Below are 72,089 nucleotides of genomic sequence, written 5' to 3' on the forward strand. Positions count from 1 at the left end.
GTAATCTGTCATAGTTTGTTTGCCCTACTTGTAGCATACATTGGAAGAACACCTCCTATAAGAAAAATAGTAATGTTTAGTCCTTCTGAATACTGAGTTATTTGGGGTTGGCTATGGTGTCTTAAGTAATGTAAAACAGTAAATAAAACATCTGAGAACAGTAAGGAGTCTTGAATAAGATGTGGACTGGGAAATATTAAGTGATATAACCCAGGCACAGAAAGAAAAACATTGCATGTTCTCTCTCATATGTAGACCAAGCTGTCTAATTGTTACATATGTGTATTTATGTAGGAGTAAGAAAAGGTTGAGTTCAGAAAATTAAAACAGAGCCTGAAAAGTAGGGAAAATGAAGGTTTAATAGAGGGAAATTGAGAGAGTAATAAGATACATGTGGTATGAAAATACTGTAAAGGATGGCTGGAGGTAGAAGCAAAAACTTGTAGTAGGGGACAAGGCAGATGGAGGAGTCTAACAAGATGTGGGAACCACTTCACACTAAATATGCATCAAAATGCTTTAAGGAAATATTATTTTGTGCACACAGCTAAAAATAGATAAATGAATAGCATCTATATTAAACTGAGGAATTTAAAATGGGTATCAATATTGACACAGGTTTTTCTCCAGGACCTTAGTGATAGAAAGATATCACTAAATTTATTTTAGAGCTAGAATTTCTAAGGTAATAACAAGGGCAAGCAGGCAGTGAGTCTACCCCATTCCAGATTCTTCCCTAAACATGGGTGCTAATTCAGGTCATTTGACTATACTGCCAGCACCCTTTATGAGCAATGATGGGAATCATTTTTAACCATGTCAAATTGGAAATATCAGTTAGGAATTTCTGGAAAGGCTACTGACTCCAGACATGAATATGGAGGTATAAATGCACACAGTCAACTCTGCATATCTTCCAGTTCCTCACCCATGAATTCAACCAACTGTATATCAGAAATACTCAAAAACATACTGAGTATGTAAATATGTCTCTTTGATACTATTAATAATTATAATGAATCAGTCACACACATGATATTTATGTTATAGGGTATACTAAGAGTAATATAAGGAGATTTAATGGAACTGAGGAAGTAAAAATTATGCACAAATATTTTTTATCATTTTTGATTAAGGACATAATTGTTTATGTGTGAGAAATAACTACCCACTCCCACCTCAAATAAAAAGACAACTGTAGGTCATACAGTGAGTTTTGGTGGAAGTGTGTGTGTGTGTGTTGAGAAAAGGACTCAAGTTGTCATTTTGACTGTTCTGATCACTATGTAGATCAGGATGACTCACACTCATTATCTAGAAAAGCAGGTTCTGCTTCCCAAGTATTAGCATTAAAGAAAGCTCCAATACATTAATATTGCTCAAAAAGAACTGGAAACTACCTAAGAGTGGTAGTTAGAAAGCCATGTATTTCAGAGAATACAAAAGTGAAAAGTATTTGAGTGTCCCCAGAAGAGAAGGATGACTATCTCCTAAGCCTGGGGGATGGGATGCTCTAGATTAAAGCATATGCTAAAGACGCACACACACTCAGCAAAGTGACAAAACACAAGGTTTAGACCAAGGACATTTTTCTAAAAACAGACAATGAATCCATTACAAAAATCTCTTCATAGAAAGGGAAGTAATTTTGTACGATCTGTATCATCATCATCATGTAATTAGCACCCCAGGTTATATTTATTTAATCTCTTGAAAGTATGAAGAAGTAAAGCCCTATCTGGCAGAGCCCTGATGGATAATATCCTAATGGAGTTATAAATTGAAACTAATTGGTTTATGTGATTGTTATTAAGTCTAATTTCAGTTAGTTAATGGAATTTTGTTTGGCAAGGGAATAGAGGTGATCTTTGCAGATGATATTTTACTTTTGAAATTAGTTGGTATATTACCCTATTGGATCCACAGTTATAAATAAACATGAAGTGATATTGCTTGCCTGTACCTCTTGGTCCAAAGATTATTTTAGAGAAGTGTAACAATAAAGTTCATAGTATTCCTAATATAGTAACTTTTTCATTCTTAATATTTTCACACATATTCTATGCTTTGATGAGCTGGCACAAAAGAGTAAGTTATCTAAAGCAATGTAACAGACTGTTAGAGATAATTCCTTATCACAATTGTCTGAAAGTCTTCCAATAGCATTTAGTAAATTAATAATGGTCTTTCCTAAGAACAAAATATCAGAAAATTTGTTTAATTAAACAACTTTAATGTTCTATACTGTCATCCTTTAAAAATGACTACTTTTAAATTAATTTATTATTATTATTTTATTTATTTACAACCTGACCATAGTTTCCCATCTATTTCTCCTCCCATTACTCCCCCTTTGCCCCCTTAATCCCTTCCTCTTCTGTTTCTGTTTAGAAAGGCACAGGCCTTGTACTAGGTATTAACAAAGTATGTTGAGGTAATACTAAGCATGCCCCCTTGTATTAGGCTGGGCAAGGCATCTAGTAAAAGGAAGAGGATGCCAAGAGCCAGCCAGGTTTTAGGGATAGCCCCTGCTCCTGCTGTTAGGAGACCAAAAGTAGGTTCCCTGATTGTTGGTACAGATTCTGTGAGTTCCTATGAGCCAGAGTATTTATTTCTGTGGATTGTCTTGTGAAGACCTTGACTCTTCTTGCTTCCAAAAAACACTTCTTCCCTCTTTTCATCAGAATTCTCTGAGCTTGGCCCAATTTTTTGGCTGTGGGATTTTGTATCTATATTCATCAGTTAGTAAGGCTCTCTGTTGACAATTGAGATAGTCACCAGTCTGATCACAGGAGATGGACAGTTCAGGCTACTTATCCACGATTGCTAGGAGTCTTAGTTGGGGGTAATCCTTGCAGATTTGTGGGCTCTTCCCTTACATCAGGTTTCTAATGGAATCTGAAATGACCCCTTCCAATCATCTGAAGCATTCGTCTAACTATTCTTTGTCAATATAAGCTTGGGAGTCAGATATCAGGGTAAGAACCTGAATGATCAAAGAAGCAGCATTGAAGTGTTCAGTGATTTCCTCTCTCTTTCCTTCCATGATCCAAAATGGTCAAGAATCTTTCTAAGTCCCACTCTACTGCTCCCTATGTCTTTCTACATGTCCCTGGTCTTCCAAAACCTCTATGACTAATTTTGGTCAGCTAGTGGCTAGCTCCGCCTTCTTATTCAAAGTAAACTTTATTATCAGTCTAAGATGTATAAGAGTGTGTTCAACATATCCCACATCATTTATCTCTTTCAGTGCTCTCCATCTCTGTCCACCCCTCAACCTGTTATCTCCAGTTCCCAGTCCAGTTTCCACCCTCAGTTCACCCAGGAGATTTCTTCTATTTCCCTTGCCCAGGGAGATATGTGTGTCCCTACTTGGACCCTCCCTGTTACCTTGCATCTCTGGGTCTGAATTGTAAAATGATTATCCTTTACTTTACTGATAATATACATTTATGAGTGAGTACAAACCATGTTTGTTTTTATGTGTCTGGTTACCTCATTCAGGATGATTATTTCTAGTTCCACAGATTTGTCTCCTAATTTCTTGATGGCACTGTTTTTTAACAATGGAGTAATATTCCATTTTGTAAATATATCACATTTCACATTTTCTTTAAACATTCTTTGGTTGATGGACATGTAGGCTATTTCCAGGTTCTGGCTATTAAAGATAAAGCTAATATGAACATAGTTGAGCAAATATCCTTATGATATGATTGGGCTTCCTTTGGGTATTTGCCTAGGAGCGGTATAGCTGGGTATTGAGATATAATGATTTCCAAATTTCTGAGAAACTGTCATATTGATTTCTAAGTGACTGTATAAGTTGATATTACCACACATAATGGAAGAATGTTGCCCTTGTTCCACATTATCTCCAGCATAAGCTGTCATTGTGGTTTTGGTTTTAGCCATTATGACTTAAAAAAAAAGAATCTCAGATGATTTGCACTTCCCTGATAAGTAAGGATGGTGAACATTTCTATAAGTGTTTCTCTGTCATTTGAGATTCTTCTGTGGAGAATTCTCTATTTATGTCTTACCCCTTTTTTCATTTTGATTATTTTTTTATGTCTAATTTCTTTACTACTTTACATATTTTGGAGATCAGTTCTCTGTTAAAGGTAGAGTTGGTAAAGATCTTTTAACCTTCTGTAGGCTTGTGTTTGTTCAATTGACAGTGTCCTTTACCCAACAGAAGCTTTTCAGTTTCATAATTCCTATTTATTAATTGGACAATGGTTTTGTGCAGAAGGATAGATATGAATTTATTTATGTTCTTATACATGCTGACATCCAGTTATACTAGCACCACTTTTAAAAATGTGTGGGGTTTTTTGTTTGTTTATTTGTTTTTTGTTTTTTTCTATTGTAGAATTTTGGCTTCTTTGCAAAAATCAAGTGTCCATAGATATATGGATTTTTGTCTGGGTCATCAATTCAATTCCATTACACCATGTGGCTTTTATCATTATAGCTCTGTAGTATATCTTGAGATCAGGGATGGTAATAAATCCAGCGGTTCATTTATTATACAGGATTGTTTTAGCTATTCTGAGATTTTGTTTTTCCAAATAAAGTTACATGTTGCTTTTTTTTTAAAGGTCATGTTGGAATTTTTATGGTATGGGGATTGTGTTGAATCTATCGATTACTTTTGGTAAGATGGCCATTTTTACTGTTAATCCTACAAATCCATGTTCAAGTAATCCTACAAACCCATGTTCAAGAGAGATCTTTCCATCCTCTGATGTCTTCAATAATTTTGTTCTTCAAAAACTTGAAGTTCTTGACATAAAGATCTTTCAGTTTCTTGGTGAGAGTTATTTCCAAATATGCTGTTAAGTCACTATGAGTTCACCTTTTCCTCTCTGTACTACTTTAGTTGTGTCCCAAAAGTTTGGGTTGGTTGTGTATTCATTTTCATTTAATTCTAGGAAATCTTTAATTTCTTTCTTTATTTCTTCCTTGACCCAGTAGTAATCCAGTTCAGAGTTGTTCAGTTTCCATTAATTTGTATGCTTTCTGTAGTTGGTGTTGTTATTGAACTCCAAATTTAATCTATAGTATATCATAGGATACAGGGGGGTGATTCCAAATTTTTGTATCTGTTGAGACTTGCTTTGTGATGACTGGGTAAAGTGGTCAGTTTTGAAGAAGGTTCCATGAGGTGCTGAGAAGAAGTTATTTTTTTATGTGTTTGTGATATGTTCTGTACATATGCATTATGTCCATTTGAGTCTTTACATCTGTTAATTTTTCTATTTATTTGTTTAGTTTCTGTCTGTATAATCTGTCCATTGGTGAGAGTGGGATGTTCAAGTCTCGCACTATTATTATGGGGTTTAATATGTGATTTAAGCTTTAATAATACTTCTTTTACAAACATGTATGCTCTTGCATTTGGGGCACATGGTCAGAATTGAGACATCATCTTGGTAGATTTGTCCTTTGATGAATACAAAATGTCCTTCTCTGTCTCTTGATTGGTTTTGGTTTTAAGTCTATTTTGTTAGATATTAGAATAGCTACACGAGCTTGCTTCTTAGATCTATTTGATTGGAAAATATTTTCTCAACCCCCTACTCTGAGGTAATGTGTCTTTGATGTTGAAGTGTGTTTCTTGAATACTCACTGACTTGTGAGTGCTACAACAGAGCATTAAGCTTTCTCCAGAGTTCGGGATAAGGGCTCAGCAATGGTGTTGGTGCTAAGATGAGAGGGTTTGGCCACAGGAGAGGAAGAACTGCCCTGGGTTTTGTGTTCTGTGCCTCCATGGCAGAAGCCCTCTGCAGTTGGGAGCAGGGCTTAGCAGCAACAGCAGGGATAAATAATGTGTTGAGAAGTCATGGACCTGGGAAGGGTTCAGGGGACAAACTCCAGGGAGTTCCACTGGCAGGCAGGTCACTCACATATTTGGGCTGCTGTGGTCTAAGCCTTAATGGCAGAAGTTCACTGGAGTTGGCACCAGGTCTTAACAGCAAGCCTTGGGATAAAAAAAAAAAAAAAAAAAAAAAAAAAAAAAAAGAAATATGCCACCTATTATAATAACATGATTTTACTTATAAAGCTAATAATACAAGCATGAAATAATACAGATGTGTACTGTTGATGCTTGGGCACTCTACACATAATATACTTAATGTGCAACTGGTATTTGTTTATTTTTAATTGACAGATGAAAATAATATGTACTTGTGGATGTCACGTTGCTTTGAAATATATTACCATTTCTTTCCTTGTGGTCTTCATAGACAAAGACTTACTGTCATTCTGCACTGACTATTTCTGAAGTCAGGCTAGGTCTGCCTATGTAGTAGCTAGGCAGTTTTTCTGTTAAATGTTCAAAGACAAAAGAAAATAGATGTGGGAATGCTTAGTCTCAGCTAGCTTTTTCTTCTCTTATATAGACCAGAGTCTAGGTCTTCCCACCTCAGTTAATGTCATCAAGACAAGCACTCCCAAACATTCCCACCAGTCACTCCTAACCTGGATAGTCCCTCATTGATACTTTCTTCCAATGTAACTCTACATTATGTCAGGTTGACAATTAGAATTAACCACCACATGCCTAACCGAATTAACTTTATTTATTTTTCTTTATTTTTGACAGTGTCAAGACTATTCTTTGTATTTGTGGGGCTTGGATTTAATTTTCTTGATGCCTTTATTTTGTTTCTTGTCAATTCCAGTTTGTTTATCAATTTAGCAATGGTGCTATTTTATTCTGGTTTTCAATACATCTTTTCACCTCCTAACATTAGTTTCTCACCATGGCTTTGGTTGTTACATTATCTTATTGACTAGGAGAATTCAGCTTGTTGATATCATGCCATCATTATATTGGTTTCTAATATAATAACCTTTTCTTGGGACTTTCTGTCATTTTTTTCTTCTTGTTGTTTTTTATTTCTGATGGTATATGGTTACTATTCCTTTAAAATTTTCAGTTTAAATCTCCATGCTGCCTGCACTATTTGACTTTCAATTTTTCTACTTTCTAAGCAGTCATGTCCCCAGCTTTTCTTGTCTTTGTCATACTGAGTTTGAGTTCATAAATATTTATTCATCCCTCGCTTATTCAGTGTTGCAGTGGTTTTCTATTTGTTTGTTTTGGTTTTGGTGTTGTTTTATTTTTTAACATAGGAGACATTTAAAATTTAGATGTGCATGTTTCTTCTCTCCACAACTTGAAGTCCCTTGAAAAGCCAAAATCAAGGCATAAATGTTTTTATATTGCCTATTTTTATTATTTTATATACTTTAACCATTTTATAAGGGACTTTAATAAGTTTCTTTTATAAAAATATAATCCCAAGTTCACTCACTTAGAAATTACACTTTAGGAATCAGTATACTTTTCTGAACTATGTAGTTCATCATGGGGTCCTTTGAAAGCATGGGAAGGTACAAGAACAGTCAGAGAGCTCGGAGCACAAACCATTCCTCACTACTGGAACTATCAGAAATCAATGCCTTCTTGCTTGCTTGCTTGCTTCCTATCTTCCAAAATTTCTTTCTTTTAATTTTTGTAAACTTCATCATAAAAAATGTCAATAAAATAAATCACACATCCATATTAATCAAACACTGAATCTATTTATCTCAATGAACTTTTAAATTTTGTAAACTTCATCATAAAATTGCAAATAAAACAAATCACACACTCATATTAATCAGACCCTAAGTCTATGCATCTCAATGAACGTTTGTACAGTTTGAATGGAAAATATTTGGATAGTTGTTTTTAACTAAACTTCAAGTTTGTGATATCATTCAGTCCTATAACATACACAAACACAGACACACACACACACACACACACACACACACACACACACACACGAGAAAGGGAGAGAAAGAGGAAGAGAGCAAGCAAGAAAGAGAGGTGTATAACATTGAAAAATTTATCTTGTACTCTGTGAGATAAAGGTAATTAAGGGAAAGCCTGCTATCAGCTTTACTACCCCCTGAAAAGGCCCCAATTCTAGCATTTTCAGGATGTTTATTTCTAGAAATTCTCATTTACAATTTCTCTTCTAATATCTTTTGTCCACAGTGAACAACATCACCATAAGAAAGGTCTCAAAGAGGCCTTGCTCTTTAAGGGTTACCCACTGTCAGAACACAGTTGATTGAGATAGCTGCAGGGAGAATCTTATTTTACTCTCTGAGGGATCTATAAAAAACAAACCTTGGGAAAGAAAATCACTATATAATGAGATACCCCATTTTTTTAATAAAGATAGTAAGCACGTATGAGAATGAACAGGGCTATGTAAGCAAGGCTTCAAGTAGAAATTGTAATTTTCCATGTGGAAGTGGAAAACAGCCACACGAGGTCGACTGGGCACTTTTTTGATGGGCAATAGATCTGAACAGAATTTTAAAGGAATGGTAGGTTGGCTGCGGACTTTGCAGCAGCTAATTGAAGGGCTATGTGCATTATAAGTAAAATAGATGAGTTGTAGATATGTAAAATTCCACAGCTGGACTCTACTATGACTTCTAAGGAAAGACAAAATTGCAGTGTTCCTTCTAAAATAATCCAAAGGCCTGAAGATATTCAGTGACACTTGGTGACATTCTACCTTGGCTCTTTGGAGCTGCTGCAGGGGTTGGAGATACCTACTCTGTCAGCTTCCATATCTCACTGGAGACATTTGAATTCTTTTCCTGGAGTTAAGAATAAAAAAGAACATTGCTAGCAAGAGAATCTCTTCTGAAGAGTTCAAATTCTAACAGGCTGACATTAGTAACAAGAGATTAGAGGTGTGACCTTCCTCGATATATGTTAACAAGGTGCTAAATGTGAGGGCCAATTATAGCTCCCCTTAACTTCCTGTCTCCTGAATGCCCAGTGAAAGAGCTTCATCAGGGTAAGGCACTCACACTGTGGTATTTATAGGATTCTCAGCTGAAACTTATTGGATTCCTGAAAGTGTACTTGTGGATTCCTCAGAGTATTGAGGAATTTTGTAGGCTCACTATAAATGCTCCAGATGCCTTAAAGCACACCTGGCAATAAATTTCTGTCCCTTTGACTTCCCCTTTCTTCTGATCCAAGGTTATTAAATATGAAATATTACATGCTGAAATGCACATAAAACAGCCTAATTAGTAAGAGGAGGAAGTGAGAGCAGAGGGTACACATGCTAAGAGAGGGATCATGGAAGGGCTAAGGGGTATGGTTTGTAATGGCAAAAACAAGGGAATTCCACGCCTTCATAGACTCCATGGTATAGCAGTCTCTGCTGCTGAATGAACACTTTTTTCTCGTTTCGGCAATTTTTCAGCCTTCATTGGTAGCATTAAAATTGTTGTTCTTCTCTTAAAAATAAACAGAAAAAAACATACATTTTTATATTATACCAGTTCAAGATTTATAAAAGTTGGGATGAGATAGACTACAGACTTGTCATGGGGATGGCCCTTACCATGTATATATGCAAATAAATTACCTGAAATGAATAAATACAGAAAGAGTAAGTTTTGTTTGTCTTAGTGGATTGAGGAAAGTCTACATTTCAGGAGGTGACAAAGGTCAGGATAGAGCTCAAAATATCCTAAAGATTTTTTCTATGGCAATGCTGAAGATTAAAATAACAGTAGAGTCCCACTGAACGGTGTGAAGCAAAGGAGGAGTTTATCAGATGAGGCCTGTGGAAACCACGCTCTGGCCTGAAAGTGTGAGGGTGAAGCCAGGGCTAGACTGCAGATAGGAGATCTCAAGGTTTATGGAAGCAAGTGTGACCAGTAGCTTACTGGACATTCTAACTTATGGGGAACTGTATTTGTTCATGCATTTCATACTGACGAAGAGACTTAACCAAGAAGAAAATAAGTGCACCGTCCGAGCAGCTTACCATTCAAGAAAACAGGCATGTAGGTGAACCAAATATAGATAGTAATTTTCCAAAGTTATAGGAAAGACAGAACCATGTGTATCAATGTAAAATGCACTCAGAAGGGAATGGTACAGTTAGGTTTCAATGGTGGGACAGAATAAGCAGAACCTCATATTCACAGGAATCCATGTAGCTATTGACACCATAGTACTTACTTAGGATGTATATACTTAGCACTTCACAGGATTTTTAATGTGTAGTGTTAGGGACTCTCGCCATCTCCATTTTGTAGCCGAGCATTAAAAGATAAAAAGGCGTGTATACAGTCACTTAAACAAAGACAAAGTATATAGACCAAAACTAGTTGCAGAAGAAACAAAATTGAGAAAAGTTAAAAAGAGAAATAGCTTATTTCAGGGTCTAGTACCTAGTACCTACCTCATTGGAAGAAAAGGAATCATCCTAGTCATCCCAGTATATTCAAAGACAGGGGTGGGGGGCACTAGGATGAGCGAGCAAGGGAGGGTAGGGGTTAAGAGAGGGATTGAGAGACAAGGGAAGGAGGGGGAGGAATGGGAAGGAGGAACAGATACAGAGGCAGAATATTTAACTCAAGCTTGAGTTAGATTTAAAAAAAAAAAATCAAGTAAGCTGTTTTCAATCATGTGAACTAAGGTCTAACTGGATGTCATAGTACACACCCAGCTGCAGTCTTATGATTAACTACAGGCAGGCTTCCATTGTTTCACTCCCATTCTTGAAGGTGGGGTCTTCTTAAATGGTTTGGAACAATTATTTAATCACACACTTCCTAATTGGGAACAAAAAAAAATGTTAATAGTATCTTTAAAATCCCTCTCTTCCAAGCTGCCAGTGGAGCGTTTGGGAAACACATGCCAATGACAGCTTGGAAACGTCCAAAGGGATGGAAACAGCAATTACTATTACTTCCTCTCTCTGCAGAAGCCAGGGTTGGCATCCCAAGCAGTCATGGTGATTGCCAAAGGGCTCAGGTGGCATGCTGAAGAGATGTCTTACTCACAAAACTGCACTGTGATTTTTATTCTCCTCAAAATTCCAAGATGAAAATAGATTCAGAGTGTCGATTTATAACTCCTAACTGGAAAGAGACAGAATTTCAACTGTCTCAAGGAAATGCTGTGTTTTATAAGTTTACCACAAACCTCATTGGAGGTAGTCATAAGTGATTCTAGTGAACTTTTCTGAAAGCTGCAGTTTCTTCTAATATGTCTGCTCAATACCTACTCAACCCTAACAAAATTGTGTCGATGGGTTATCCTGAGTAAAACCAGGAACATCAGGAGTGCAACCATCTTCATAGATGCAGCTTGTGTCCATATTTCTCTGTGAAACCTTATCTGGGCAGAATGAGCTGTTTTGACTTCTGCAACCATTTTCTTTGCTGATGTCCAACCAATCTTCCTTATCCAAAATGGCCTCTAAACCTTAATAATGGCTTGCTTGTTTAAACTTTCTCTCAGCTAGGCCTTTCATAATTTTTCCTCAATTTTTGCCCTAAGTCTGAAGTCTGATTTGAAAGCAAACCAAAGTGTCGCGGTAGAGGACAGCAGTCTGGTCATCAATTAATGTGTTTCATCAAGAGACCTGTAACCCTGTCAATCCTGTTACAGCATCACCAGTGTCTGTCTCATCTTGGCAAAGGGTTGAGGATATAGAAAACAATGAATCAATAGTAAAGATATAAGTGAAAAACTAAGATTTTTTTTTTCTTAAAAGGGTATTTCATAGACGCTGCATGAGTCTGAGCTACTTCCTCTGCATTTGTACCTCATGTTGTGTAGCTTAGTGTTCCTGTGGGACTCCTAAAAATAGGAGTATGTTTGTTAGCGTGCGCGCGTGTGTGTGTGTGTGTGTGTGTGTGTGTGTGTGTGTGTGTGTGTGTGTGTGTGTGTTGGGGTGTCTTTATTCCATTTTCCTGCCCTTTTGACCATTTTGTACCTACTGGCTTGTCTTGTCCAGGCTTCATATAAGAATTTGAGACTAGTTTTAGTGTAACTTCGTAGGTCATGTTCTGTGGATATTCCTGAGAGACTTGTTTTTTTTTTATTTGTTTTTTCTTTTTTTTGGGGGGGGGCAGAGGGAGAACGAGTGGATCTGGTGGAGGGGTTAGGTGGAGGATGGCAGCATAGGAGGGAGGAAAACTTGCGATGGGGATGTAATAGATGAAAAAATAAAGAAAAAAAGGAGAAAGCATTGCTTTTAGACCCAGTGGCACAAACTTTTAAATGTACATTTTATACTTTGGCAGGTTGTGTACTATGTGGTCCAATATAAAATCAAATTCTGACCTTCATACATATAAGTTGCTTCATCTGTACAATTAGGCACTGTGAATGATGTACATTAATCCGCTTGAAGAGTTAATCCATGGACATAAATAAGATAATGATGCAAGGCCCCATCCAAGGGAATGATATAAGCTGAATTCAGTACAAGTTAGCTATTCGTTTAGTTGTTAAAATTAATTATCAGAAGAAGCTCTTGCTTTACTTGAGGTACATTTTGTTCACATAGGTCTCTGGGCTCTTCTTTCCTTCTCTCTTCATTCATAAAAAAATGAAAATATTATGTTTCTTAACTGAACAACTAACTCATCTTTCTAGTTTATAATAATTTTTTTGATGATCACAATCCATGACTTTCTTATATGAGTATTAGCTAGAAGCATAACTCAAAATCTGGTTTGCATGGTGAGTTTTGTACATTGACTCACAATAGTCAGGCAATAGCATTAAAATGAGGAAAGAGACATGATTGTGGTATTCACTGTAGTATATAAATCACCAGTTGCTATGACACAACATTGTAATGAGGAAGATCCATGGGGTTTTATTGTTGATTTTGTTGTTAACATTAATGAATTTGCAATATATTCCAGAGTAATACAAGTGGTTCACTTATTATCACATCAAAAAGTATCAGAAGTCTATCATAATTAATTTATCTACCATTTTATGGCAGTGTTAATTCTGTTGAAAAATTTCAAGATAAAACTGTAGATGCATTGTCATTTCAATTCTGAAAACTTTACTGAGAGCATGTTTGAATGAACATTTTTAAAGTTGCATAGTTGCTATGCATGCTACCAGAGGAAAAAAGTAATTACCCATCTTACCCAGCTATGACCACTATACTGTAGTAATGACCCATCTGGCAAATCATGCCAACTGGTACAATAATAGCATGGATGTCATGGGAGTAAACAACTACCTTCCAAATGCTTTGAAAGCTTCATTCACAAAATAGAACCCATATCTGGAACAGTTGCCAGGTCCAAGAACCTGTGGTTAGACTGGTTAGACAGGTCATAAGTCCTTAGGGATACTCTACTAATATTATTCACTAATGGGACACAGTATGGAATGGTATAGAATGTTACTACTGACTTCTCATTACTTTCCAAGATCAGTGCATCTTCATCTTTCAAACTTTCAAATGTCATCAAACATCATCACATCAGAGAAGGAGGTTTTTTTGTTTTTTTTTTTTAATGGCAATTCCACTAGAGACCCTTTCTGCTGTAGAGACTCAGCTTTAAGTGGAATATCCATATCTCATCTTCACCTTCTTCACCCATGCCTTTAGATCCATGCAGAGGAGGGGGTGGAGGAGGTAAAAGGGTGGGAACTGAGGGTGATTATGAGGGAGTGGCATTTTACAGACACAATAGACAGGATTCACATAAGAACCCATGGTGGGTGTGACAGCATGCACAAGACCTGTGAAAATTCAAGACAAAAATTCCATCATGGAATTAGAGGTGATCACAAAATCATGCCCTTAGCTGAGGAGCTATCAGTAATTGATAAATTATGGGAAAGAGTATTCTTTATTTCTTTTTATTTCCTTTTATAATTTTTAATATTTTTTTCTTATTTTAAATATAGATCCCAGTCCCCTCTACCTCCCATCCTCCAGTGCCCCCCCCACAAACCTCTCCCATCTCACTTCCCATCCACTTCCCAGGAATGGTGAAGCCTTCATTGAGGGATCATCAAAGCCAAATCATTTGGGGGTAGGGCCTAGGCCATCCCCCATGTCTCTAGGCCAAAGTAGTATCCCTCTATTAGGAAAGGTATTTTGAAGTTCATTCCCACACTAGGGATACATCCTGGTTCTCTTGTCAGAGGTACCATAGACTTCCCAGGTCTTCTAACTGAGTCCCACATTCAGGGGGTCTGAGTCAGTCCTATGCTGGTTTCCCAGCAATCAATCTGGGGTTCATGAGCTCTCCCTTGTCCAGGTCAGCTGTTTCTGTGGGTTCTTCCAGCCTGGTCTTGAACCCTTTTCTAATCCCTTCCCCTTCTCTGTAGCTAGATTGCAGGGGTTCAGCTCAGTGGTCAGCTGTGGTTGTCTGCTTCTGCTTCCTTTGGTTACTGGATGAGGGCTGTAGGATGGCATATAAAGTAGTCATCAATCTCGTTATCAGGGAAGGGCATTTAAGGTAGCCTCTCCACTATTGTTTAGATTGTTAGTAGGGGTCATCCTTGTAGGTCTATGGACATTTCCCTAGTGTGATCTTTCTCTCTAAACCTATAATGGCCCCATCTATTATGGTATCTCTTTTCTTATATTTTTCTATTCTTCCCCCAACTCAATATTACTGCTGCCTTATGTTTTCCTCCTCCCTCCTCTTCTCTCCATCTTTCTCCTAACTCCCTCTCCCCCACTGCCTGCTCCCAATTTGCTCAGGATATCTTGTCTTTTTCCCCATCTGTGAGGGACCATGTTTGTCTCTCTTAGGGTCTTCCTTGTTTCCTAGATTCTCTGATGGTATGAATTGTAGGCCGGAGATCCTTTGCTCTATGACTAAAATACATATATGAGCAAATTTCAAGAATCCATTGTTTTGTTTTGTTTTGTTTTTTCTGCTGAGTAATACTCCATTGTGTAAATGTACCACATTTTCTTACCCATTCTTCAGTTGAGGGACATCTAGGTTGCTTCCAGGTTTTGGCTATTACAAATAGTGCTACTAGGAACATAGTTGAACAGATACCTTTGCTGCATAACTGTATATCTTTTGGGTATATGCCTAAGAGTGGAATTGTGGATCTTGGGGTAGACTGATTCCTAATTTCCTGTTGAACAGCCATACTGATTTCCAAAGTGGCTGTACAAGTTTGCACTCCCACCAGCAGTGGAGGAGTGTGCCCCTTTCTCCACATCCTCTCCAGCATAAACTGTTCTTCATGTTTTTCATTTTAGCTACATTGACAGGAGTAAGATGGTATCTCAGAGTTGTTTTGATTTTCATTTCCCTGATGGCTAAGGGTGTCAGGTACTTTGTTAAGTGTCTTTCAGCCATTTCAGATTCCTCTATTGAGAATTCTCTATTTATTTCTTTACTCCACTTTTTAATTGGATTATTTGATGTTTTGGTAACTAGCTTCTTGTGTTCTTTATATATTTTGGAAATCAGCACTCTGTCAAATGTGGAAAGAGTTTTCTTTAAGGTAGGTCGAACATGCTGCAGGGTATGGTCATATACACAAGAGTATTCAGGGAGAATTAATGTGACACAGAGTTTCAAAAATGAGGATGCAAAATTGGGTGAGTATGGAATGAGGGTGAATACAGTAGGAGATAGAGGGAGTGAAACTATCAAACACAGAATGAATGAAATTCCCAAATAATTAGTTAGAAACATTTTAAATGGAAATGTACAGAAGATATAAATACACTTATCACATGAGTTATTAATTAATAAGTGAACAAAAATTTGAACCAATAAAGCTGTACAGCATTTGATCAATTCTATGGATTTTTTATTTTAAAAAAACTCACTTAATAAAAAAATACATTGCGATACTTAACTGCAGTTAGCAACACTCCACATTACAACAGTCCATATTACATTGGCTAAATTCCATCAACATGTATTTTGACTATTGGTTTATTACTTTCTGGGTAAAAAATAATATCCTGCCCTTCTTCAGTCCATCCCCCAATACTGTTATTTCAATGTCATCAATAGTTTATTATATAAATTTTTTTAATTCACTTCTAGAGAATATACATTTTAGACATTTCATTAAAGTGTTTTTTTTTTTTTTTTTAGCTTAAAAGTTAAGACCATATGTATCTTGTAAATAAGCACATCCACACATGTGCCCACACATACACACCTGTTAGTGAGGACTAAGAAGATGATTAAAGATTTTACTAATCATTTTTATTACAAAGTTTAGCATCAATTTTTAATCTAAGGATTTCCTCTCTTGTTATTGGTTATCTAAATTAAGTGCTTTATGGAGCGATAATTATTTTTTATTTTATTCAATGTCCTACATTTATTAACTGAGTGTGTTTTTCTACCAGAAAATGTGTTTTTAATCATAATTTCTTCTCATTATATTAGATTTTTAATTAGTTAATATTTTACTTCATAATGGAAATTTCATAGGCTCTAAAATTAGATTTTAAATAAAATGAAATATTTAATAATCATGATTTTATGAATATTCCACACAGGTTAATAAACTTCAAAGGTCCCCTTTATTTCCCTTTCAACCCTCCTTTACAAAACAATACATCATTTGTGAGCTACTATGTGCAAATTACTGAAAGACAAAAAATACTTGATTACCTTATTTTATTTTATTGTAATAAATAAAAGGTGATATGACATCTAAGTATTAATTTTCAGTACTTTGTACAGTGTTATAATGTTTAAACAAATCTGAAACTTTATATCCATAAGATACCAATCCTCCACTGTTTAAAGTAGGTGGGTAATAATTGATGTATGTGTGTTAGTTTCATGTCACTGTGACCAAACAACCAGACACAAACAACAAAAAGCAGTTAAGAATTATTGTGCCTATTGTTAGAAGCTAAACTTTATCATGGCAGGGGAGATGTTGTATGGCAAAGCCTTTCTAGATATAGTGGCAGACAGGGAGCTACTGTACTCAAATGCCTTTCTCCTTCCTTGTTTTTTTCTGTCCAGGTTCCCAGCACATGCTGTGGTGGCACTCTATCCAAGTCCAGGTGTCCCTGTCAGTTAATTTCCTCTTGTAACACCCCTTAGACATATCCTAAAGTGTGCCTTACCAGTCTCCTGAGTGACTAAATCTCATCATGTTTAAATCAATATTAAACATTACAATATATATTCCTTAAAATAACGTAGTATACTGCATATAGAATGCTCATGTCTGTATCTTGAACTGATCGTCATATAGTGTGTAATATAAGGTAAGTAATAAAACTTACTCTTAAGAGATAGCAGGAAGGTTCTGAGCCTAGGACCAGAGTTCAACCACAAGAACTCTCATGTCAAAGGAGAGAATTGACTCCTGAAAATTGTTCTGTTACCTTAACACCCACCCATACCATGGTATAACAATCTCTTTTATATTATATAGATACATATATAAGTACTCATATTATAAAAGTGACTTGGGCTGATTGCAAGATATGTCCCCATTCCCAGAATAGATACTTTTAATTTGTTTGTTCACTGATCTGCATGGTTACTTTAAATGTAAGAAGTATTATGATTGTACCCATTACCTGGTGAGTTTGCTTAGCTTCCCAAAGCCTAGTAAATGTAAAGACTCATTATTAAGTAGTGGTTATACAATTCTAACAAAACCATGAATTGGTTTCAATGAAATTTTATGTGAAACTCAGAGAAATTGATATCATAGTTCATTCACCAAGGTAGAAATTCAACAGTCTGGAATTAAACTCATTCTGTACTGTTATAAACTTTGTTTTATTTGAATTCTACTATGATATTTCCACTTGCAGTCATGAAATATATATATATATGTGTGTGTGTGTGTGTGTGTGTGTGTGTGTGTGTGTATGCTCATTTAGTGTTGAGTATACACACACATACCTATATGAAAACACTACAGACTCACAAGACCCGCGAGATAAACAGTGGTTGCTTCTTTAGTCACTGTAGTTACAAGGTAATAACTACCTGTAGTTTTAAGTTACTAAATTGGTGGCAGTTTGTTAACCAGCTAGGTGAAAATGTTGTATGAAGAGAAGGAATGTGCAGTTTGGTGGAGAGAATGCAGCATAGGCCAGGATGGGGAGCTATTGGGGATGGGGACAGTGATGATTACATTGGTAACATAATTTTACCCAGAGTGTGAGCTACTCTACCATATGAACTAACTGTCTTCCCCAATGATAAAGCAGGAAAGACTTTAGCTGGAGGGATTTATTTAAGGAAGTAGAAGTCTTTAAATGAGACAGAAAACAAGGAAAGACAAAAGGGGCCTTAGAGAGTTTGGGTCTTTATTATCCTCAGTACATCAAAAGAGGTGAAGAAAAAAATGAATACAACTTTTAAAAAGTTTAAAAAGCCATAAGGATAGATGAAGACCTCAACACTCCCATTAGCAAGTTATAGATCAACTAGGCAGAAAAATCCATGTGTATTGTTGAAATCAATACTTCTACCCATATGCTTCATTTTGTTGACAGTTAAGGAACATTCCATTTAACAGCAGAAGATTATATACTCTTGTTCTTAAAAGTACAAGGGACATTCACCTCAATAAACTATACTCACAACAAAAAGTCCATCAGAGTATATTTAAATCTCTGTGTATAATTTAAAATGTTTTCTCAGAGCTTAATTCATTAAATTAACAAATGTTAAGAGAAAGATACTTAAAATATACTTAGAAATTTAAAAATGTTTTCTTGACAGTATGGGTCAAAGAATTCCCTGAAATTAAGGCATTTTAAATTTGATTCGAATTTAGAGTACAGCATAAAACTATCTGCAATGGAGTGACAACAAATGAATTGATAGATGTAGTTAAATGTATGAGAAAAAGTCACAATCTAAATGAATATACTAAATCCACATATTGAGTAGGTTAACAAGAGTACACATAATTTAAAGAATAGATTTTGAAACTCGCATGAGTTAGTTGCTACTGCTGCCAGTAGCCATAGGGCTTAAATAAGAATTCCAGGGCAAGGTGTATGATACCTCACCATAGATAGTTAGTTCAGAGGCTCCCAAAATAATAGATATTGCTGTTTCTTTTGGTTACCCCCCAGATCTAGATGAGATGACAAATCAAGCTGAACATGATCTGGTATTTTCCTTCCTCTTGGTAATATTCACAGTGCCAGAAGATGCTTCTGGAAAAGAAATAGTCATCCACTGCCTTTATTAACTGTAGATGCTACACACTTCACATCCAACCTTCCAGCAAGATGCTTCACTGGCACAACAGTGACAAAAATGTTTGGAAGTTAACCAACCTTTTCCAATCGTATTTGTCATCTACTCAATGGGAGGGAAAGCAAAGAAGCTACTGTACCCCCCGGTAAAATTCCTGTGGCTAGGAAAGTCACAGGCCCTAGGGGAAAAGCACTACTGGTATTTTGTTACATGATATGTAGACAAACGGAGTCCCGAACATTTATGTTAATAGCCATGAACCAGTGCTATTATTATCATGGGAAACAGAAATTCCCTTCTTTTCTCCGTAGGGTATTGACCAATGTAGAGACTCGTAACAGGTGGAAATGTGAAAGAGAAGCTTTGTATATTCGTGAATTTCTAAATGAGACAGATATATCACCCAACCCAAGACTCGGAAACGTATACAGGGGCAGGAGGAAGGGCTGTGAGAACAGAAGGGTGGAAAGGAGCACTCTTAAGAGCTATCTTCTTGTATGGCGTATGCCATCACACTCATGAGTACGCAGCATCTGTGACTACCTGCACGCGTCTTGTATAAACAGATCTACGAAAGATGTAAGAGAAGGGCTAGCTGACAAGAGGACAGTCACAAAGAATGGGAAAGTGATAAGAAAGAATAATGTGTGCTGAATGTGATCAAAATGTAATGTATTTATGTATGCATGTGTTAGAAACAAATACAAAGGAATGAAATCGTAAAAGCATTTGAGAAAACAAAAATGGAAATGAAAATTAAAAATTAAGTGTGAGGTGAGCAGGGAACTAACCAATAAAACTACAGAAGAAGTCAATGAAACTGAAGCCAAAATAACAGGAGGAAATGAATACAATTGAAATATGGAGTCTGCATGATGTGGATAAAACTGACAAAAACATAAGACCAGCTAAACATAAAAAAAAAAAAAAAAAAAAAAAAAGGACAAGACAAGACAGATTTGCCGGGAACAAAAGAAAGGTTATCTTTTCTGATACCACAGCTACTAAATTAACATTGTAAACAAATCTAAAAAGCTTTACCTATAAATTTTATGGTTTGAACCAAATAGATGATTTCTTCAAAAGATGAAACTGATCAAAGTGCATACAAAGACAAATAACTCATCTCTACCAACCTATGTTTTCTAAAGAAGTTGAATCCATATTTAATAGTTCCCCCACACAGAAATCTCAAGACTCAGATTCACTGGCAAATATTTATTAAAGTGGGTAAATATTTCAATTCCTCCCTGAGGCTAGTAAAGTCACAGGCATGAGTAGCATTTCTACATCCAAATTCAGGGAAGAACTTCTCTCCCTGAAACCTACATACTGGGAGTTTTAGTTTATTAACACCACAGCCTGGATAAATTCAACAAAATATTCTTGTGCTATATTCTCAAGTGTACTTATATCCAATATGTACTTTTCTAATGTTTTATTCTGCTTATAAAAAATATCAGTCATATTTGGTCAGGGACACATACTAACAGTGTTATTTTAACTTTGAAAGATCACTCAAATCATTTGCATTCCAATGCTCTCTGATGGCTGATATTTCAACAGATGAATTTTAGGGAAGACAATATAATCCACAATCTTCCATTGTCCAGATTTTCTAAATTCACATGCTTCTTGCATTCAAAATCTATTTGCCATATCACAAAGCAGCATTAGCTCATTTCCATAGCAACTCTAAATTATACTTCTTAAGTAAAAAAACATCCAAATCGGGTGCTTTGTGGCATGTATCCTGAGGTAAAGCTCATGTGCCATTATTAAATCATGATACAGTTATCAAATGGAAACTTATGCAGGTTCTAGGGATACAAACATAGATCTTTGCAATTGTACAGCAAGCAATTTACTCACTGAAATATTTCCTCAGTCTAGGGCTATAAACATACTATGCTTATCTCATCATAAACATGTTATCCCCTATCTCATTATAAACATACTAACCCAATCTCATAGTAAACATACTCCCTCAATCTCATCATAAGCACAGTACTTTAATCTCATCATAAGCAACTACACCTAAACATGTGTTCTATCCTGAAATAGTTGATATACACGGTGTCATTATAATGGAGAAAATGTATTTCCCCTCTTCCAGTAGGTATAAGTGGCAGCTCAGTTGTTAACCTTTAACCTAGTGATCATAATTGCCCCTCTTTCTAGATGCATCATCCTTTCTACTTCCTGTACCTCATTGTCTTCTTCTTCTTCTTCTTCTTCTTCTTCTTCTTCTTCTTCTTCTTCTTCTTCTTCTTCTTCTTCTTCTCCTTCTTCTTCTCCTTCTTCTTCTTCTTCTTCTTCTCCTCCTCCTTCTTCTTCTTCTTCCTTCTCCTCCTCCTTTTGCTTTTCCTTGTTCTTTTGGAAGATACTGTCTTGCAGTAGCAGACATCCCGATCCTCTGACTCTTACAATCTTTCTGCCCACTCTTCTATGATGGTCCCCAAATCTTGGTTGTATGGCCTGTGGTATTTATGTCTTTAACTGGGGACAGGATGTGGGCCTTTAGTTCAAAGACAAATAAATCGTAGGCTGAAATGAAGGATGCATTCAATGACAGATCATCCTTGATTTTAAAGAGGAAGGAACTATTTAGCTATAGATTAGTATAAACTTTAGGCAGTGACAGCAGACCCTCTCTTATTACAGCAAGAAAATGGAAACATCAGCCACTGTTATGTAAGAATATGGGGTTTCCATCAAACAGAATAAGTTTGGAGAAAATATTTCATTAAAGGGTCCAAAGAAAAACAGTGATTCTAACTACTTGGTATCAGACTATTGCCATGAGTGTCTACCCCTTACATTGAGTCTGGACTGCAAACTTCCAGAAGTTTGAGCTAGGAAGTAGGCTCCATTTTAAGTAACATATCTGTGAGAATTCCTTCTGTAGCAATTGAAAAAGAACAGAACACTCAGGTGAAATACAGCTATCTTTTCACAGGAGTGCTTCTTACACAGGTGTGTGTGTGTGTGTGTGTGTGTGTGTGTGTGTGTGTGAGAGAGAGAGAGAGAGAGAGAGAGTAAGAAAGAGAAAGAGAGGAGATTAGATAAATCCACCTCAGTCCACTGCCCACACTTTGCTGTCTGCCTCTTGCCTTGAGGACACACTATTGTCTGTTCTCTCTGGGAGGATAACTAACCAAGACAGAACATGTCATGCCAAAGGCCTTTTGATGTTTGATTTTTCGGGGACCAGAGTAGAGGGATGAAATCTTTCCAGAACCAATGTTAGACCAATCACAAGTCATCCGGGTTTTCAGAGCTACATTTCCAGTATCACCTTAGTTTGATTTTTATTATGTTGATTCTCAACTGTTTTTGAACTGCAATGGTCAATGTAGAACTGAGTTTTTAAATGAACTTTCTCAAACTTCACTTTGAAGTTTTGCTCTCTGGCAGTCAAAGAGGGACAGAGGAAGAAAACAAGTTCTTTTTTTATGATAAAGATGTTACTTGCATTTAAACTAGAAAGAAAAGCAGGTTCATCATCTAGAAAACTGAATCAGTATGAAAGACTGGATTTAGAGAAATGGGAGTATTTTCTTGTGCAGAGTCATGATGTGCTGAGAATGGGGTATCAAATTTACCAGGCTGTCAGTGCTACATGGCCCACAGGGTGATGGTGTGGGCAGAAACAATTATGCCTATGCAAATACTATATAAAATGATTTACCTTTAAGCTTCATATAAAACTGGATCTTGGCTCAAACCAGGACCTACTTAACGGGATGGAAGAAAGAATGGTCTCATACATGAAACTGGCCTGTTAAATGCTTGACAGGAATAAGGACTTATTAAATTTGAACCTTTGCCAACTAGCTTATAAAGCAGAGAATATCATCTCACTACTGTTAGCAGCTGCACCTGGATTTTCCTTTCCATTAACAGACAGAACAGTTCTCAAGGAAAGTTTCTGTTTTTCATTGTATAATTTTAGCTTCTTTGTCAAAAATCAGGTGTTCATACATATGTGAATTAATACTAGGAACTTCAACTCTATTCCATTGATTCACCTTTCTATTTTTGTGCCAGTATCAAACTGTTTTCATTAATGGAGCTGTATAGCAGAGCTTGATGTCAGGAATGGTGATGCCTCTGGAAGTTCCTTTATTCTATAGGGTTGTTTTGGCTACCCTGGGTTTTTGTTTTTTCCATATAAAGTTGAGTGTTATTCTTTCAAGGTCTGTAAAGAATTGTGCTGGGATTCTGATGGGGATTGCATTGAATCTGTAGATTGCTGTTGGTAGGAATGCCATTCTTACTATGTTGAACCCACATGTCCAAGAGCATGGAAGATCTTTCCATCTTCTTTAATTTCTTTATTTAAAGACTTAACGTTCTTGTCATACAGCTTTTTCACTTGTTTGGTTAGAGTTAGTCACAAGATAATTTATGTTGTTTATGGCTATCATGAATTGTGATGTTTCTCTGATTTCTTTTTCATGCCATTTATTATTTCTATATAGGAGGGCTATTGATTTTTGAGTTAGTATCTTATCCTGACATATAACTGAAGGTGTTTATCATCCGTAGGAGTACCCTGGTAGAAGTTTTGGGTCACTTGTGTATATTATCATATCATCTGAAAATAGTGAACACTTCACTTTTTCTTTTCCAATTTTTATCCTCTTGATCTTCTTTTGTTGATCTTGTTAAGTCTTTTACTACTGTATTAAATAGACAGGGAAAGAGAATTAATCTACCTCCAGACCCAGCAATACTACTCTAGGGCATATACCCAAAGGATGTGCATTTATACCACAAAGACTTTTGGTCAACTATGTTCACAGCAGGATAATTTGTAATAGCCACAATGTGAAAACAAACTAGATGACCCTCAACTAAAAAAATGGATAAAGAAAATATGGTACATTTATATAATGGAGTAGTAGTCACAGGTAAAAAACAATGACATCTTGAAATTTATAGGCAAAATATATGGAACTAGGAAAAAAAAATAAAGATAGTTTGAATAAGGCAACCCAGACACAAAAAGATAAACACTATATGTCCTCAATCATAAGTGGATATTAGCTATAAAACAAAGGATAATAAGCCTATAGTCTACAACCCCAGAGAAGCTATATAACAAGCGGGACATTAAGAGAGACATACATGGATCCCTCTCCCAGGAAGGGTAAATTGACAAGATCTTTTGAGTAAATTGTGAACATAATAGGGGGAGGGGAGATAGTATAAGGAGATTGTGGAGGGGATAAGTGGAGAGGGAGAAGAACATGAGGGGACAGGATGATAGAGTTAGGAGACAGACAGAAATGAGAGCTAAGAAAGAGATATCTTGATAGAGGTAGCCACTATGGGGTTATTAAGAAACCTGGATTTAGGGAAATTCCCAGGAATCCACAAGGATGACCCTAGATAAGACTCTAAGTAATAGTGAATAGGGTATCTGAACTGGTCTTCTCCTGAGATCAGACTGATGATTATCTTATTTGTCACCTTCATCCAGTACCTGACAGAAGAAGATGCAGAGATCCACAGCTAAGCATTGGGCCAAGTTATCAGTAGAAGAGAGCAATGGGGTCAAGACCATAATTGTGAAACACACAGAAACAGCTGACCCAAAATAGTGAGGGCTCACTCAGTCTGGACTGGCAGCTGGGGAACCTGCACCTGCAAAGGACTGAACTAAGCCCTCTGAATGTGGGTGACAGTCAGGGAAATTAATTTCTTTATTTTTCTATTTTTTTTTTTTTTTTTTTTTGCTGCCTCTAAATCCACTGCACAGCTTGCAATTTCATGAGTTGCTATGTATCCTAGTACAATGCTATGAGATGTAGCTCTCAAATTGCCTGAGGTCAGCAAACTTATGGTATTTCACTGCAAATTCAAACAGAAGGCTTTCAGAATTCCCATGCTAGGACTACAGCTGACTCTGTCTCACATATAACATCTACACAATATGTGGTAAAACATTACATCAGATATCTCATTTTGCTTCTACTGTGCAAGCAATACTAACTCTCAAGATTAAAAGTATGTTGCTCAGGGCCTCAATTTCCTCATCTGTTAGTTTTGAGAAATAAAAATAGGAATATGGAGTTATATTATCTTTCTTGAGAAATCACTAATAGGAAGAACACACAAAAATAGGTAATATAAGTATTAGCCTTGCCCAGAAACACAAGCTACAGGAAGTGTAACTACCTAACTACCTACATATAACACACATGCACACACACACACACACACACACACACACTCTCTCTCTCATATATATATACACACACGTATATATATTTATGTATATATACGTGTGTTTATATATAGTCACACACATGGAGCAGGGAGAAAAGAGAGGGGGTATATAAGAGAACATGAGGTTTGCATGATTATAGGGACCAAGCCTGAGACACAGGAGAATGGACAGTGCAGACACCACTTGAAGACTGACAGTGATACAATGCATCTGTTCAAATACAATGACAGAGAAAAGACATACCAGTTTTCTCGTTTCTATGGCAGCAGTGGAAAAAAGACATCTCTTGTTTTGGACAGAATCTGCTTTTTTACTCTATGTAACTGCATGAAACTCAATTACATTACAGCGGGCAACTAGTTTCATTGAGTCTATTAATCCTTCCCAAATACACTCATAGACACAATCAGAATACTATTTTAGCGAATACTTTTGCCCTCGGTGGCTCAGTCAATTTGTCACGAAATCAAACAACATAGCCTATGAGAGTTCACAGTTGGGAACGCAAAGTAAAAGGATGAGTCATGGCTTTTATTATCTTTTTAGTGAACCAAAATGCTTAATTCTAATATTGTTCATCAACACTCATCCTCACCTTTCAGGCAGATGAATGCAGAATTTTACAATAGGTTAATACCTTTCCAAGAATATGTAACTATGATGACCAAAGGTAGAATTCAGAAGCTGTTCTCCAAGACTAAGTCACATTGTCCATATACTTTAAAATAAAAATCAAGCTGAGAAGGCATAAAACAGAGTGCACAAGACTGCTTCATAATCTTATAGCTTCCAGTTCACATCCATGCCAACACACACACACACACACACACACACACACACACACACACACACACGTATATATATATATAAAACCATGTGTGAAGCGTCTATGCCATTTTTCCCTCTCAGAAGACGAGTAGGTGGCGTGTATTTCAACAGCTCATCTATACGAAATGAGAGCTATAATGTATATTTAAAGATGATGTCAGCTTTTCTAAATATAATTTTCAACTCTGCTGGGAAAAAAATAAACTGCAGAACTGTAATAATCAACATATAAATAGCAGCCACATCTTTGCCATGCAAATTTAGATAATGATATTATGGAAGAGGACTATGAGAAGGAGCCTTCTGTCACCACTCTTACTGCTAACCAGGGAACAGCTGGGATGGATGACATTTTTAGTTAAAGCCCATTTGGAAAGGCTTTTATCCCATGGAGATAAGCTAAAGCCTCAAAATAAAACAATCCAAACCTGCCAATGTTTGATGGGTTTGCATTTGGAATGGAGGTATTAAATGCTTGGTTTTCTCACAGTTTGGGGGGGAAACTGCACAGCTTTCCATTGCCCTTTGACTGCTGACAAATGAACTCAGCAGGTATCTTTTGACTGCTCGTGGACATTTTCTTCATTTCTTACCATCCTGGGAGTATTCAAGTTGGACCCTGGTCAGAAATATCTAATGCTTTCTGGTCTCTCATTAAGCCCCATGAAGACAAATTCCTATGTGAAATGGATATTTCAAATTCATGTTTCTGCTAAGGGTAGAGATATGCTACTGGAATTCCCATTGTCACATCCATCTCATCAGGAGAAAGCCAGGACCCCGAAGGAGTTACTTACACTGAAATATTGCTAATTTCAGAAATGCTGTGCTTATATTTCTATTGTTATGATAAAATTACTCTGACCAAAAGCAAGTTGGGTGAGGAAATGGTTTATTTCTGCCTACTGGTTATAGCCCATTATTGAAGAAATTAGGGGCAGAGACCCAAGCAGGGAGTTACAGAAACGATGGAAGAATAATGCTTCTTGGAGCTCTGGTCACCTTATAATCAGCTACATAGCCTTACATAGCCTATCACCACCTGATCACGGAATAGTGCTACCCAGAGATGATTGGTCCCTCCTACATCATATGACAATCAAATCACTCCTCTTCAGGTATGACCCATAAACCGATATAATCTGTGCAGTTACTCAATAGAAACTCTATTTTGACGTGTCTCTAGGCTGTGTCAAGTTGAGCATTAAAGCTAAAAAGGCCAATGAGGTAGCCATTTATAGGACAGGAGTTAGCAAGTATGTAATTCTTGACTATTTGGAGCCTTGAAACAGATTTATTTGGGACAAGATGGGAAGGAATTGGTTAAAGATTGTGTGCCCACAAATGTTCAAAACACACTACTTCTCATTTGTCACCGTGAAAGGAACCCTGATGGGAACAGCCATTGAGAAGAGAGTCTCATTCTGTGGGATGGGTTTCCACTTAATTCTTTCAGTTTGGGAACCAATCAGTTTAGATGTAAGAAGAAAACATCACATGTTTAAATCAAACTGCTCTATTTTGGTGTAACATTTGTATCTTTGGTTGAATTGTGTCTCTCTCCTGTGATAGTCCTTTCATTTTTGTTTTACACAACCTTCCCTCTTATCACCATAAACACACCTGAGTACCTGTGCCACATGTCCTGATATGGCTCCATTTTATTTCCTCTTGTCTGGGCCTGATCATGAGATCAAGCCTGTGCAGTAAGACATTAAAAACTTAAATCCAAAAACTTTAAAGATGCCCATCATCATGGTTTTGATTTTCTTTCTGGGGTTGTTACATTGACACCACAGCATTTATGGACCCATGCTAGGTTTCTAATGACCACACAGCGGAATAGTGAGAATTCCTGATTTAAATTTTTATTTCCCATGTCCTTCCAGATCCTCTCCCCTTCCCTACCCAGCCAACTTTATGTTATTTCTCAAAAAATAAACAAAAACCAAATACAAAACCAAAATCTCCCCAAACCAAGAAAAGAGAACAAAAGCACACCCAACATGAAAATAGGCAAACAAAATAAAAACATGAAACTATAGCAAAAATAAATAAACAAAGTAAATACTCACAAATCAACAACAGCAACAAGCTAGAGAGATCATTGTATGTTGATCAACTATTCTTGAACATGATATGCCCAGTGTCACTGTATTGGAGAAAAACTTGAAGGATATGATAAAAATATAATTAAATTTATAATGGTAATGATAATATAATAACAAGGTAAATTTAAATAAATTACATCTATTTAATAAAACATCATAAACTGGGCATATGAATAGTTTGTTTTGTAGCCAAAGTAGCATGTATTTGATACACTTTAAGACTCCATTTAATTCAACTAAAAGATAGAGTTATAAAATTAATATGAACTATCTTGTCGTGTTACTGTGCACTACATACTTTAAATGACATATATCAGGGAATGGCCTGGAAATATTCTTATATATGTTGGGTATCAGTCTTAACAATCCTGAAATATTCTTTTATCTGTTGGGTATCAGTCTCAACAATCCGGAAATATTCTTATATCTGTTGGGTATCAGTCTCAACAATCCGGAAATATTCTTTTATCTGTTGGGTATCAGTCTCAACAATCCGGAAATATTCTTATATCTGTTGGGTATCAGTCTCAACAATCCGGAAATATTCTTATATCTGTTGGGTATCAGTCTCAAAAATCCTAAGTCTCCTGACATTGAAACAGATTGATGTCTCAGTTTATGTTCCTACTCAGAGAAAAAAAATGATATAGACTCCTAATAGTTCTTAATTTTGATCATTATTTTGGAGGAAGTGAGGGAAGGAGTGGGAACTGAGATCGATATGTAAAATAAGAAAAAAATAATACATATGTATAAAAAACACACAGCCTGAAAACGTTTGTCCTCAGCCCCTTTCACCTTTCTTTTGTCTGCTTTATTACTTCTCAAGTTAAGTAGATGCCAGCAAAGAACTGATGCCCAATTCCCCCTTTAGAACATACAAGTATATAGTTCATAAAAAAAAAAGCAAAATTGTAGAGTCTTATATGACAAAATATAGATTATACAGTCACCCTTGAATCTATCACCAACACTCAGAATGGGATCAGATGACCCATACCCTAAAGTCAGGCTGGGAGAAGGGGGAAAATCTTGCCAGAACAGGGAGGGGAAAAGTTTGCCATTTAACAACTGAGAAAACCTTTAGTTTGGCAAAGGTGGATTTATATTTTGAAGTCGTTATTAAGTGATTGACTTAAGTGTTGATTGTCATTCTTTGAATACTGTCACATCAAAGAAATCAATGCAGACATTTTAATGTGTCTGATTCTAATAAGAGAATTTAGTTTTCTGTGGTGTTAAATCTTTTCACTATATTTTAACGGATTATTTCTCTTGTTCCTAACACAAAGCAATGGCAATCCCTGGAGTTCTAGCAACTCAGTTGTTACACCTACTCAATTAAATACTTGACTCATTTGCCGGATGAAGTAATCAGATGTAGCATGGTACAGACTGGCTTGAAGAGGAACGGAAATGAGTGAACTTATCTGGCAACGTTCCTCATGGGAAGAAGTATTGTGCTCACGTTGCATATATATATATATATATATATATATATATATATATATATATATATATATATATATATTAATTTGAACAGTATTATATCACATTCCTGGATCATACAGGGTGGGGACAACACCAAGTAGGGCGGGATGAAGAAGGTCAAAAGTAGGCATGGCTCATGTCAGGACATGAGGAGGAAAAGAAAAAATAGTAGCAATGGAGGCTTCCAGAGAGGATCCAAAAACGAAGCAGCAATCCAGGAGGCTCAGGATGGAGTCTTAGCAAGATGAAAAGACTGCATAAAACTGAAGGCGTGAGCTTGGGAATTGAGTTCAGGGATAACATAGGTTTATTACTGAGTGAATCTGGAGGGCTGGTGAGAGAATAGTGGGTAACCCCGACAGGATACATTGAGAGGACCCCACTCACAGTCCCACTGATTTTTTTTCCTACATATCGGACACTCAAATTTGTAGCACTAAACTTAGTGCTCCAAACCTAAGTTTAGCTATCATATTACAAAAATTGCCTAGCCTAGCTGCTAACTCTGTCTCATTTTTAAGTATTACTCTTTCAAAATTGTTATTTACTGTATGCATGGTGTTAGGCCCAAGGACCTCTTCCATTTTTGTCAAGGGGAGTGATAACTGTCTCTCCTTTCATACAATACCAAAATATGCTATTTACCAGTTATACTCTACTTACTACTGTATCTCACACTTTCTGGATAATAAAAACCAACGTTCAAGCATCATTGCATCCTGAGTATCTACACTAGTACTAGGTGTCTTGCTTTGTGATTTCCTGTTTTGTTTTGTTTTTTTTTTTTTTTTAAGTAAAAATGCTTACAGTAAAATCATGTCAAGCACAACCCCACAATGGTGAACATCCATCTTTGAGATAAGGAAAAAGAATGTCATCATGTCCCATACTGTTCCTGTGCCAAATGCCTGCTAGGTTTTTTGGAACTTTAGACAAGGCTTCTAAAATATTTTGATGTGTGATTATTATTTCCAAGTTGACATTAATAATGAAAATTGGTGTCTGTAACAAAAGATTGTGAATAACTAAATATGACATTGTATATTTTGGAAACCTTTCTATGTAAGATGTCACATTTAGAATCAAACTTATGCAGTCATATTTCCACAACTTTAACCAAATAATCTCATATAATATATATGATTAAAAGATTCATATATTGCCCATATTTTTTCAAAACTTCATGATCTTTACCTTCTCATAATTAACTGCTTGAACATATTATTTCTAATTACTGAACATTACTTTTTTAAAAATTAAAGCAGTCAACTTTGATTTCCAAGTTTGTCTCTGTCCAATCATTTTAATATTTTCACAAGTAATACTGAGATTAATGTTTCCTTTTTATATTTATAATCCATCAATTGATTAGTTGGTTTGGCTGGCACTCATGTATTTGTAGATATTGTTGCTGTATGTGTGATTTTTATGTATCTACTATTGTTTATCTTGGATACAATGACTCAGATTTCTTGAAACACTTCATTTAGTTACACTGTAACTTCCCTTTCTTTCACTCCCACTTCTTAGTCTATTCCTTTCTGATTCCAGTACACCATCCTCTCTTTTCTTTCAAGTTTACCAAACATTGTGAGTTCAATGGCTGAGATCTAAGCAATGTTGAAGAATTATTGCCTGTAGTAGTGCATGAATGAGAAAATAATTGAGATGCTGAAGGGACAAGACAATGGGTGTCTCCAGCAAGTACTTGCTTCGTTTCCTTTTGACTTACTCCGGGTATTTAGTGATTATTCTGTTTCACTTGTTTGCCATTTCTGGTACAGGCTTGATATAGAAATCTCCAGCTTAGAGGGTTCAGTTAATAAGTTCAGGAGTGAGGGAAACAAAATTGGGAAGCAGTAGGAGAGAGGCCCACAGGAGATTATTAGCAAAGGCTGACAGTGCTCACACCTAGTAGGCGAAAACAGCCCACAGGAGACAGCAGGTTCTTGCTTCCCCTAATTTAGTTCCCAGTAAAGATGCCATTTGTAATAAAGGAAATTATTCTGTGGTTAAATTGGTTTGGTGAAATTGGTAAGGCTAGTTGGGTCATCTTCTTGTTAACTGCAGTGGTCTAGAGGATGATATTAAAAAAAGAACATAGCCTATAATAATGAATACATAAGTTGTTCTTTAAAATAAGAAAAAAAAAAACATGGCACTAAAACAAAGAGAAGTTAATGTTGAGATTTTTAAGGTGTCGTGGTATTTAAAAGGGCATAATAATTAGCCTTTGTGTTTGGCCCTGCTTCTTCATGGTTAAATGAGACATTTCTGTGATCCCATACATACTGCCATAGACTCAGCCTTAGTGACCCCTGCTATAAAGCAGTGCCTAGGCAGAAGCAACACTTCCTTTTCCACCTCTGTCCCTACGATGATCATTTTCAAGCTGAAGCTCTTTAGTGTTGGAAAGCTCTTGGTTTTAGGAAGTGTCCATCTTTACTACATCATTGTTGACACTGATTTCTGAGCTCAGCTTCTAACCTCTTATTCTTACATGATCCTTGTCTATGACTGTTTTCTGTGGAGATATGTTTGTCTGTAATATTTTCCTTCAGAGAGTCATATTAAAAAATAATTTTAATACAGCTAAGGAACTGTCCACTCTTGTTTTCATCCATTCGAGAAATGTTAGGAGTATCTCTGACTGCCCTCTTTACCCTTATTTCATTTATGGGGTTTTCATCTTAGAATTGTTTCTTCCATTTCATTCCTAGGCTTGTTAGCTGAGTTTAGGCTCACATCGCCCCATCACTAAACATTGAGTATAGCTTTACGTAGCACAAAAAATAAAAGACCCAGAGACAAATATTGGAGTTCAAACATCAAGGTAAAGATCAGAGAAGCAAAGCAGCCAAGCCAGTATATCTTTCTTCTACCCAGGTGAAATGGCAAACCAATGTCTACAAATCCACAGAGGCAAAAGGTTCTAAGGTCCTGCTTCCTCCTCCTTATATTCCTTTCTTAGTCCAGCCATATAGCTCCTGTCTCTACCTCCCTAGTTCTGGAATTGAAAGGATATGATCCTAGGGCTTGAGATCACATTTTGTCAGTTGTATCTTTTAAACTGGAACAATTTCGGTGTGGCCTTGAACTAACAGAGATCCATCTATGTCTTAATCCTGAGTCCTGGAATTAAAGATATGTACCACCACCACCTACCTTCCATAGCTAACTAGTATGGTTGCTTTACTATTTTGATCTCCAGTGGTGTTAGTAAATCATAAACAATATATAACCACAGCTTTATAATAAGTTTGTATGATTTTGTCTAGATTTGTAAGTTCCTAATTCCAAATCATTTTTGTGAACATTACTTTACTTTTGCCATACTGTATTTGAAATGCACCTGATGAATTCTCCAATGATGAATGGGATGAGATACACATGTGAGTTTAGGATGGAGAAAGATAAACAGGCCACAGTTGTTGTAAAATAGGCAACGAGAGAGCATAAGGTAGGAATGCACCAGGAAGGTAAGAAAGCCCTTATAGAAGACACATACAGATCTCAAAGGATGAAAAGTTGATTATTCTCTGACAAGAGCAGAGGCATTTGGACAAAACTTACAATGTAGACAGAAGCATGGAGGAGCATGAACAGAGTTCTGGAGATAACTGAAGGCTAGACTAGATAATGGAGTACTGAGAAAGGATAAACAATACAGACTAAAGAAAGGTCATGTTACGAAAGATTCTCTGTAAAAATGTTCTGGTTTCACTCCTATTGTTGACAGAAAGCACCAGATAGAGGAGAGGAAAGGTGTTATTTCATCTAAGAATTAATTGTAGATTGCATACAGTCCATCATGTGAGGAAGTGCAGTGGCAAGGGTTGGGCGCAGAGAGTAACCCCTCATCCCGAGTAAAGAGCAGAGAGAAATGATCATAAAAATGATACTGTTTCTACTTTCACCTAGCTCCTTTTATTACATTTTACATAATGTAGAACTTTTTGCTCAGGAAATGGTTCTGTCCAAATGGATTGTGTCTTCCTACATCAATTAACAGTCACGATACTTCTTTATAGACATATCTAAAGACCAACCTAATCTAAATAATTCTTCCCAGGTAATTCTAGGCTATGGTAAGAAGACATTTGTAATTACTCAGCATACACAGCAAAGAAGGGAATATTTACTATCTGAGGCCCATGACATAACCAAATAGTTCTCAATATCCATATTACATGCACAGGAAGGATATTGATAAGAAATATGCAATAAATTTACATGAAGTAGACCTGAAAAACCACAACTAACAATGACAGTTTAGATGAAGAATGACTTACAATATAATTTTGCTTAAAATTTCACTAAATCTTCTAAAGTTAAGTTTGCATTTCTTTAACAAATCACACAAGCATATCCATATAGTTACACACACACACACACACACACACACACACACACGCATGCACAAACATACACACATATGTGTCCTGATAAAAGCAACTCACAATTCCTTGGACCAGCAGTCTGAGACACACTTCCCATGCTCTTCTTCTTGTGAGTAGGAGTAAGTGATCTGTTACAGGTCTGGAGATAGTATTCAGTCTTTGCTTGACTTTTTAGCCATGCATGCTTTGTGTATGCCATTGTGTGTATTTTTTTTAAGTGCAAGGTTTCCTACATCATAACATCATACAATGATCATGAGCCTGAAAAGAAAGACTACACAGATAAACATGAATAAAGACATCATAGATATGAGAACAACTAATTGTAGATGGACTGAAAACTATAGCAGCCTCTACTATTCTTTTTTTTTTTTTTCACATGTTTAAGTATTAAAACAATTTACATAACCCTGTTATACTTAGAATAACTTTATCATATGTTTTTAGGGGCTATAGCAGACAAACTAAAGCTGTTTGACTTTCTGAGTACTTCCAAAAGTAATAGAAAGTTCTACTTGAATCTTAGTATTTGTTTTGTGTTTTTAACTGATGTATCTCCTCATAGATAGCTTTGATATATGGTTATCTTGCCATTCATATATAACTCATATTTTATCACAACTTGAAAGACTTTTGAGAGCAGAAATGTTATCTGATGTCTTAACACCAGTCTCAGCAGGTTATGGCTCTGAGGAACAAATCTCAGACTGTTTCTGTTTAGATAGATGATAGGAATTTAATGTGCTGTAGAAATGCCTCAGATACAAATGAGCACCTTTAGGTGTTACTAATCTCATTCACAACAAATTCATCTTGACCCTCCCATTAGTTATTTCACACTCTTGAAAATAGATTTATGTTAAAAGCATAGCTTCATCAAAAGTGACGCATGTGATAACATCCATATCACAGTAAAGCTACCATTAGAAGCAAACATTATAAAATTTGACATTGAATAAGAGAGAAACTTAGAAACTTCAAACAGGGAATAAAATTAATGTATTTCAAAATTATTGGATTATTCCTCCCTGTTATCTTATAATATGCATTAACTTTTATTTATACATTGAATCATCTATTGCAGCAATCTTCTTTACTTCACTACTTATTCAGGCACAAATGAACCTGACAGACCTTACTTGAAGTATAATAGGCAATGATGCTTACTTGAAACCAATTCACATTGATGTTATCAACAGGAAAGAAGAAGAAAATTCTGCATGTTCATGCTATTACATATCTCAAAGAATGTTTTAGTCTGTAATTTGTATTATAAAGGTGCATTATTATTCATTATTCCAATAATGTTACCAATTACAAAAGATTTTATTTTAGCATTACAAAATATACTTATAACCACTTTACTTTCATTAATGAATATGTTTACCTAAGAAAAATGCTAATTGACTGGTGGAAGAATTACCATTAGGAACACTTGAAATATTTGCAGAATATCCAGGTTCATTCTCAGAACCCAAATAATGGATCACAATAATCTCTAACATCACTTTCAGGGAATCCAACACCTACTTATTCCTATATAAGCCAGGCTTACACATGGTACAAATGCACATATAAAACACTCATATACATAAACAAAAGTAAATGAATAACACTTTTAAATTCCACTGTAGCAAGATGTGAATTACTCAAATTATTTAATATCAATTTAAAAATGTAGTATTAAAGCACCATAATTGCATGCTAAGAAACAGCATATTAGAAGACACAGTGGGACTAAATGCCTTGGTTTTCTGTTCAGATACTATTGGACATTTCAAGCTTTATAAGTCAGCACTCCTTATATAGGCAATAAGTGTGCCTCAGTTGTCAAGGAATTTTTTACCATGGATGAGGCTCTAGGTTTGGTCTTTGGCACCACAAATAAATATACAAAAAAAAAAAAAAAAAAAAAAAAAAAAAAAAGCACAAAAGTCCCTGCTTACTCCAGGATGTATTATGTGTCCTTATTCACTCAGTCTTTATCCAATTTTCTTTAGCCCAAGTCACTTGCTATTAAAAATTTAATACTAAATAATCATTGGTTATTTTCTTCTATTAATAATTTCAGAAATCGGAAAACTGAAACACAGTTGTAACGAAGTATGGCTAGTTCATGAAGAATCTCAAACTATGTTCATTTCATAGCCATGTGTCAATAAATCAAACAGACTGATAAAAAGTTCACAAAATAAGAATAAAAACTGAAGAAATAAACAAACAATGATAACAAACTCCACCCAAACAAACAAATACACATCTCTATTGCTCCAGTAGTAGTATTAGGAGAATAGAAAGGCAACTGTAGAACTCATCTTCAAAATGTCAGTTTCTGCTCTATTTTCCAATTCTGTAAGAGATCCTTCCTACCCTCTGCTTCTCTTGCAGCTACAGTGGAATCAAACTTCAAAAACAAGAGGAAGAATAGGTATTCTTGTGAAGAGTTTGTTTATGTGTAAAAAGAGATGGAAAACAGAGACCACTCTTGTTATCCTGATCTCTTGATGTGTAAAGACATAAAACCTAAGGTGTAGCAGCCACCATGAAGTGATTCATAGGAATAGGAAAAAATAAATCCAGAGATTCTGGCAATGTTATTAAATTTTGAGATAATCTGTTGACATGAGAAGAATCTTTATGTTTCTCTATGTATTGTATAAAAGATAACATTATCCTAGCAAGAATTAGAACATGAGATATCTCTATACCAACAAAGGTTCTCAACTCAGAGGTAGTATTATTTCCTAATCTTTAAACAATTTAAAATTATAATTTTTTTAATGAAATAGAATTATATTACTTTTCTCCTTTTCCTTTCTTCCCTCAGCTACTCCTGGGTATTGTTCTTACAACCCATCCACGAATTTCCCTCACTCTCAAGTTAATAACCTTTTAAAATTACTATTATTATTATTGCTGCACACACACACACACGTACACTTTATGGTTTGTAGGTTTTTATGTATGTGTGCTGTGTTCATGCACAAATATATAAATACAACCTGATGAATCTGTTTTGTGATTGTTGTCTGTCTAAGGATGACTTCAGGGCTGACCAGACTGCACTGAATAGCCAACAATTGGCTCATTCCTGAGAAAGGCTAATTCTCCTACTCCCAGAAGTCATTACTTGCCCACTTGCCTGTAATCCTTTGTTTAGTTTTGAGACCCTATGAAAATTTCTTCTTTTGTGTCAATGTGTCCATTTGTATTGCTATTGTTCCACTCAAGTTTTTGCAACCATTTCTAGAATCTATGGCTTCATGGCAGACTTTGGGGCTGGACTCTCCATGATCTGTTGACGTCTATGTTGTGTCCAGTTATGGTTCCCTGTGATGGTCTCCATTTGCTTTGTTTCTCTGGTGAAGGACAGTAGCTTCTCTGTAGGTATAAAGATAAGCCCAGCTAGTTAAGTCACAGATATGATAAAAAGACTGGTCTTATCATTTTGTTAGATCAAATGATTCCTTGCTACATTCTCTTTATATTCTTCAAGTGAATCTGTGCCCTTAAATCCCAGCTGTTTATGGTTCTTTTTGACTTCAATCCTTTATTTGCATAAAAATCTGCCTCTACATCCTCTTTCACCTGCAATATTCTTCCTTACAAAGAGAATGACTTTGAGATTATCTTTGCGTCTCTGAAGTTTTAACACTTACTGGAATCGTAACAGAAGCAGTAGAAACACAATTGTACCTGGATTGCAGGTTAGTCACAGGGGCTTTTCTGGCTATGTTATGGGTGTTATTTCAAAGATTGTTAGAAAATAAAGATGTCATTCATGCACAAACTATTCAGAACTATATAAAAATGCTACAATGGCCATTTAAAGAATAACTTCAATTCTCATGGTGGCATCACTTAACCTACCATAAAACTGCACCATAATAGCCCATGCAAAAGGGCTCAAGTATTCAAAGCATGGGATCAGAGTGGAACCTGAATATATTCCATGAGTATTTGAACTTGTTTGCAGGGAAGTCACTTAATGCTTACCTATTCAGATTTATTTAAAAAGAATCGCCTCTCCCCAAAGCCTCTCTATTATGATGCTACACTCTCCAAATTGCCAAATCCATCCAGCAAAGAGCAGAGTACTTAGAAAAAGCTGCCAGATAAACAAGTTCTCACAGGCCTGGGGAGAGATTAAGGAGTGCTATGTGTAGTTACTTCCAAAGATGCCTTTGCTTCTCCTGCAGAACTGCTGCTGTGACACTCCTGGAGATGCATTGAGTTTGGAAGCAGGGAGTTTTCAAAGTGACAAGCTTAAAAAATACAATTCACCTTTTGCCCTCCCACTCCCAGCTGCAGAATACTGGGCTTCCTTAGAAATCTGCTGTGTACCTCTGAATGTGCTGTAATATCTTTAAAACATAGGCTCTCCTGGGCCACAGGTTTCCTATTTCCCTTCCTAGTCCAAATTGCCCCTTTTAATGCAGGTAATTATTGGAGAGTATTTATGGTTTAGAAAACAATAAAAGAAATCTTTTGTATCTCTTAGCTCTGTACCCTCACCTCAATGTACTTAAGAAATTCAGAAAAAAAAAATAATAGCAAACCCAAACTAGCTTCAAAATTTTCTCCTATTGAAGCTGTTGCTAAGAAAATTAGACAGTAAATCAAATGTGTAGACTATCTGGGAAGAGAAGGCTGTCTTGAATGTTTATCAGTGACTTGGCTTAAAAGAGCTAGGCAGTTCAATGTAACAAGAGGGGGGTGGGAAACATGAAGTCTTACCCTGCCTCTGACCACATGGCATTTCATGGCTCTAGTTACTTAACTCTTGGCGTCCTCATGTGGGAAAATTTCCCCTCACATACAGTTTGCATACCTTGATTTCCTCACTGTCTTTTTTAGCAATGCCATAGGTCAAAAGAAATTCTGGAATCAATTTGAGTCTGCTATTAACTATTTCCCTGAATTATGAAAGAACACAGATCAGAGTTTACACCCAGGAGATAAAAAGTGTAAAATCATTAATAACTGTTTAATTCTGTCATTTCACTTGACAACTTTCAAACAATTGAAAGGGCACAATTTGGACCAGAATAAAAAAATGTGGTTTTGAAACATAGCTGTAAATATCTTATCTGAAGATTTACTGATACAATGAAACCCTCAATTTTCCTATCTGCAAAACAGAAGTGATAATATGAATATTAAAATTATGTTAGAAAATTACACTGTGATCATATAAAAACTCTCTCTTAATTTATAAAATTACAAGAATATTATCACAAACATGAACACAGTGTTTTGTTGAAAAGTATATGTATTCATTGCTAAAGGGACCAAATCAGCACAGTAGGAACAGTATACGCATCCTCCTTCCTAACTTAAATATCTAGTATGACATATATGTATCCCCTCAGACCCTCCCATTTCTAGCCCCTCCCCATTCTGAAGTGTCAGATCCCAACACCTAGAAACACTTTTTGCATGGAACCTTCACTGGCCACACACATGCCAGGATCTTATAAGCATTGCCAAACAGAACTTTAAAACAAGCTGTCAACTCACTTTCTAAATTGCTATTATTCCTTAACCCTCACCATTTAAAAAGTCATTATGGAAAATCTAGAAACATTCATTAAACTGATTGTAATATGCTTTTAATATATAGTGTTGTAGTCCTGATATGTAAGACATGTCAAATATGTCTTACAAAGTGCAGAAGTTGGCAGATGAGTAACTGGCTTCCCATTTGGTTTGAATGTCTTTTTCTTAGAATATATAAATCTTTCTCTCATACCCTATCCTTCTTTAGTGGCAGGGGAAAGAGATTTTGTCTCTCTATACACTTGAAGTTTCAGGCAAAAGTTGTTGTAGCAATAATCATAGGGTAGACATTAATTTATAGATTTCAGAGTTCCCAGTATACTTTGGAAAACCATATCTGAATCTCTTTTGAGTTAGAAATAAGTTAACAAGATGTGTGTGTGTGTGTGTGTGTGTGTTGAAGAATGTTTGTTTAGACTGTAAAGACCTATCTCTGCCTACGGTGCCTCCTGATAGGTTTAATAAAGAAGTAAATGGCCTACAGATAGGTAGGAGAGAATAAGCGTGACTTCCAGGCAGAAAGAAAGAAATTAGGAGAAGTCAGGAGCAAGATTCCCAGCATACTGACAACAAGTTTAATGTGCAGTACTAAAAAAAAGGCTATGGAGATATGTGGCAAAATGTAGATTAATATAAGCAGGTTAATTTGAGTTTAAGAGGTAGTTAGGAAAAAGCCTAAGCTAAGGTTAAGCTTCCATAATTACTAAGTCTCCCTGTTACATGCAGATTCATGGCCCAAGAAAATCTACCAAGAATGCTTGTTACATATGGTTATGGTAGATGCTTCAAAAGCTTTGATGAATGAGTAAGTGGAATTCCAAGTAGACATTTTTGTTTGGTCATAATTTTGTTTTTCTTTCTTTCTTTTCTTTTCTTTTTATTTTAACTAAGGCCTTTAATGTATTCAGAAAGTTTCTTCTGTTTATTTATTTTTATTTTTAGCACATTGATACAAATAAATTTTAGATAACTTCCTTGGAGTCTCTGAAACAAGAGAAACCTGAGAACTAAGCCATATACTGGGGAAAGGAAACAATACAGAAAGGGAGAAGGATCTATAAAGGGAGACGGCCTCACAGAAGGAGAAGTCCTCCAAAAGAAGACCTCACAGAGGGATAAAGGCCTCACAGAGAGGGAGAAGGCCTCACAGAAGGAGAAGTCCTCCAAAAGAAGACCTCACAGAGGGATAATGGCCTCACAGAGAGGGAGACGGACTCACAGAAGGAGAAGTCCTCCAAAAGAAGACCTCACAGAGGGATAAAGGCCTCACAGACAGGGAGAAGGCCTCACAGATGGAGGAAGGGAGAAAACTAACAGTGAGTTGTGTGGATAAAAGTTCAAGTCGGACCTGATTCCACTAAGATGTATAGAGTGATACCTAGGAATGTCTCCAAGGATATTGCAAGATTTTCCTAATGTACTCTTTGCCAGGACCCTAGAAACTAGTGAACTTAAAATGTCTGTTTCCGAATATGAACTAGACCCTTCAAAAAAATTCTCAGAGGTATCTGCTCTTAGGTGCAGGAGCAGGAATGCAGGCGTCAATCCCTCCTACCCTATGTTCCCTTTGGAGTCCAGAGAAAGCATGTGAACTCTGTACCTACAGCTCTGCTCTGGGTGTCTGGATTGACCATGTAATGCCAGAGAGTGTAACTGGAGCTCGTACAGGAACACTCCTGCAAAATCTGGTGTAAAGTTCAGGCAGAGGACAGATGGCAGCAGGTAGGAGAGGGGAGGGGGAGGATGTTTACATGCCCCACATGTTTGGCATAGTAGACAACCTCTGGTCTCTTAGACTTGGCAGGGAAAAAAGAACGCCTTGGCTTAGATAACTCAGAATCTGCACGTATTCTTGGTCTTGATGTTTTCAGTCTGGATGGGAATGACAGACATCTTTTGTCCAAGTCTGGCAGGTACAAAAGAACTGACTCTCCCTAGAACAGTGCAACTACTGACAACACAGACACCCATAAGCACACTAAGTAATACAAATGTCCTTCTTCCCTTTGATCCACAATTATTCATAAAAATATCCAATATGCTGAAATGCTGCATGATTTATGAAGCAGCTGAACTCCAAATACTCTTAAATCCTCCTATCCCTGGTGGAAAAGAAAAGGGGATATAACCCAGCTTGTATAATAAGCAAGTGAGAATGCCAAAGTTGGAGCAATAAGCATCAAAATAATTCAGAGCTGCAAAAGGCAGGACTGAGTCCAAGACAAAGCCAATCGATCAGGGGAAGTTGAGAGTAAAATGCCAGAGATAACATGTGTGCCCAGAGTTCAAAGAGATAGAAGAAGAAATGAATATTTAATAATATAACCAACACATGTCACTGGCTTGTTGGGGAAAATGCTCTGTCACTGATTTTTTTTTTTTTTTAAAGGGGATGGCTTCATTTATTGTGAGGCAGGTATTGCCTGGTTCTCTTAAAAACAAGCCAGTGTATTGCGGTAAATAAGGATCAGGATAAACAAATAGGCCGAATAGATGTTTATTCAGGGAGAAATAACTTACAACCTAGACAGATGAACACCAGGAAATTCAACCCGATCCTCTCCAGTCCGAGTCACGCCAGCAAGAGAGCGCCTTCCTGCCCCCCTCCGACCTCCTTCCTCAGGTCACCTCCGCCCATCTCTCCACCCCCCAATGGGCGTGGTCAGTGCTACAGAAGGACTACCTCACTACACCAGTGGGTGCTGTAAGAGGTGAGGATCTCCCGTGAGGAGGTAAAGCAGAGAGGGGCCTACAATTGCATGGGAATGTCGAAAAGGTGCCGTAAGACTCTGTCAAACAAGTTGTAATGGACAGGCTATATCAAGTATGGGCCCTATCTATAGGAAATACTACAATAGACTTGGAAAGAACTGCCTGGCTTAGGAATCAGAAGACCCAGTTAAAGTAAAAGCATTAAAAATTATTTATTTGTTGCTACATTAAAATAATAACGTGGTCAAGAGAAATATGAACATAAAGAAGTTATTCGGGCCCACAGTTCCAGAGCAGAGGTCCATAGTAGTGGGGAAGGAATGGCATAGGTAGTCAGAGAGGGAAATTGCTGATCACATGTCCTCACACAATAGGCTGAAGAAGGAACTGGATATGAGGTTATAAATTCTCAAAACCTTCCCTCACTGACTTACTTCTGTCAGCAAGGCAACACGTCCTAAAGATTCCACATCCTCTTCCTACAGTGTGCCACCAAATATGGAACAACTATTCTAATACTTGAGTCTCCAGGTTACATTTCTCCTTTAAACCACATACCAGTTAAATGATAAAATTGAAAACTTCCAATCAAGCGATAGACAGAGTAACCCATAAATGACAGTTATAAACAGGTTATGGATTTATGTATTTTTGATCTTGAATATACTACCAATGTCTTCCATGAGATTGTTTTTACACTACGTGTGAAAGGGAACACAATAAATGAGATTTCTAGTTTTCTATGAAAGATTATGTAAATCTTTCATAAAGTACATTGGAAATGTTTTGGGTTTAGTCTATGTACAAGTGGTTAAGCAATAGAAAGAATAATAGTTCCTAAAAAAAAATACGCAAGTTCAGATTTCTGAACCTCGTAAATTTGTGAGATTGTATGACAAAGTAAATTAATGATACTTATCAACAGACCGTAAAAGAGGGAATTTTTCCCAAATTATTGTCATCAACTCAATATAATCTCCAGCTCCTTAAAAATGAAATAGGGGGCAGGAGAGAACGCTGAGAGGAGGAGATGTGATGGCACAGAGGGTCAGAGCGATGGATGTGAGCTGGAGCCAGTTCGGAAGTCAGAAAAACATGGGATTGGATTCGTTAAAAGTACTGGTACCAGATGACACCTTGATTTCATTCTACTGAGACCTGAGTCACGTTTCTAACTTATGAAACTTCGAGAAAACACACTGAAGAAATATAAAACTCCATTGAGTCAAATACAGTATCCTGTCCTCAGTCATGTTGATAATAGACACTTTCAGGCAAGAGTTTGTTAAATCATTTTTTTAAATAGAATTGAGGTCACTATTGCCTAGATTATCCTAACTACTAATTACTTCTAACTCTCCGTATGTTTTCTGTATGAAAAATTGATGATTTGCAATTTATTTAGCTAGAAAATGTAATATAATTGAGTGGCTATGTCAAATAGCTTATATCTAAAAGCTGTTGTTCCATACTGAATGAAATTGATGTATTTTTCTAAGTTCAAATGCTTTTTGAAATACCAAAATTAGGCTGTTGTTATTGTTCAGTATTAGCCTGCTTAGCGTGTAGAAGGCCCTTCTTTTGAATAGCAGACTGTGAAACAAAAAATTAGTTAAGTAAAAATTATTTGTGTTTTTTTAAAGATTAATTTATTTATTATGTATACAATGTTTTCCTGCAGACCAGAAGAAGGTACCAGATCTTACGATAAATGGTGAGCCACCATGTGGTTGCTGGGAATTGAACTCAGGACCACTGGAAGAGTAGCCAGTGCTTTTAACCTGTGAGCCATATTTCCAGCCCTATTTGTGTTTTTTGATACATAATGAACTTGAAGTTGTAAAAATGTAACATTAATTAATTTCTGTCAAATACTTTCCTCCTTTTTATTTAAGAATGACCCAGGAAGTGGAAATAGGACCATACAGTTAATGCAGACAGAAATACTTTGAGTTTTATAAATTTGATGCATAAAATTCCAGTTGGGAAAAGAAAGAATTCATATAAATAACTGAAAAATGTGATACTTATAAAAACAGGACTTGAATATCACATCACTTCAATGGAAGGCTGGCTACTATTATTAATCTGTAGACATTGAAAAGCTTTGCAGAAGCCTTAGTACCCAGGCTGGTCCTTTGCATAATGGGTAGCACATCACAGGCAGTACTAGAGGATAGCTAACTAAGGCTGGCTGCATTGCTGAGGTGAGTGTAACACAAAGGACTTTTCTGTGCTTGGTGAATACTGCACTTTAGCACAAATGAGCTGCATGGCATACATGTGAGTATCTCTGAAGTTGTGAGCATAAATGTATTACTAGGTATAATTTCTACAACAGGACCAGAGTGGTGAGTGTTCATTGTAATAGACTTGCCATATTCCTGTGTTTTAAATATTATAATAAAAATTTGGGAAAACTGAATGCATGGAAGAGGGGCTAGCTTGGCCCTGCCCCAACTTAATGTGCCAGATTTTGACTCCTCATAGGAGCCTTTGCAGGGAGGAGGGAGATGGGAAGAGGAATGGGAGGGAGAACTGAGGTTGGAATGTGAAATAAAACTTAAAAATAAATAAATAATTTTAAAAGGTAATAAACGTAATGCTAGAACCTAGATGTTAATTTGGAAACAGAAGTCATTCTAAATATCCAAGCATTCACATGGTAGCAGGACAGAAAAGGGAAAAGATATTGATAATTGTCTGCATTCAGTCTTTCGGAAAGAAAAGTTAGCGGCATTCACATAGGTAAAGTTTGGACAGCAAAGCACTGCAGTGTGTTGGGCGGATGATTTTAGATGGGATGTGCTTAGGGTGAACAATCATTAGAGAGTTAGAAGCGGGGAACAGGCCCTGAAGAAGATGCCAAAGGAGACCAGAAAGAGAAATTAGAGAAGGGGGCAGCCATGGCACTCAATAGAACACACCGCCGGCCACACAGAGGCAGTTCACTAATGAGGTATTGGAGACAGATAATAACAAGAGAGAAGGAGAGAAACAGAGTCAGAGAAAGAAAAAGTATCAAGCAGCGAAAGAGAGAGTGAGACAGAAAGTAATGGAGGAGGGAAGGAAGAAAAGGTACAAAGGGTGAAGATAATGCTATGAACATGAGTAAAGTCAAAACTGAGAATATGTAAGGCTGTCAGTACAATTTTTAGGCTCTGTATGATTTTATTGAAATGTAAATATAAAAACGGCATATTTTCCTCCTCCCTTTCCTTATTCCACCTCCTCTCGTGTCTTCTCAAACTGCATCTTTTTCTTTAATTATTCTGCATATTTTATCACTGCAAGCAGCAATTCTAGGGGAGTGTTGGGGTGGGACACATAGTAAGAAGGGCCCGTGAGGGAGACTCGAAGGAATGAAAGTAAATGAATAGCTTATGAATTTTATAATTTAGGGAGTAGATATGAATCAACAGCTAGGCTCGGTGGTTTCCACCTATAAACTCCAGCATGTAGGAGGTGAGATTGCAAAATTGAGATCAATCTGGGCTGCATATCAAGTTCTAGGCAGGCTACAGTGTAAGGCAACACACACACACACACACACACACACACACACACACACACACGGGGCTGATTATAAGTGATACAAGAGTTTCCATTTGGAATTCAAAATGCAACTAAACTAACCATAATTCATTATACCCACTCCAGCAATATAGATAATTCTTGGCAGCATGGTTGTCTTAGAAGACCGTAATCATTCTCAAAGTTATAATTCTTGCGTGCTCATGCACCATGTATTCTATGCAAAGAAAAGAGCAGCAACAAACACTGGACTTTTGGCGGCAAAGCTGAAAAGTCTATGTTTTACCAAAGTTGTCTGGCAGGACAACTGTTCCTTTATTAATATATTTTTTAAACGATACTATGATATTGTTTTGATTGTTTGATTTTGGGGTGGGCTTTTCTTTCTTTCTGTCTTTTTTTTTTTTCTTTCTTGTTTATAGCAACAATGATGATCATCTGTCTCAGATGAGGATGTAGGCTGGGATTAGAGTTCAAAAGATTTTTTTAATTACTTCTGTCCCTCTGCAAAGCAGTGCATTTTAATCTCAAGAATGGACCATGAATATGATTTCCAGAAATTGAGCATACACTCACAGAATTAAACTAAATGTGTGTGGAGAACTACTTTGCAAAGCAATTTCTATGCTTAGTCCCGTGATTCTGCCTCCCCCATTGACTTTCAAAAAAAATAAATAAATAAATAAAGGGCTAATATCACCAGCGGGCAAATTTTGTAAAATTACTCTCCAAGTGTTTTAACAAAACCTGCCAACACAACTCAAACCCAGACTTCCCCATGCTTTGCTTTGTGGCAAAGGGCCTCAATGGGACAGGCTGCCAGTCACACAGATGAGAGCCAAATTGTTGAACGGATTTGAGAGGTGGACAGATGTTCTCCTGGGACAATGGAGACAGGCATTGCCACATACATTTTCACTTGACGTGTTAACCAATATTCCCAGCCAATTATTCCGAGGCAACCAGCAGTTAATGAATGCAAAGGCAGGAGCTGGAGTCATCAGTCATAGCTCCCACATAGCCACAAACTCCTGCCAGAGTGCTAAATTCCTCTCAGGCTCAGAAAGATGAAGAGTTCAGCAGGGCGGGGGCTTTGGATATGTTCCCTGAGGCATATATGGGAACACCTAAAACTGATTATGATATGGTTTGTGGATGAATAAATATGAGAAAATAACACAAACTCTGAGGATACATACTTCAAAACATGAAAGAATGGGTTTTACATAGTAGAATGCATTTGAGGTCTCAAAGGTAATTACCCTGAGGCACTAGAATAGGGCAATAAAAACAAAAGCAGCTGGGCCACACTAGTGATAGAGTGTGGTTACAGCTATTAAGCTAATTTTCAAAAGAAATATGATATAATAAGATCCATCACTTTAATGGAAAATAGGAAAACAAAAAATTATTATGCCTTCTACTTTATCTGGAGAGATGACGGTAAAGAAAGTGAACAATTAGAATAGTTTCTTCCAAGTATCTGTTTGCACAAAGCCATTGTGTCCTCAAACATGTTTTCCTCTTTGGGTTTTAAGCAATGCAAGCTTGAAGTTGTTACCAGGGAAATAAGATAAAGGGATGTAAATTTGTTTTCAAGGAGATTCTAATGCTAAGTATCACTCCTGAGGTAGTAATTTCTCCTGGGGGATGGTTACCAGATGGTACATTAATATATATTTAAATATGTGTTTCATATAAAACAGTTGTATTTATAACAAAGTTTATTAAATAAAAAATATCATGGGGTAGAAAATATTGAAATGTATCACATGTCAGTGATCAACCTATGAAATCTTTAAGGTTTTAAAATATCTTATTAATAGAGATTATTATTTCTGCCACCTTTCACAGGTACTAGAAAGCTAATAGTTAAAGAGGGACTCAAGAGTCCAGAAAGTACTAATTCTGGGAAGCAGCTTGCTCAAGTAAAGGTTTACCTTATAAGGATGCCACAACCTCCATAACCTGTTGTATGATATTTTGTTTGTATTCTGATAAATAAAACTTGCTTGGAATCCAAGGATGGAGTTAGGCACTCGTTAACCATAGAGATTTGGAGGACTGTAGACAGAGAGAAAGGAAGTGGTAAGGCAGGGTGGAGAGGGGATCTTGCTTGGCCCTAGCTGAGAGAGAAACAGAGGTAGGAAGCAACTGGCCATAGTGAGATATTCACTTTGTCTGCACCTATGGCACTGACCACACCCATTGGTGGTGGGGACAAAGGCAGACATGACCTGGGGGAAATAGGTCTGGGGAAGGGGCCCCAGAATGCTCTCTTGCTTACAGGACAGGGACAGAGAGGCATCCTTGGTACCAGGAACCTGCTGGTGTTCAACTGTCTCTGTTTTAAGTTATTTCTCCCTGAATAAAGATCTATTCAGCCTACCTGTTTTTGCTGCTCCTTAGTAAAACCACGATAGATATCCGACCTTCTTGCATACTTGTGAATGAGAATTTTACCTTACTAATTGTAATCTTGTCAAGTACTTCTAGGGAACCACTATTTCATTTCATTTCATTTAGTTTTCTTAGCAATTGTTTGAAGAGACTAACTTCAAAAGTCTCCATTCTCCTATCCTAACAGCAGAATAGGAGAAGATGAGCTGATCTTGAGGATAACACCCACACCCACATATCTAGGCCTTAGAAGCTGAACATGTCAATTCCCTTAATGTTCAATTAGGAGGAATCTAGCCATATGTTGATATCAGGTCTAAATGGAAGTTGAAAAGACATATTATTAGATTGTTATATCTGTGGAAATTAGGTAAGGCACACATTAAGAAACACCTGCAGATTATGTCCTATATCAAGAGAGATAAGGGAGAAGGAGCTACAGAAACATCTGCATGCCTGGATGTTTGTATAAAATAGAATAACAAATGTTCTAAAAAGATAATCAATTTGGGTTAGAAATATGCATGGTTGCAAATGGATGTTGGGGAAGATCTTTAACAACAACAATGATTTCTGGAAACTGCCAAAAGAGATATATGGAGATATTTTATGGGGGGACATAATACACAATAAAAATAAACCACTCGCCTAGGGTATGGATAAATGTCACATATCAGTATCTGAACTTCAAATCACTTGAAGTTAACCTTGCATTCCCTGAGGGAGAAAGGAGAAAGTGCAAAGCACCAGATGAGAACTGCCATTTAACACTCTACATTAGTGACTTTTCTTTTTGCTGGGATCAAATAACTAAGAGGATGCAACTTGTTTGCTTATAGTTGTTTGTCATTGAATTCACAATGACATGACATTCATGTGAGCAGGCGCTCCACGGTGGGCAGGGATGTGCACCTGGAACACCTTACCTTCTCACATCTTGCTGGTACAGGAATCAGAGGGCTGTCAGGAAGCAAAGAACAGATAGGAAGTAGGACCAGGCTATGAATATAAAGCCTTCCATTCCATCCCTAGGGAACCACTTCCTACCACAGGTACCATAACCATCAAAAGCAACATTGCCCATCTAGGGACTAAGGAATTGCACATGGATATATGGAGATATTTTACATCCAAACAACATTGTCATTTTTTTCTCTATGTATATAGGTTGTTGTCTCCTTAGCTACACCTTGACCTTAACAGTTAGGCTTTAGGAAAAATCATTACTTTACTACTAGGAATGATAACGCCCCTTAGAACCATGGATGAAATGGCAACCAACTTATATCACTACAAAGTGAAGCAATTATTAAACTTGGGGTGTTTACTTGGAGTCTAAAATCTTTCATCAAGTATTTTCATTTGTGGGGTTATATTTTCTTTGTTGCCAAGACTCCATTCTTATGTTATACTTCTATGACAACCATTGACAACAGGAGACTGAGCTGCATGGCTTCTTGTAAAATTTGATTGAGAAAGCAAGTTGTTGGCTTTGCCCAGAGGGTTCTATTTGACTGATCTGACATGAACAGTTAGTTGAATCTCTTTTTATTGGGGTGAGTAGAATAGTAGTAACCCTTTAACTTGCCACAAATCAGTAAGTCCTAATGCCTAGTTCTCCCTGGTACAAACTCTAAAACTATAGAATACATTGTTCTTGGTTAAATACACACGTGCACGCGCGCGCGCGCACACACACACACACACACACATCACTTTCAGGTTCTATACCTAATAAGGTATAGAAATAATTCAAATGTGTGTACTATCAAAACAGGAGAATACTTGTCATCCTTAGAAAAGACAAATATAATATCTGATGACTTTTACAATTCTGCCAACTCTGACCTGTAGCTTCATTCCATGTTTGATGACTTCCAGGGGTAGTAGGTCCATCATTGCAAAGACCTCTTAACAGACAGAAACAACTAAGCAGTTTTTATCTATATTACCCTACTCTCTTTGAACAGCAATGGTGGCTCACCCAAGCATTAAAGGATCAAATATTTTATGACTGCACCCACCACATAAAAGGCTGGTCTAAATAGAAGACTTTAATTCGAGTTTGGAAAGAGCAGTTCTATTTAAATACAATAAAAACACAGGTGGTTCAGTGAGTTCACTGAATCTAAACCACAAAATGCTGTTTAAAGTGCAAAGTCATCGAAGGATTTTATTTTTCTGGTCAGCTCTACCCCAGGTAGGAACAAGGACCAAACCATTACCAATGGCATGGATTGTTCACATGTGTTTGGCTCTGTGCCAGCTCTCACATGTTTCAAGATTTTCTAACAAGAAAGATAAACTTTCATTACAACCCATTATACAGTTTGTGAGCATAATTTGCTAATAGTATTATTATTTTCAAAGCTTTCTTCACAATTTCTTGTGAAGACCATGGTACTCTTTGCTTTCTGCCTGCTCTCTCCCAGAAAAATGACTACTACATTTCTTCCTTTGATCACCACTTCTTAGAGTGTGTTTGTCACCTCAGGTACCACAGCTCATGCAACCCGGACAGGGAGTGACAGGCACAAGTGACTTAAAGCTAGGATCCACAGGCCATGCACTTGAAAGGAGATATGGCAGCAGCCCAGGTACTCAGCTCATGCATTTTATGCAATGTCCTCAAGGATGTGAATTGGATAATCTCTGAGGGAGTTTCTGTAGGGGAATAGTCTGGAAGGGGCTGTTATCAAAGGCATCTGGGAGCAGAATGCAGCAGTGTGTACCTTTTGCATATACAGCTTTCAGTGTCAGGTCAACTGTTTGTATCATCCACACTCAGGTCATGGGAATACCTTGACATTCCACTGATACAGACCTGGGGATAGACTTGCTGCTGTCATTAACCTCAGGCATCGATGTCCTTGAGATATCACTGCACAGGTCAGCAAGATGTATTCGCTCAAGACTTCATCTGCTTTTCACACTTGGCTTTTCTGTTCTTTGTATTCTCTAGTAATGAGAGCTCATCAAAGTAGTAATTATCTTCCGAGCATCCCAAACTTACACTGATGAAATATTTACTCACAATCCTCCATAAGCATTATGACTGTATGTACCACTGGGTCTCATTTCTTGATTCCAGGACAGCCTATACATAATGAGGAAAACTTTATGGTCAAGATTCCACTTCTGAAACTTTAGCATAAGGGGCTATTAGTGTAAGTGTTCCCAAGAGCGCATGGGGCTACCCATCAGGATGATCAGGTTAAAATCCAAACATAATCACATGGTAGTTACTAGAACTACAAACATCTGCTTCACCTGTCAGTTGCTCCGTGTTCTCACTTGATAATGTCACAACTGTGTCAGGAAAGTATTTTTAGGGTGGAATTAGGTAATTTAGAGAAAGTCCTGGTATGCAGTGGTGCTTGTGCAGTGTGCGATATTATTTTGATGACATGTGCCAAAGCTTGAGCTTGCACTATAAAACTCTTTACACACATGAGCTCATTTAATCCTCTGCCATCTCTAGGAAGTTCTATACTTGAGAAAACTGGTATTTGATATATTTTAAGCTTGGAGTTTAACAGGAGTAGGATGGAAAAGCCTCTCTCATTCTCTCTCATGACATAGGAGTTAAGTAAAAAAAGATGGAAGACTGAATTTGTCATTGAATAAACATAAGTAAGGAAGGACATCACGTAAAGCACAGAACTCTGCACATACCATGTTCATTTTCATGCAGACATTATTCTTAAATCCAATGAATATTTGCAAATATATATCCTCCTTTAAAAGCATTGGAGTACTTCCTGTCTTGGTAAGGATGGTCACTTCCGTGAGCATCTCATTTCTGCAGTATTGAATTAGTGGCCAGCGACTTGTACAGTCAGCAGTCATAATCCTTGCACAGTAGGGAGATCAGTTTAGGGAAATTAAAGTATAATGACTTTAACTATGCTTTTGTATTTCCCAAGAATGACCTTTAGCATTTCCCATAACACTTGCTCTTAAAGGTATGGCATGGTATGGAGGTTGGGCATTGCTTGTGATACTTTATCTTGTTTAACTTCCTTTCTTGGATTTTATCTTATTTAACTACCCTTCCGCTTTATTGATTCCTTCGTGTGTTTTATAGTACTATCAGTAGCTTTTGCACACTCTGTCATTTATGAAGATTTTAAGTTATAACAAGGGTGAACAATGTAGTTGTAACTTTTAAGTCACCAGAGATTTTACAGAAGTTTCATTACAGATGAATAGCTATTGGACAATGCCAACAAGGCTTGCTGGTGTTTCTGTTTAATATAGAGGTACTGCTCCTTTGTTACTATTAATGTATATTATATATATATATTATATATATATTATATATATATAGCTATCTGTTCCTTAAATATGAGAGTTCTGTGGTTATTGGTTAACTGTCAAGATTTTGCCTGAGTCACCTCATTTCACCTTGAACAAAAATTACCATAGCACATTCAAGCTATGTGATTAGCTAAAGTTGTCTTCCTCAATACACATAGTTATTTCATACAAGCAGCAGGCAATGTAAATAGCCTCCTTTCACATGATAATTAGGTACAAACATCTAACTCTCTTAGAGAATCCCAGTGACCATTCTGGACAGTTTCTGTTTCTTCATAGCATTCTCGCACCAAGGGCTACATTCTGTATCCTAGAAAATAGGTAGTGGAGGAGTGTGAGAAAGAGATCACATTATATGAATATGAAGGATATGTAAATGATAGGGGATTTTATGTTTGAATTTCTGGTGAACGTGGAGGAATGTGTATTCATATACTTAACTTTCAGGATATTCTTATCCTTAGCTATAAAATAAAAGACAAATTATGCCTTGCAATTTTTTTGACATTTAAATCAAAAGATTTTATAAGACACACATTTTTTTTTTGAAAACAAACATTTAGACAATATTTGGGAATTTTTTGTAACTTGTTGTTATGCTTAAGTAATCCAACTTTATAAAATAATATACACTTTACTGCATCAAAAGTATGTAGTCATAGTCTTGGCAATTATATAAACATACATTTAATTATAGAGTGAAAATGTACACTAATGGAAGAAAGTTATCACATACAAGAATTGTTTTGATGAACTTTACCATAGACCAGGAAAAATAGCCAGAGATTAAGCCTGCAGAAGGTTAATTTTAATTATTTAATTACCGCTGAGACATAGAATGGCCTAGAATTATTGCTTCTAGTACACGCATACACACTTGATATGGGATGTCCTTCTGTATGCTGAGAATATGTGCTGCTTTTATTCATTGGCAAATAAAGCTGTTTTGACCAATGGCCAGACAAAATCTAAACAAAGATGCTGAGAGAAGGGAGGCAGAGTCAAGGAGATGCCATGTAGTTGCCAAAAGAGTAAAATGCCAGAAAAAACACCAGTAAGCCACTGGGTTAAGTTATAAGGGAGAGCTAGATGGTTATATGTCAGAGCCATTGTCCAAATAATTTCATTTAATATTAACCTCTAAAAGTTATTTCATACACAGATGCAAGGACCCAGCCAGCAGGGGAGAAACCAGGCCAGTGTGACTAGGCTAGACACAGAAAAACTTCCAAATATACATGCTGACTGCTTTCCAACATATAACCATGTTAATGTACAGTGTACCTGCATGCACACTTTAAAGTTTTGATGCACACTGGCAATTGATAACAACTCTCAAGCCTGTTGAGTTCATGCTCTTTGTAAGCTGTCTTGAGACATTATCAGTGACTACTGTAAACACTCTGGGCTGTAATGAAGTATGATATCTTTCTACACATGTTAAGTGGATTTTTGTTTATCATCTTGTCTTATTAATAAACATGAATATTTTTAAAATGTTGCCATTAATGGATTCTTTAAGAAAAAATGTTATGTTATAATCCTATTTCTCTAATGAACTATACATACATACATACATACATACATGTATACATGTATGAATGAGAGAGTAACCATCAGATTAACAGAAACTCCCAACACCAGCAAGCCTCTCTTTGCAACCTCTGTAAATACAGAGACTGATAATTGGTCTATTCCATTGCAAAGAAGTCCAAATATCCCTGTAGGTGTTATCCATCTTTGTGTCTATGACATATATATATATATATATATATATATATATATATATATACATATATATATATGTGTATATATATATATATATATATATTCATGTGTTTATGTTTCTCTATAATCTCACCCATTTGGTTCTCCTGTTGAGATCCTGTCACTGTTACAATATGTATAAATCTGGAGAAAATAAAGATAATAAAGATAAATAAACTTAATCAGGCAAAGGCAGATCAACACTGCCCAATCTCACTCCTGTAAGGAATCTGTAAACTTTGATCTCATAAATAGTGAGAAGATAATCATTTATATAATAGAGTGGACTTATGATGAATAATTGGGTAGAAGGAGGAATATTGTTGGAAGATTCACAGTATAGAGAGATAAAGAGTCATGAGGAATAAAGTTTGAAGTTGTGAGAGTTCTCCTGCATAGCAAAGTGACTGTGTGTGTGTGTGTGTGTGTGTGTGTGTGTGTGACAGAGAGAGAGAGAGAGAGAAAGAGAAAGAGAAAGAGAAAGAGAGAGAGATATTGTTACATATCATCACCAAAAATTGACCTGTGAGAGATAATGCTCTTATTACATAGCTAAGTCAACTGTTCCATGATGTATATATATACTACAAAGTATCCTCTTGTACATAAACAAAACTACCAATGTCACCTGTCAGTTAAATAATTGTAGAATGTTTTCAAGTAAAAATTCACATTTACTTATACTTTATGTCCTAAAAACTACAACTGCCATATCAAATGAGGGCACAGGTATTATCTTTAGAGTGAGAATAAGACTGTAGGATGAAAAACTTGCAATGTAATATAAGTGTGATAACTGTATTTAAATGCAATATAAAACTGTCTAGGATACCCAGGGAAGAAATTCTAAGTGAAAGATTGTCTAGACTTGGTAAGCATATAGCATGGCCATAGGTGATCACCATTATTATGTTCAATGATATGGGAAGATTTGGTCAGCATGGATGACACCATTCTCTAGGCAGGGGATCTAGGATTACATAAATAGAGAAAGGGAGCTGAAACCATTTATTGTTCTCCTGTCCGTGGATATACTACAAACAATCCTCCCAACCTGCTTCTGCTGTGTCTTCCCAGGCACAATGGACAGATGGACTTAAATACAGAACTGAGCTAAATAAATCGTTTACTTCTTAAGTCACAGTATGTTACCACAGCAAAGGAAAATTAACTAAGACAGTTAGAACTCAACTCTAAATGTGATATTCTTTTGTATTTTAATGAACTAGAGAATTCTAAAAGCATAATGGAATATTTATTATATGTATGTGGGTTACATATACGTATATGTGTGTGTTATTACATATATGAACACACACACAATCACACACACACACACACACACACATATATATATATATATATATATATATGGCATCAAATATGAGTTGTAAGTGAAGGTTTATAGATTTAGAAGAAAAAAAGAGGGAAAAAGAAAGGGAACATGGAATCCCTGAGGAAATGCCTTGGAGAAAATTGTTCTACCAATAAATTCTGATTCCTTTCAGTTCATACCAAGTAAATAGTCTGGAACTCAACAGAGCTGGAACCCATGCCTTCTTAGCTTTTAACGTGTATTTGGTATATTAAAAAGCACCATCAATTAGATTTTTACCATGAGTAAGAGGCTGTCTAACGCATTCAACCACCATATTATTTTAATTCTTAACATCCCGGTGAATATTTAGGTCGAATTAACTTGCTACAAAAGGCTTTATCCAAAGGAGATTTTCGAGGAGCAGGTTTCCTCGCATATTGAGTTGCATCCAGATATTCAACTTATATTAACATGGTGAAGAAAATCAAGTGAAGTTGGTGGCACATTTTTGGTTAGGGTTTCCAGTTCTATCTGGATGCATTTATTCTGCTTTGGTACTGGAATAATGGCTTCCACATTTGTTCCTGTAATTTACTAAAATCGGTGTCAGAATTTTCATATGCCTCTCTCAGACTCGACTTTCTCTATGAAGGTGGTAACCAATGATGAAATCTGTGGTCAGGTCAAACCTTTGCATGTGGTAAGAATTCATATCTGGCCAGCGACAATGTCACAGAAGTCTTATTTTGGAAGTGTTGACTAGTTTTATGCCAACTTGACACAAGTTATAGTCATCAGAGAGGAGGAAACCTCAATTGAGAAATGCCTCCATAAGATTTGGGTTCTAGCCAAGACATTAGGTCATTTTTTTAATAAGTGATTGATGTAGGAGGGCCCAGAACATTGTGGGTGGTGCCATCCCTAGGCTGGTGATCTTGGATTTCATAAGAAAACTGAGCAAGCCGTAGGAAGCAAGTCAGTAAGCAGGATCCTTATATGGCCTCTGCATTGGCTCCAGCTTCCAGGTTTCTGTCATTTAAGTTTCCATCCTCACTGCTGTTGATGATGAAGAGTTACATGGAATTGTGAGCAAAATAAACTCTTTTCCTCCCATATTGCTGTTGGTCATAGTGTTTCCCAAACGCAATAATAACCTTCCTAAGATGGAACATAATTTCTGTTAATGACAGAAAAAATTGTCTTGATAAAAAAGCCTCTTCACAAATGAAGAGTATATAATGTAAAATTATATATACCACAAAAGCTTCAGTGTATTTCAACAATATTTAATAACCTCAACAGATACAAAACAATTGGAATAACCCCCTGTATCTCATCAGACCACCATACTTTAAAGTTAGAATTCAACAACAACAACACAAATTGTAGAAACCCTACAAATTCTTGGAAGCTGAACAATGTGTATTTGTACATTCCCTGGGTCAAGGAAGAAATAAAGAAAGAAATTAAAGACTTCCTTTAATTCAAGAAGAATGAAGACACAACATACCCAAAGTTATGGGACACTTCAAAAGCATCCCTATGAGGGAAAGACTGCTCACAGGTTCATTTGCAGTGCAACATTCTGATAAAATCCTTATTTGTTTCTTTATTTTAAAAAAGCAATGCAGCTTTGCTTTAGCTTGATCACTGGAGACTGTGGTCAATACCAAAAATATATATATATATATATATATATATATATATATATATATATATATATATAATTACACAGAAGCATACACAATGTCAGAAAGTTCAAAGGATAATAAATGGCATTTTTATTGAAAGATTTTACCTAAGAAGGTAATTTTTTCAATTTTAATACAATTGAATAAAGGTATAACATCACTTTATTATTAAGACTTTGATAGTCTGCACAATTTCCATTTGTTGTCTCATAAAATTAGATTTTTGTCCTCATGCAATTTTGCTTCCAAATGTAGCCATTATACTATGAAAGAAAGAACAAACTTCATTAAAAATAAAAGTTGTCCAAGGTGAATGTTTACATATACTTCATTTCTATTGATGGTTGTTTTTCTAATATTCCATGAATATGTTACTTTAGAATTATATAAAATATAAAAAGATGCCAATGAAAAATTCAATTTGGCTTTAATGAGTCTCCTGATGGCTTTCAGTGAAGTATGCTATTTCCATATTAGTCAGTCCCTCCCATATGTTTTATTCTTCATGTCTTCTTAATGTATTTCAGAGAAGAAAAATATCTTAAACTAATTTACTGGAACATCTCTCCAAGTCTTAAGTCACATTTTTCACTCACAAATCAAAATGTACATACATACATACATACATACATACATACATACATATATACATACATACATACATATATATATATATATTCATACACACACACACACACTCATTGAGATACTTAGCTTTATTGTCAATTTGACATAACCGAGAATTATCTGAGACGAGAGCCTCCACGAGAGATTGTCAAAATTTGTGGCCTATGTGTATTTGTCATAATTTAGTTCATTGGCCTGGGAATACCCAGTCGAATGTGGGTGTCATAGTTCCTGAGCTGCATATGGGTGGAGAATTTGACCTGAGTAAGGCAAGCAAGTGAGTGTGCATTTGTTTATTTGTTTCCCTTGCTTTTGACTGTGGTTATAACGTGACTGGCTGCTCCAATCTTCGGCCACCATGACTTCCTGGCTCTTTTGAAATATAACCCAAAATTGTGTTAGCTACAATAAGCCCTTTCCCCCTAACTTACATTTTTGTCAGGATATTCTATCACAGCAACAAAAATGAAAGCAGGACATCTATGTTTATCTATACCCATATCATTTATATTTATCCCATTTTTTGTCTATCCATGTTCTGTATGTCTCAATACATTGTATGATATATATTAATAATCATCTATCTCTCTATCTAATCTATCTATCTACCTACCTTCCTACCTACCTACCTACCTACCTAAGACTTGGCCCCAGTTTAAAGCATAGTAACTGATTTAGAGAGAGCAAGATTAGAAAGGTCAGGCATTTCATTGGCCATTCCTCACACTTTTTTAGCACCTTACTTTGAACTCCTGTCAGTGATTAAAACAATATGAAATAGTTAATACACAAAGATAAATATCCATTTAGGGAGCAAAAACTAGTGTGGATCTAGAGGAAAGTGAAGAATCGCTGATAGATGACGATCCAAAGCATCTTCCAATGGTGTCTTTCTACTTGTGTTATTTTGTTTGGTGTCAGAAGAAAGTACTAAAAATTAGTGGCATAAAAACATAAATGAGTTATCTGGAGTCTAGATATCCACTATCAAGTTGTTAGAAGGGGTCTTCTCTTCTGTTAGCTGTGAGGGTGAATTTCCTGACCCTTTTGCACAGCTTTGCTGATTTTCTTACTACTACTACAGTTTGAATTTCAAAACTCATTTGGATCTCTTCAGTTTACCATGAAATTGTGTAAACATCTGTGTTCCTATTCAATTTCTTAATATAAAAACATGTACATCGTATTGATTATGGCATATTATATTGATCTTATTTTATCTATGTCATCTCTGAAGTGATCCTATTTCCAAACAAGGTCACCATATGAGAAAGTTAATTAAGGAATGTATTTTATTTATTGTTTTATGTATGAATCAGTGTATGTCACTCATGCATATTTGTGTAACATAAACAGATATAGGAGGCTGTGGGTTCTGATAATCAAACTTATATCCTCTGGGAGATGTAGTTCTCCTCAAAGTTGATTTTGAATTTTAATGCATAAATTTTCATCATACATAGTTTATCTAAAATAATAAAGTAATTTATTTAGTTTGCAACAATAAATGCTGATTGTTTTCTACAATTCTTGCTCACAATAATTCTCTATTCTTGCAGTAACATTTTCACTTGTTTATTTATGTTTTATCCAAAATTTCCAACAAGCACTTGATGTAGATCAAGCATTTTATACATATTTATAAAAGAGAAAATGAGTGATACTTAGAGAAATGCTTGTCTATTGTGTGTTACATGAGAGACACTATCAATATTTGCTTTATGACTATAATGCATGCATTGATTTTGAAGTGATATCTTTGACAGTATTTTCTGCAAAATGTTCAGAAATGGCTCTTGATTTTCAAATATGCCAACTATTAAGAGTGCCTTTATTATTAAACATGCCAATATGTACAAACTGGTGTGATTTATTGTTGCAAAGTAAGTTCATTAAGAAAATAGTGATTTATTAGAAAACTATGATATAGTTTAATAAATTTAGAGCCATCTTCAGAAAGAAATATATGACTACATCTTAGTTCATATTTGTCAATTGCATTGATCAATCAGTGACTCTGCAAGCACAGTTTATAATAGCTTTGCCTGTTTGACATATTCAAGGATGCTCACAAAATATATATTGGTGACATTTTAAAGCTACTATTTCCTCTATAGAATTACCAGTAATGAACTTGTTGAGTCTTTGTCCCATTCATCTTTGAGAATGTCAATTTAAGCTGAAAGAAAGTAACTACTGGTTACCCACAAAGATTGGGAGCCTTTTTATATTTTTATTTGTGATCCGTACTTTGTATATCTTTGATTTCTTTCTTGTAAATGGTAAAGCAGCAGGAGTGTTCTAGTACAAAGATCCAAGAAACAAAGCCCAGAAGGAACCAAATTTTCTTGTAAAAGAGAATACTAGGATTGAGTACTACAAAAGTTGGTAATGAACATTCAGTATATATTAATGCCACTTTTATGTAGCAGTTTCCTTGGAGATGAAACATTCCATTGTGGAAGATGGCTGCTTAAGGCTTGGGGAGTTCTAAGGGAGTTCTAAGTATTCCCTCCAGGAAGGAGAATCAACACTCATTTACTCATAAGTAAACAAACTTCACATGTCTTTTGACAACTCCCCAAGGTTATACAAGCTGAAAACTACTGTTTGGTGATGGGGTTATCCTTTTGTATATGTTTCTCTTATTGGATGATGAATAAAACTCTGTTGGTCAATAGAACAACAAAAGGGAAGTCTAAGAAATTAGAATTCTGGGAGGTTTAAGCAGGAAGTCATCATGTGAGCCCAGGAAGAGAGGATGCGAGTCAGGCATTCTCCAGTAAGGTAAGACCATGTAGAAGTACAAAGATTAGTAGTTATGGGTACATAATTAAGACAGAGCTAGCCAATAAGAAGCCCTAGTTAATTGCCAACATCTTTACAGTTAATATAAGTCTTTGTGTGTTCATTTGAACCTGATTCAGCTGTGGGACCAGGCTAGTGGGAAAATCATTGGTAACAATTGGGGATTGGGGGAAAGAGACTCTGCAACCTTTGAAGTACCTTATACGTCCTTCAGGACTGTAGCTTTCCTTAGATATTGCCTACTGTGGTTGGACATCTCAATGATAGCTACCTTTTAGTTTGCCCTAATTCTGAAAGTACCCCTCCCTCACATTCCTGGATGTAGCCCCTGTAAACTTGGTTTATCAAGTCAGGCTTGAAAAAAAGTTCTCACTTTAGAGTGTTGTCATTTCTCTGCCTAGAATGAACTGATATTTGTGCAACATCTGTCTTCCCAGAGCCACGCAGAACAGTTTCAGTCTGTGAGAAATCATAAGCAACCCTCTTATTAGCTCCTTAGTTCAAGAGACCTCCATCTGATCTGCCTCCAGACCAGGCATTCATGGTCCCTAGAGAGTGTCAAGTCAAAGGAGTGTGCAGAATAAATTAAAGTTAAAATATTGTCCAGAAGAGACCATATGTTTGAGCAGACTGCATTTGCCTTGATGGGGGATGTAAGTGTTAAGAGAAATCATGTCCAACTTGTCAGAAAAATTGAATTAGGACCGGAAGGAAGAGGGAGATTGTAGACAAGGGAGCCAGGAAGCTTAACAGATATTCTCCTGAAATTAACAGATGTAAGACTAGTGGCCAAAACAATCTTAATCATTTCACTTTTTCCCCTGGGAAATAGACATAAAAATTTTTCTTAATTTTAAAAATATGTGCTCTTTCTACTTTTCCCACAGCAAACATTTTTAAATTACAGAAAACCTAATTTAAGGAAGTACCTAAATGATAATTAATAAAAACTTAAAATATTATTATATAGACCAAACAAATAATATTATATAGATCAAATAATATTTTATAAACCAAATAGGTTATAGCTAGGAATATACATTTATATACACTTATGTATCCAATAATAAACATTGAGGCCATGGATTGAAGCAGAGTAGAGAGGGTTTTGAGGAAGAAAGGGATGGGAGAAATCTTGTAATCAGATTAATATCTCAAAAACCTTTTCAAAATTAAAAACAAGCAAACACCAAAATAATAGTGGTCACGTTCTAGAACCAAGATGAAAATTATTACCAAAATAAACAATTCTTCTGCTTAGAAAAAAATCATATTCGTTTAATTTCCACTTTATGGCAATTAAGAAATGAACAAACATATTTTTGTCAGAAAACATTCATTCTTATGTGCACATAGGAAATAAAAAAACACCAATTAAAGAGCATGTTGACATGTAAATACAAGAAAAATAATCAAGTCATGGGGTAGATTATTAATGACCACACATTGGTCAGCTAAGAAGGAAATTAATGAAAATGTGAGTCAGTGAATGTATGAATGGCATTGATGTCTGGTATTATCGTTTCAAAACGGGGACAGCAGGTGAGGGTAATTCCAATAATCTAGGAAAGCAGTCATTTTAGTTCAGGAATAAAGTATCATCACAAGTGCTGAGGACTAGTTCCAATCTCAACAGAATGAATACAGCAGACTGAAAGAACAAAATCAATTTTTGGTTAAAGTCTTAATAACTGACCTGGAGATGGACAGAAACAAATCCAGTATATTGGAAAAAAAGTCATAAGGGACTAATTGTACAGTATGCATTGGAATACCTGTTTGGTTTTCACACTGAACTTTTGCAAGCAGAAGCAAAATTTGCATTTCACAGACACTATTTATATAGTTAGATAATAAAAGTATAAACAGGCTGAATAATGCTGAAGATAGATTATTAGATCAGTTACATGATGCATAGATAGTTAATAGATAAGTGATAGATGATAAATGGTAAGCAGGTGACATATAAATGATTTAATATAATTTAAGTTGATAAGTGATAGATATGTAGATAAATCAATGATAAATATAGATGAAAGATGATACATTAACTATAGATATATGAAAATATGTTTTTGGTGATAAATTCATAGATCCATACACAGATTACATATATAGAAAATAGATGATTAGGTAGATGATAAATAATAGATGATTGGTAAATAGGTGATAGCAGATGATAGGTAGATCATGACTGATACTATATACATGTAAGTTGATGATAGAAGATTAATGATAAATTAATGATAGATGATAGGTATGTCGATTATAGAAAGCTACATAGGTGACTCTGCATACAGACATGGTACTAAAGTAATCTAGCAAGTATGTTCATATTAAAGCAGTGAAAGTCACTCATTACTTCTATAAGAATAGAGGCCTAAGAGTAGAAGAAAAATCAAAAGTGTGAATTTCTGAAGAAAGACTGGTGAATTAAAGAGTGCACGATTTGTTCATGAGATGCAAGTACTTGTCTGTGAAAGTGACCAGTTTTAGTCTGCAGTCACATGCTATGAAGAAGTTTCTACATATGAATACAGGTATAGACAAACATAGATGTTCTTAATTACCAAAAACTATGTTTGGGATATAATAACAAGTTTGTTGCTATGATCATAGCAACAAGTTTGTTGCTATGGGTTGTAAAGGGGAACTAGTTTCTTGGTTATTATGTTTTCACAATATTGTTCTTCTGCCTCTCACAGAGTATAAACTATGAGCTCAAAATTAACCCAGGTATTACCTGTGCTACATAAGAAAAAAAATGAAAGCCATAGCATGTTGATACTGATCATTAACATGAAGAAAGATTGTAATGAACAATCTTTTGACTTTCAAAGTGTCTATTTTACCCCTTTTCTATATGAAAATAGCTTGGCCTGGATGTAATTAGTTGGCCTCTATTTACGTGGGCATTTTCTCAAAGGGGGTACCTACAGATTCATCACCCAGGTCACCTTCATTAAAAAATGGATTCTAAAAATTCATAAGTTGAAATAATGAAAAGAGTGTAGGACAAGAATTTGTCCACTATTCAGAGTAATACTCAGCTAACTGTCTTTTCTCAAGTCACAAGCAAAAAGTAACTAATACTTTTTTGGAAGTAAAACACTGAAAGAGCATGTCTGAGTTATCAAATTTAGTTACAAGCATTTTTCTCAGAGGTGACCAAGGTCTTAAAGTGACCCAAGCACCCTTTATAGGCTCTCCTGCTACCCAGGTTAATGTAATGCAATATAATTGTTGACAATGACAATTCAATAGAACATCCTATCATGGATAGAGAGCAGGGCCATCAAGAGGCAAAATTACCCTTGAAAACAAAATGGCTATGTAAGATTTAAAAATATGCAACCATGAAAGAGATTAGATACTAGCCTCCTATATGGGCTGGGAGCAATGGAGGAGTGTGTGGGAAAATTATGTCATATAAAGAGAATAGCCAAGAGTGTCAGGTTTGAGTTATCAGAGGACAATTTTCAAACACATGTGCCAACAGAATTATATCAAATACAGAGTCTCTGTGTTATTTGGGGCTGGCGCAGCGGCGGGACAAGACCGGCGGCAGGCGGAAAAACATTACTCCTTAGGAACATTTGGTACAGCAGGGATCACACCAATGGGAGATATTCCCTGATTCTTGTCCTGGTCATGGCTCAGTTTTCAGGCCAAAGTGCTTGATTAACTATTTTAAGGTAAAAGTGAATTAAAAAAAAAAAAAAAAACGGGAAAAATCAGATTTAAGGAACATAAATTACAATAAGTAAATATTCAATGCCAAATAAGTACAAGATCTCAAAATATGGATATATTTTGAAGACAAGAAAGACGGTTAAGGAAAATAATATTAGTAGTTCTCCAGTTTTATCTGTTGAAGGATCACTGCCTAGAAAATTGGATTCATGATAGCTGATTACTCAGTGAAGATCATAATCATATGTTATGCTTGTATTGTGATTGAAAACCTTCATTCTCACTCTTAAAGATGAAGAGGCATCTCTGGTAGAAGCTTCAAAACCATAAAAGTATTTCACAGGTTGATAATGGATTTATTGCCTTGAAAACCCACAAGAAAGATGCTCTCTGTTTTGTGCTCTGGAATCATTAAGTCTTTAAAGATTTAAAGTGTATGGTGTCTGTGGGGGGAGAGGGGAGATGTGCACTTGCACACACACACATGAGTGTTTATGTGTATGTGTGTGTGTCCTCCTGCATATTTGCTTATAAGCTCAAATAGAAGTAAAAAAAAAATTGTCTCATTTTACCATGTGAGACCCACAGATCAAACTTGGCTTATTAATCTCAATAGCAAATGCTTTAACCTGACAGCCCATTTGCTTACTCCTTGATTTCAGGTATTTAAGAAATGTCTAAGATGACATGACAATACTTGTTCCAGAAAATAATCTACAGTTATTCAACTAAATTTCTACTTTACATAAAAAGAGGCAGACCGGGTTAATCACATCAATTCCAGTTCACATAATTAATTAGGATCAGAACCAGAGTCACCTGTTTGTTCAACTGTGTCATGCTGATTCTTTCTTTAAGGAAACCCTAGTTATATTTAGGTTAATGAAACGTGTGATTATATATTTACTCTAAAACTTCATCAAAAAAGTAAATAATAACATTTTAGTCATAAAATTGATACGTTGAAAGTAGTAGAAATGGCATAAGCCTTAATATAGTCATAAAGCCATGTTTACGCATCAGATCATCCCATTATAAAAATAAACATACATAATTAAGTTAATTAGCTTTTTAAGGCTATTACTATGGAAGTAGGGACCATAAAAGTGTGACAAAGGGATGAGCTGGAATCTCTAATAGTCACTGAAACCGTCTGTGTCTAGCTAGTGTCGTTGGAATGGAACAATCATCTAAAACTATTGATAAGTAAATATAATGAAGATAGTAATGAAGCAAACATAATATATTAACAACATATAAATTTACTGGAAAGATTGCACAGCAGTTAACAGCATGTACTCCTTTTACAGAGGACCCGAGTTTGACATCTAGTACCCATATCCAACAACTTACAATTGCCTATGGTTCCAGCTGTTATCTAAGGCACTTCAATCTCTTTGTCCTCCATATGCAACTGGGTAAATACATAATTACCTACACGCAAAGTCACATACTTTTAAAAAGTTAGAATATTTAATTGATAGATGAGCTGGGATGTTGCATACTAAAATACTAAGGGTTGGACTCACTTTGCTGTGTCTCACCTCATTTTGCATGTCACAAGTTTTGTTTGTTTTGTTTTGAGTTAGTTTTGTACAATGCATATGTTCTAAGCACATGAACACAAACATCCTGTTCCTACAGCTTCATTTTTTAGTGGAGTTACATGGTTAAATCCCCTTCCTTTGCATCTATAAGAGCTGTTTGCAGTTCATTACAGGGCACTGAAGACATATGTATTTACTATATTTGGAAACATGAAAGCATTCATTTCCTTCCTTGGCTTTCTACCAGCAACCTTCACTAATCAGCCAGAGTAAGATTCTAGCAGATTCTGGTTGACTTCTTTGAAGTAAGTGCTTAACCCTCAGAATGTGATGAAGGAAGCAAACAACTGGCTTCCTGGCATGCATATATCTAATGTGCAAAATGCTATAGTCAGCACAGGACTCAACTGCAGTAATAGAAATAATCAAAGACATTGGGGATACATGAAATTATCTAAACTATCCAGGACAAACAGACTCAAACCTAAATTTAAGCAAAAGTTTCAATAAGGTTTTGTACTCCCAATAATGCTATCAGTATGCCTAATAAATGGCTTTTATAGAAAGATGCAAAAAAATGTGCATTAAAAATATCAAAGAATTACAATTTTCCACTGATGTAAGCAAATAACTAAGTGGAGAAAATGTTTCTCTGAGGGTTCTTTCTGTCTGTGTGAGGTTAGGAATGATTTCATCCAACATCCAACTGCAGGCTCTACAAGCTGTGAAAATTATTTGAATGGGTAACGTGCATAAATATAATCTACCCATCATTTGCATAAGCCTTAGTTTTCCCAAATTGTAACACACCCTATATTATTAAAAAGATACATATAAAAATCACACTTGGCAGCATATATGAAGTTAATTTCTGAAGCACTAAAATAATTCTACCAAGATTACTGAAAAGGATTCTTTAGCTTCTGACAATATATAGTAATATATTATATTATATTACTATATATTAACTATAAATATTCACCAAGTCATATGGCTTCTTAAAATGTCAATTTTCATGTAGACATAAGCAATACACTCATAAACATTTATAGGATTTGCTAAGATTGTGCTCTGACAGTCTTCTTCCTCCATTCAACAAATATCCATTGAGTTTTTACCACATGCCATACTCACTGTAAGCAGCATGGAAAAGATGCAAACGAGAGACAGTGTTCACCCTCCATTGAAAGGCTAGCATTGTTAAGTAAGGAGTTAATATGCTTCATCTATATGAATAAAATGAAGAATACACCCATTGAATGTAAATAAAGTTTTTCACAGTGGGTAGATACAAACACATCACGGGTTCCATGGTAGCAGATTGGACAAGCATGTTCCAAGTCCTAGTTTTGAATACCAGAAAAATAATTAGAACAGCACACAATTATGGCATAGAGACCTTTAAACCTTTTGTAATCAAGATTATTTATTTATTTGGATAGGGTGCAACCAACCTATTGGCTTTTACCATGTGGGTCTTGGGGATCAAACTTATACTAACAGCCTAGATGTAGGCATCTTTGCCCACTTAGCCTTCTTATTAGTCCCTAAAACATTTTCATTATCATTCTATTCATATTGTGAGACACCTGTAGTATATATTCGAACTCGTGTAAGCATAAATCAGAAATTAACAATGTTTTTTAAAAGACAAATCTTTAAAACTAAATGAATATAGTATGTTTCAAAAATATGCATTGTCAGAAAACACACTTTGGCCAACATATGCTTTTTGGAAAACAGGATATCAATGTATACAAGGAAGAATCTAGACACTCTACCCCTCATCCTATACCAAATTCAGATGAGAAATGTATCGAAGCTACTAATATAAGACCCAAAACCTTTACATTTCTAGGGGAACATAAGAGAAACATTTCAAGATGTATGGATAGATAGGACTAACTGATGATTCCATTTTTTTCAAGGGACAATAACAAGAAACAACAAATTTAATCCAATCAAAGCTTTAATGCACCAAAAGGGACAGTTTACAGAATGAAGAGACAGCTTACATAATATAAAATCTTTGACAGTAATTCATCTCAGAAGAGATTAATATCTAAACTACACAGAGAACAAAAACATTAAAAATGAATAATCCAATTAAGAAATGGGCAAATTAGTTGAAGAGACACAATTAAAAAGAAAATGTATCGTCAATGAACATGTTTGTCATCTATGGTCAATGAACAACTTTAATCTTCAAACAAGTGCAAACCAAAATGAGGTTGAAATTCTATCTCATTGCAGTGAGAGTGTTTATCATCAATAAGAAAGAAGTTTCATTGCTGACAAGAGTTCAGGGGAAGAAGATGCTAAAGAACTATAGAAATAACCATTGGAGGCCCTGGAAAAAAAAAGTTAAAAATCTATGTATACCACTCCTAGAAATATACCTGCAGAAAGCAAAATCAAGATACAACAGAGACACCTGCAAATCCATGTTCATTGTGACAGGATTTCTGGTAAGCCATGTCTTGGAATCCATGGCAGTGTCAGTTGGGGGCTAAATGAGTAAAGGAAATGGAATATATACGCACAGTGAAGTACTCTTTAAAAGGATGAAATCAGTCATTTTCTAGAAAAAAAAAAAGGTGGTTTAGAGTCTACCACTTCAAATGACAAGAAATCAAAACTTGTACAAATGGGATATTTATCTCTCATATGTATTATAGGAAAATATTATAAAAGTTTAATGGGAGCCAATTAGAAAAAATTCAGGAGTAAGAGAAAAATGGAGTGACAGGAACACGTACATGGGGATATCATAGTAAATCTGTTATTTTGTGCAATTCATTTATGCTAATGTTTGTTAGAACTCAAAAGCACATGTCAAATTCAAGTCTCCTGCAGGAAATTTTGTCAAAAGCCTTCATAAAATATTCATAGAATTTCAGAAAGAGATAGACTCTTTTCATCTCTTTCCGCAATACCAAACATATTAAGCAGAAAAAATATACACAAATATAAATTACCATTATTGTACAATTTTTCAGTTTCACCAACAATTGATGTGCTTTTCAATGTTTGACATCCTGCCATGTGCATTTTCCAGATTATTTCATAGTATCATTTGGCTCTACTTAGAGATTTTTTTCTGGAATTTCTAGATTGTTTTTCTCATTTTAAATTAGCTTGTCTTGTTATTATCACCTTATTCAAGTCATGAAAATATCCCAGAGGAGTCACTGGCCTAATATCCCTGTGTTCTCTTAATTTGTTTCATACCTATTTTTTTTTTCCTGGTATGATGACTTTTCAACTAAACATTTAAAAATATTAGATTGAGTCTAATTTTCCATTTTCTTTCTTTGTTATTATTGTTTTCTGTCTTTAATGGAACTTCTGAATATTTCTAAATTAAAAAGAGATTCTTAGATATTTCCCTTCCAAATATTTGTTTTCAAAATTAGGTTGGCATATCTAGAAAATCTCTAATTATTTTGCCATATTGTTATACAAATGTCATCAATCTGAAGTATCTACTTACTTTAATATATGATAAATACAAAATAAAATTAGATTACATTGAAGCCTTTGATGATAATTGAAGGTTTCAGTAATCCTCAAAGCTTCAATTATCCTCATAGGTTACAGTGAGTACCCACTTGCTACTGACTTATTCCGTTCCACTGTGTTATCACAAAATATTATGGCATTGAAAGCTTTGATTGTGTAGATTACCTCATTTCTTAAAGATATGTATATTTTGCAAACAAATTCTGTCCTCACACAAGATTGTTGTTGATAATTCAAAGGCATTGTATTTTCATATGCAATTTTACACCCAAATTTACCTGTTACTAAAAATATCCCCCATTTTTATATTTGTGACAACACTATTTGGAAATCAAATTATAGAGAATATATTTATTCATCTTATTCTTAGTTAGATTTCTAATGATGAAGTTTTATATCTCTCTAAGTAATTTTAATATATTAGCATTCTGTAGGAAAATTGACCATAATTATTTACATGAGTCCACTGCCAATGTAATGTCTTGTGACAACTCAACATATGTTTTTAAATGATGGTCATTAAGCCCATAGACAGAATTAGGCCTTTGCCTTGATTATTTTGACTTGAGAGGTGCCTGCTCCAATTAGACACAGGCCACACTGCTGTTTTCCTACAATCATTTGTTCTACATATATAGGCTATTGTCTCTCACTGGTAATATAAAAATTTGAGACTCTGCTGTTACCTCTTTTGGAGATGATCATTCCATAACTGACAAGAGTGTCTTCTTCATCCAAGTTCCTTCAACTTCAAATGTTAGTCTCTCTTTTACTTTTCATTTCTTGAAAATAAATTCTTCTTGCACAGGATATATATATCCTGATTACAGTTTCCCCTCCTATACTCCTCCCAGTTCCTCTTCAGTTCCCCACCCACCAGAGCACCTTCCTATTTCTCCCATGAGACCAGAATTCTAGGGGATAAAAACACATACATACATGCATACATACATATGACAAAATAAAATTAACACATCAAAATAGGGCAAACAACATAAGAAAGAGAACCTGAGTAAAGGGACAACGATCAGATATAGATGGAGAGACCTACTCATTTGCACACTCAGGAACCCCTTAAAAACACAACTAAAAACCATAATATACAGGCAAAGGTAAAATTTGCCAACTACTGCTGAGCAGTGGGCCTTCCCTTAAGAGTAGGTTATTATATAAGATCTGTGAAACAAGAGCGTTGCATCTTTAAAGAAAGAAATTAAAGAACATACCCGAAAATGGAAAGATCTCCAATGTTCTGCTCTTGGATAGGTAGGGTCAACATAGTAAAAATGGCAATTTTACCAAAAGCAATCTACAGATTCAATGCAATCCCCATCAAAATCCCAGCACAATACTTCACATACCTCAAAAGAACAATCCTTAACTTCATATGTAAAAAAAAAAAAAAAAAAAAAAAAAAAAAAAAAAGACCCAGGATAGCCAAAGCAACCCTGTATAATAAAGGAATTTCTGGAAGCATCACCATCTTTGGCTTCAAACTCTATTATCAAGCTATACTTCTGAAAACAGCTTGGCATTAACACAAAAATAGACAGGTCGACCAATGGAATTAAATTGAAAACTCAGATATCAATCCACACACATATGAACACCTTATTTTTTGAAAAAGAAGCTAAAATTATACAATGGAAAAAAGAAAGCTTCTTCAACAAATGGTGCTAGCATAACTGGATGCTGGTGTGTAGAAAACTGCAGATAGACCCATGTCTATCACCATGCACAAAACTTAATTCCAAATGGATCAAAGACTCAACATAAATCCAGCCACACTGAACCTCTTAGAAGAGAAAGTGGAAGGCACCCTTGAATGAGTTGATACAGGAGACTGCTTCCTGAACATAACACCAGTAGCACAGAAACTGAGACTAACAATTAATAAATGGGACATCCTGAAACTGAGAAGCTTCTGTAAGGCAAAAGACACAGTCAAAAAGACAAAATGGCAGCCCACAGAATGGGAAAAAGTCTTCACCTATCTCACATCTGACATAGGGCAAATCTCCAAAATATACAAGGAACTCAAGAAGCTAGTCACCAAAACACCAAATAATCCAATTAAAAAGTTGAGTACAGAACAAAACAGAATTCTCAGTAGAGGAATTTAAAATTGCTGAAAGACATTTAAGAAAATGCTCAACATCCTTAACCTCCAGGGAAATGTAAATCAAAACAACTCTGAGATACCATCTTATTCCTGTCAGAGTGACTAAAATCAAAAACACCAAAGACTAGTTTCTTGAGTTTAAAAGAAATCTGGCACTAGGAAAATGTTCAAAGATCTACTAGGATGACTCCAACTAACAATCTAAGCAATAGTGGAGAGCCTACCTTAAATGCTCTTCCCAGATAATGTGATTGAAGATTACCTTTTACTGAAGATTACCAGCTATTGGATGAAGGCCATTTTAGACCCTTCATCCAGTAGCTGATGGAAGCAGAAGCAGACACCCAC

At 35.9% G+C, this 72,089-nt stretch overlaps 1 pseudogene; it reads right to left on the reverse strand.

Moving 5' to 3' along the window:
* Positions 1 to 30,253: 30,253 nt before the first annotated feature.
* LOC127213647 (uncharacterized) lies at positions 30,254 to 30,349 on the reverse strand (annotated as a pseudogene).
* Positions 30,350 to 72,089: the final 41,740 nt, after the last annotated feature.

The sequence above is a fragment of the Phodopus roborovskii genome, unplaced genomic scaffold (assembly GCF_943737965.1).
Source record: "Phodopus roborovskii unplaced genomic scaffold, PHOROB, whole genome shotgun sequence".
In the NCBI taxonomy this organism is placed as follows: domain Eukaryota; kingdom Metazoa; phylum Chordata; class Mammalia; order Rodentia; family Cricetidae; genus Phodopus; species Phodopus roborovskii.